At 43.9% G+C, this 60,948-nt stretch overlaps 1 protein-coding gene across 1 annotated transcript; it reads right to left on the bottom strand.

The window, feature by feature from the left end:
- Nucleotides 1–893: 893 nt before the first annotated feature.
- On the bottom strand, nucleotides 894–17,681 carry CIMIP1 (ciliary microtubule inner protein 1). Its single transcript, XM_035121332.3, has 4 exons — nucleotides 17,484–17,681; nucleotides 14,118–14,199; nucleotides 10,260–10,358; nucleotides 894–1,237 (listed from the first exon to the last, which is right to left on the bottom strand). Exons 1-4 carry the CDS (start codon nucleotides 17,525–17,527, stop codon nucleotides 1,082–1,084), a joined length of 381 nt encoding a protein of 126 aa, XP_034977223.1. The 5' UTR covers nucleotides 17,528–17,681; the 3' UTR covers nucleotides 894–1,081.
- Nucleotides 17,682–60,948: the final 43,267 nt, after the last annotated feature.

Raw genomic sequence — 60,948 nt, 5'->3', positions numbered from 1 at the left:
TTCTTTCCAAAGGCTCTGAATCATTTCTCAGTTATTCGGAAAGAATGTTGAGAAGGTCAGTTTGTTTTTGAGGGGCGCGGAACAAGATATTCAAATAAAGCGTTTGCAGGCAGGAAGAGGGAAATGGCTCGCTGCAACTTTTATAGAAGGCAAAAGTCACCAGCGACTGACCCTGGTGCTGCCGCCACCATGCAGGGGATTTTCTGCTGGGCTGATAATGCAATAATAACAACCGCAAAGAACCATGGGACTATTGAGAAGGTGCTGCAGAAACAATTTATAACTTGCTCGGTGAGATGCATGGCTCAGTTTCTGTGTGTGCTACTGTACGTCACGTGAGCTAGCTGAACGGAAGAGGGGTAAGGCTCCTTCTGCCACCCTGCTCTACTTCTGCCTTGCTACAGTATTTTGCAGGAGCAATTTGAGTGTATACCACAAATTTAGGGGCTCATCCACTTACCCCTCTTTCCACTGGGAAAACCCGCTGTTTACCGCTGAATGGGAGCAAACGTCAATTGGGTTTTCTCTGGATTGACATGTGCTCCGATTTAGTGCTAAAAAGCTTGCAGCCTCCCTGCAATCAAATTGAATCAGGGGCTCAATAAGGACCTAAAGGTTGAACCACCGTGTAAGTTTTGTGCAAGGAAATCAGGTTGAATTCTGAATAAACAGGATGGCTGAGCCAGGAATTGCTATTTGTTCTCAGAGGAGGACAGTCAATTCTATTAAACACTCTTTTGAGCTACTAGATTCTTCTTCTTCTTCTTCTTCTTCTTCTTCTTCTTCTTCTTCTTCTTCTTCTTCTTCTTCTTCTTCTTCTTCTTCTTCTTCTTCTTCTTCTTCCACTTGGGTTACAAAAAAAAAAAAAAAAAACACCCCAAAGAGCACTTGCCTGTTGTATACTGCTGGTTTTAATAAAACACCCGTAAGTCATGCATAACCTCATCGTTAACCTTCACTTAAAAGTACTGCTGAAATGGTAGACAAACACATTCTTAATACATATGTTCTCCTACCCAATAGGAACCTCTGAAAAGCTGGTGGAAATAAAAGTGAGGGAAGCTGACAGAGCTAGATAAAGTCAGTCAGTAGGTTCATTTGGCCACTGCACATCCTTGTAAAAGGCACCTTTGGTGCTTATGATCTTAGAGTAACGCTCAAGTCCCAGACCCGGAACCGTGGATCTCCAGCCTATGAAGCCTTGTGTCGTCTGAGGGACAGGAGGAGATGGGTGAATCTGAAATGGAGGAGGATACAATTTATTTAGTTGGCCATATACATATCTATATCTGTCCCACCTTTTATTAGATTTTAAAGACTATAAACAAATAACAAAATCAATTAAGAATCCATATAAAGAGATCGCTCTGAATCTTGAGGCTTCCCCCTGTCCCCCGTCCCCTCCATGGGTCCTAGCGACAATGTTTAAAACTGCATATCAGATCGTTATCCAATTTTTTAAATCCATCTGAATTGTCCATAGTTTTTGTTACTTTCCAAGTGTGGTCAAAATCCTGCTAATGTTTTCATCTGTTTACAATGGTCTCCTAAATAAATTATAAATTTATCCCATTCTTTTTAAAAAAGTTCTTGTCCTCTTGGTTTCTGAACTTCCCAGTTAGTTCTGCCAATTCCGCATAGTCCATCAACTTGGTTTGCCATTCTTCCCTGGTTGGAATTGTTTCTTCCATCTCTCTGGGTATATATCCCAGCTTTCCGCGCTACAAACCAAACTCAAGGCAGTTTCTCAGTGATGATAGGAAGCACTACAAAATTCAAAATAACCCTAACACTAGGAGAAATTTGATGCTGCACTTAGGGCAATCATTCCACCAGTGTCAGATGGAATGATTCCCCCCTCACCTCCCCCTGCATGCTATTCTGGGTGTCTTCCCAATCCCCCCCAAAAAGCAACTGAGGGTGAGTGAGGCTGCACAGGAATAGGGGGAAGCCCTCTTGGGCTAGTGTAAGCGCTTGTGGGACCTGTTAGCTGAACACAGCCCTATAGAACAAAACAAACAGTGGTAAAACTGATGCATCAGTTTCCTAACTGCCTTTTCCATATGGTCCCAAGAGCAGGTTATGTACATAGATGCAACAGCCTGGCTAAAAAAACCCGTATCATCCCACACCAAAGAAGGCCTGCCATAATCATATGGTCTGAAGAGTGTTCTCAAAAGCAAAGAAGGAGGCCAGATCAATATCTCTTGGGAGGCGGTTCCAGAGTTTAGACACCACAATGGGGAAGGTTGTCTGTAGCGGTATACACACAAAATTATATTCTACATTCGCTGCACACTGAGGCTTTTGCTACCTAGACTGTAATGTTTAACCAACTCAGATGCTTTTAAAAGAGGATTAGATAAATTCATGGAGGAGAAGACTATTGATGGCTACTAGCCAAGATGGCTTCACTCTGCTGCCAGCAATGCTTCTGAATTCAAGTTGCTGGAAACCACGGAAGGGGAGAGGGCTCTTGGGCTCAAGTGTGCTGCTTGCAGACTTCCCACAGGCATCTGGCTAGCTACTGTGAGAACAGAATCCTGGTCTAGATGAGCCACTGGCCTGATCCAGGAGGCTCTTGTTACATTCTTAATGATTAACAGGTCAGTGGAACCGAAGAGTAAATAGTTTTATTAAAGCTCTATGCACGGCAGGACTTCCCTCCAGGGCCGTCTCATGCAGGTCGGGCGCCCTGGCGCTGAGGCACGGAGATCGCTCCAGCGCCCCTGCCCTCGCAGTGTGCAGCACGGCTTCCACACGGCTTTGCTGTGCAGCGCCCCCGTCGGCCCAGCGCCCTGGCGCCCCGCGCCACCGGGACTGCACCTAGAGTCGGGCCTGCTTCCCTCACATAATCTGGACCTATTGCACATCTTATGCCCCTGAAAAGCACTTTTTCACCATCTCGTTTCATTCTGAACACAAAAGCTCAGCGCAAACTGATTCTGGGTTCTTTGCACCATGACACCTGCCCAGTGCCATTGTAGGTGGGCACAAACGAAGATCACATTTACTGCTTCCTTCTTCATTTGTTCAGGGAGGAAAAGTGTGGACAAACTAATCAAGGGAAGGGTTCTCAAATGCCTACCACGTCCACCTGTGTGGAAGGGAGGCTCTGAAGTCTCCCTAGACTGAAAGCAGCAGGTTGAGGATGTGCATGCACAATTCTGCATTGAGAAAAACGACTTATTTGCGCTACAAATGGGTGTGTTCACAGCCTCTCATCCCCTGTTCTTGTCCCCTCCAACCACACCTCTGTTGGCAAAGGGATAAGGATGAGCTCAGGACTTGAGTACAAATCTCAAACCACATATTTGGGTAGAACTTCGTCTACTTCTTTGTCCTTACCCCAACTGCAGTGAATTCATTCTCCAAATGTGGATTTTTCTGCAGCCAAAATGGCGGATGCTCTGACACAAGATGGTGGGCATCGGCAGGTGGGGAATCTTAAGGTCTGCATTCTTACAAAAAATTATAATGGGTGCGGGGCGGAATCTCAAGGGAGGGACTATCCACAGAATAGCCCAAGGAAGATTTGAGCATGTTCAATGGCTGCAGAAGTCAAACAGATTGTTGAGATGAAGAAAACCAGAAAGCCAGGGGGGAGATGGAATGAAATTCAGCTACCTGAAAGAAGACCCAGGTGGCTCTCTGGAACCCTAAACAGAAGCACCCCATGGTGCAAATTTTTGCTGCAGTTCCTACTAGTTTATACTCGAAACAAACTCTTTCGCATAAATAAAAGAATACTGACATCCCCCGAAGATTTAAATAAAAGTCCCTACAAAGCAGCTGAGACTATATTTCTGACAACGATGGGATTTAATTCTGCAAAGTGCTGAATTAATTGGAAGAGTGTTTAGTTTAATGCCACTTTTACAGAAGACACTTAAATCAATATGGATTTCCCATGTCTGCCTTATGCAGACGTTAACACTTAAATGTTCTCGTGCTCTTTGGAATATACCATTACAACGGTTTTCTTCTGCAAGATGCAAAGACTGGATACAGGGGTTTGGGGGTGAGGGGTGGGGAGTTGGGCAATGTGCAACCACCTCCGGATGATTCATATTTAATTGCTAACATTTCTAGGGGGACCGCCATTAGAGTTAACTATGGCTCTTTCACACGGTATATGCTACATTAGGCAAAATCACAACTCCAAGTTCAAATACTCCCCGTGTGAGGAACAAAAAGGCCTCTTCAGTGCTATTTGTGAGAAGACAACACTTGGAAGCTACACACTTGCTGAGGAAGAGTCTGTCCCACTGAGGATGGCAGCTGTTTTAAAGAATGCCAAGATGAAAAAAGTTTCTTTCGTAAGAGCGTGAAATGCAACGGTGGCCCCGATACAGATACAATATGATGACCTCTCTTCCAGTCCAAACAAGTACTAGATGGGGGGGGGGAGCATTGACTTTACCCACAACATGGAGGGAGTGTGTTTGCAAGTGACCCCGCAGTTGCCTTGTGGGCATGAAATTGTAGCCTTTAACCCATTCGAAATCTGTTTGTACAAGTCAGTTGACCCTCACGGGGATCAGAACAAGTGCTTAAAGATGTAGAGAAACAGGAATGTGTTTAACCCTAAAAGTAAATATTTAACTAGTCTATGTATATATGAATAGGTAATGTATAACCTGCTCTTCATGAAGATCAATCCCATAAATAAATGTAATACGTAAAAATATAACAATATGAAAAAAAAGAAGACCACACCAACAATAAATCAGATTTATATCACGGCACTGCAAAAATGTATGTATGAAGACTAACCTTTCAAAGGTTAAAACGTTCTTCCTGACTCTTTAGGACAGCTTTTAACATTTATGTGGAAGCAAGAAGATAGTGGCTCCATCCGCACATTGTGGTAAGCCATGGTTAATTATTTACTACAAAGAATGGCTTTGTTCCTCCCCCAGCATGTGCAACAAACCACAAACTGTGGCTTGGTATGATGTTTGAATGTGGGATTATGGTTTCTCCCTGGACAAACTATACCAGAAGCTAAGAACATAATATAAAAAATACACAAATAGCCTAGCTGAAACAGGTCAGTGGCCCATCTAGTCCAGCATCCTGTTCTCGCAGTGGTCAACCAGATGACCATAGAAAGCCCACAAGCAGGATCTCAGCACAACAACACCGTTCCCTCCTAGGATTTCCAGCAAGTGTCTTCAACCATGGAGAAAGAGTAAAGCAATGCTTGTTCTTCTATATGCTTGGCTATTCTATCTTTAACAATACTTTTCACCAATTTTCCCACGGCAGATGACAAGCCAAGTGGCCTGAAATTCCCAGGATCCCCTTTCAGAAATTGGTGTTACATTGGCCACTTTCCTGTCCTCAAGTATGGAGGCTGGCTTCAGAGGCAAGTCACATGATATATATTATTTTAAAGAAGATCATCAACTTCACATTTGAGTTCTTCAAGAACTCTTGGGTGGAGGCCATTCAGTCTCGGCAATTTGTCAGTTTATATTTTCTCTACAGTGGTACGTACCTCAGGTTAAGAACTCAATTCTTAACCTGAAACTGTTCTTCACCTGGGGTACCACTTTAGCTAATGGGGCCTCCTCCTGCTGCTGCTGCTGCTGTGTGATTTCTGTTCTCATCCTGAAGTAAAGTTCTTAACCCGAGGTACTATTTCTGGGTTAATGGAGTCTGTAACCTGAAGCATCTGTAACCCGAATTTAATGCGTTCTGAACGCACATTTGTAAGTCGAAAAAAATGTAAGTCGAATCCCATAGGAATGCATTGGGAGAAAAAAATGTAAGTCGAAGCAACCCTATCTAAAAATTCGTAAGTTGAAAAAATCCTATCTAAACAGCATCCAAGATGGCAAATGGAGCTCCATTCGTAAGTCGAGTCATTCGTAAGTTGAGTCATTCGTAAGTAGAGGTACCACTGTATTAGGTCTAGAGCTTCATCTCTCACCATCACCACCCACCTTAGTTCCTCAGACTCCTGCCCTGTGAAAGTTAGTTTAGGCATAGAGATATGTACTTCAATGCTCTCCAACATTCCACTGTTGAAAATCGGGATGCATGTTTTTGTGTGCTGCGTTCTTGCATGAGCGACTTGCACATGTGTCTTCGGGTGCCGTGCTCTCGTGGGAGCTAGCTGAGTCACATGCTAACACAACATTACTGCAAGCGCCAACAGGTGCTGGCTCATCCTCCTCCCCGAGCTCAGCAGTGGTGGTGCTGGAGGGGGAAATAGGACATTCTGAGATCAAATCAGAAGCTGGGATAGCTTCTGTTGTTTCAGGATGTCCTGGGAAATCATGACACTTGAAGGATATGCTGTGAAGACAGATGCAAATAATTCATCCAACTTCTCTGCAACCTCCTTATCCTTCTTTAGCACACTTTTGACTCCCTTGCCATCCAAGACCAACAACAAAATATTCTTTGAAAACATTAGTAGCAGGAAATGGGCTACAGAGGTTCAAATCTGTGTGTGCATACGCAGAAGACTTGCAGCCCTCCAAGGTTAGCTAACCATCAATGTAGCCCTTGGGCTAAAAAAGATTACCCACCTCTGTATTAAACACACATTATGTGCATTGGGCTGGAGAAGGGGAAGAGTTTTCAGGACAAATGTAAGAAATATTAGTGACCAGTTTTTTGTTTTTTGTTTTGCAGAAAGAAACTTTCTGTAAAAGCTTTCAATCTGTAATAAACAAACAATTGTCCAGTAACAGCTTAAAAAAAGTAAAGGGACCCCTGACCATTAGGTCAATTCGTGACCGACTCTGGGGTTGCGTGCTCATCTCGCATTATTGGTCGAGGGAGCCGGCGTATAGCTTCCAGGTCATGTGGCCAGCATGACAAAGCCACTTCTGGCGAACCAGAGCAGCACACAGAAACACCGTTTACCTTCCCGCTGTAGCGGTCCCTATTTATCTACTTTCATTTTGACGTGCTTTTGAACTGCTAGGTTGGCAGGAGCTGGGACCGAGCAACGGGAGCTCACCCCGTCACAGGGATTCGAACCGCTGACCTTCTGATCAGCAAGCCCTTGGCTCAGTGGTTTAACCCACAGCGCCACCTGGGTCCCTAGTAGCAGCTTAGAGACCAACTAAGTTTGTTCTGGGTATAAGCTTTTGTTTGCATGCACACTTTTTCAGCTTATACCCAGAACAAACTTCGTTGTTACTGGACAATTTTTTATTTAGACTGCATCAGACCAACACGGCCACCTACCTGAATCTTTCAATCTGTAGTTGCTATAAATGAACCTGGTTAATAAGGAACTAACCTAGCTAGGGGAGGGGAGGGAAAAGACTGAAGCTCCGTATCAGCCTTGGCTTCTGTGCTTGCTTTGACTAAACCACCTCCACAAGGCACATTAAAATGGCCCTCCACGTATCCCTTTAACATCTGGGGGCTTATCCAGTGGAGATACACACAGCGAGAAAGCAATGCTTCTATTTCTGTCCTGTTGCCAGAGCCCTTTTGCTTTGTTCCTCAGCCAAGACTGGGAAACGTTTGCGATATCTAGGCGGAGGACATCTTTGAACCAACTCCCTCTTCCTTCTTTCTTTCCTTTCTTCCACAGCCATACACACCACCCACAGAGCCAAACAAAGGAGGCAATTATACCCTCCTGCTTCCATGCTGCATGGCAGACACACAGAGGCAGTGGGAAGGGGGTCAAGGATTCTTTGCCCAACCCATTGGGAATAACAGATAAGACAGCTCCCCTTCTCCGGGGAGGCTGCACTGCGGGAGGAGTTCCGGGACCTCAGTTAACCGGCAGTGGGCGGAGGAATGCTGCCCATGTCACTAGGACACCCAGGGGCACCACACCTCCGACTGATCAATTGGGTTAGCCAGGGGCATGGCTACTTGCCATTTAAACCATGGCGTGGCTGGGGGGTAGCCACCTTTAGTCTACTTTCTTGCGTTGCTTGACTATGGCCTTGCTATGACTAATGTCGGTCGCCTGGTTGTTGGGGCTGGGTAGGAATTTTTCCACTTGGCAATTTGGCACCAGCCATTTGGTTTTCACCTACCTAGTAGCAACCGTCACAATAGGCATTGGGTAAGCCTTGTTATGGGAGGAGAGGATGTTGCCTCCGCCTGCCCCTCCACGCTAAGGGTATCCCGTTAAAGGGATCCTGAGCATGGGCTGTGGGCATGCCACGACCCCATCGGTGACCCTGGGGGGAGCTCTTAATTGATGTATATAATAGGGCTCCCCCTATCGGTGGTTGACCCTTTCGAGACTTCCTGCAGACGGGCAGGAGTCAGGATATAGTTATGCTTCGCCCAATTGCCTAAGCCAAACCACTCACATCTGTAACCAATAAAGTTGTGGCCTAATTTATCCCATTAACCCAACATATTTGTGTTTGTGTGTTTATTTCTGTGGGAACTGCGGGGCCCGGGGCCTCGCCACATAAGTGGTTTTTCATTTTCAAGTGAGAGAGTAAACTGGGATTTCAAGCCCCAGGTGTTTAAATGCTTGCTTGCTTGTTTATTGATTGATTGATTGCCTTTGTATCCCTCTTTTCCTCCAAAGTGCTCAAACAGGCTCCATATTTTATCCTCTCAACCACTCTGTGAGAGAAATTAGGCTGAGAGGCAGCAACTGGCCCAAGGTCCCCTCAGCAGGCTTCATGGCTGAGTGGGGATCTGAACCCTGACCTCCCTGGACTAATCAGACACTAACTACTTACACCAGAACTGGTTCTCCTCCACATGGTCACCAACTAACTTTTCTTTTGATGGGCAAGCCATGACTTGAAAGTAGCACACAGGCCAGGTTTGTTCCCGACTTCCATATCTGACAGGCCCTCAGTTCAGAGGTTCTGTAAAGCAGTATGCTTACCGAGCAAAACAGGTTACATATAGAAATGTCCTGCACCACTGACTCTTTCAAGTTTGAGTCCTGGGACATGGTTGGGCTACGTTTCCAATCATCCCCAGCCAGCTTAGCCAATGGCCAGCGATGGTGCCCTACATCTGCAGATCCAAAACTGAAGAACACTGGGCTGGATGATTTAGCCAGCTGTGCACATTTCTCTTGTCCCATGAACGATGCAGTCATGAAGATGGAGATCACCAACCCATCCAAGCACTATAGTACAGTCCATTTAATTAACAACTGGGGCTTCACAAACATATGCAGCACATGGGGGCTTGGACATTACAAAGGGCATTGCATACAGACCCAAAGAGATGCCATGTTAATGTGTAGATTCTTTCACAATATCGAGATTATTTTTTTTCTTGCCAATCCAAATTCCTTTACCCAAACTAATTTGGTAGGAAGCTTACAGAGACTACATAAAATTGATCACTGGTCCATGTCAAGATTCTAAGACCTCCAGTTTGTTACCCTTGCCCCAGAGTAATGAAAATTCCCCTGCTACTGAAAGGGTCTAGCTTTTATTAGAAAACTGTAAGTATGTCTTCTCAAGATCATAAATCTTATGTGGTAGGTCTGATATCTGTATGGAAAAGTGGGGCATTCAAAGTTTAAACATCTCTCATGAAAGTGGTTTTTGTGTGTTCCTAGAACATAAGATAATTCTGGATTCTGATCTGTGCATTGAACACCTGCAGAGATGAAGTAACTAACCTGATATGTAACTTTCCTGTCCTACAGCAGGGCCACCGTATTGCAAGACAACGAAACATTTGCTCAGCAAATGTCTTAGGTTGTCCTTTCAAAGTAGCCCTCAGGATTCCAGCACCATTTACTCTCATCTTTATCAAAAGAGAATCCTTTGTAGAAGACAAAGGCAAAGGACACCTGGACGGTTAAGTCCAGTCAAAGGCGACTATGGGGTTGCGGCACTCATCTCGCTTTCAGGCCAAGGGAGCCGGCATTTGTCCACAGACAGCTTTCTGGGTCATGTGGCCAGCATGACTAAACCGCTTCAGGTGCAACGGAACACTGCGATGTAAACCAGAGTGCAAGGGAATGCTGTTTACCTTCCCGCCGCCGCAGTACCTATTTATCTACTCGCACTGACGTGCTATCAAACTGCTAGGTTGGCAGGAGCTGGGACAGAGCAATGGGAGCTCACACCACCATCTCAGGGATTCGAACCGCCAACCTTCTGATCGGCAAGCCCAAGAGGCTCAGTGGTTTAGACCACAGCGCCACCCGCATCCCAAGTCATTGTAGAACAACTGATGAGGAACGTTCAAGGCTACCTACCACCACAGGTAGTTTTTCTTTCTTTCAAAATAAATGTTTTGAAATTGTGGTGCCATTTAAGACTGTGCGACTATTGCCTAACCTTAATATATGTTTCCACCGGTGTCACAGGTCGGATTTGTAAGTGTTGTGGAAGTGGGATCTTCGGCTTGGCAGGAGGCTTCTTTTCATCTTTTAACAACTAAAAATAGAAGAACAATGCAATAAAATAAATTGGTACTTCAGGCTGAGCCATGCATTGTGATAAAATTGTAACAGTTCATATCTATCTAGATATTTATGCTGTTTCCATCATAGCAGTAGCTGATGACCTTGTACTTCAGATATAAGCCTATTTATTATATAGCTTTGGGTGCTTTTGGAATCCATTTTTCCATATGGAGAACTAATTCTCATTTTATTTTTTATTTTTTTCTCCATATTAATATGCCTTTATTAAATTTTTCTTATGTTACATTAATAAACATATTACTTATTACAATAGTAGACATTGCTATATTACATTTTGTTACTTCATCCAACTTATTGTATTGACATACGTACGTAAATATTAAACAGAAAAACAAAAAAATTGATAAAGAAAAAAAAGGAAAAGGAAAAATTAAAAACCAAATATTTCTTTCAGAATCTTAAATCAACCAACAATTTGGACTTCCTGTCTTTCCTGATAGTATATTATTATTTTACATATGAATGTACTCCTATTGCTGTTTTTCTTTACTTATTTTCTATAACACTCTTATATCAGCATGTACTCTTACTTTGGTTTCTCAGCTCATTTTCTCTCCAAGTTCAATCAAAAGCTAGCATAAATAGTGAATCCTTACTGTATTTTCGAACATACATCTTATATCTATCCCACTTTTCCATAAATTTTTGTCTGGAATTACCTCTCAGGCTAGTTGCCAACTGCGCCATTTCGGCAAATTCTTGTAGCTTATTCTGCCAATCTATTAATGTCAGAACTTCTTCCTTCCAGCCCTTTGTCACCAAAATCCGTGCTGCCACCGTTGCATATAAAAATATATCTTTCAAGTTCCTCAGAATGTCATTGCCAACAATACTTAACAGAAATGCTTCTGGTTTTTTTAAATAAAGTTATTCCAAACATTTTTTTTCAGCTCATCATCATAAATTAAACCCCAAAACACTTTGATCTTCCTACACGTCCACCACATATGAGACATCTCACCATTGTTTCCACCACACCTCCAACAAATATTTGCTAAATTTTTATACACCTTAGATAATCTTGAGGGGGTGAGATACCATCTGTGCTGCATCTTTAACATATTCTCCTTGATGTTATAACACGCCGTGAACTTCATGTTTATTTTCCAGAGATTCTCCCATTCGGTCATCATTATTGGGCGGCCAATATCCTGTGCCCATCTAATCATTGTTGCTTTAACCTCCTCCTGCTCGACTTCCCAGTCAAGGAGGAGACAGTACATTCTCGAAATTATCTTGGTTTTCATTATTTATTAATTCTATTTTGAGTTTTGAGGGCTCTTTATCAAATCCTATCTTATTGTCCTGTTTAAATATTTCGTATATTTGGTGATATTCCAGCCAACCAGAAAGTTGATCCTGCTGCTTCCTGCTCGGGCGGAGGAGACAAGGGGCGGGCCAGGGGCCGGGGCACTGCCCCCATGCTGCCCCTCCCTGCCAGAGTGGAGCTAGGGCTTCCGGTTGACCACGCCATCTTGCTCAGACGGGGGTCCGCACAGCGGAGCGGACCTCGGCGCTTCAGAGGTGGAGGGAATCGTTCCAGCGAAGCGAAACCTCCTTAAAAGCCCCAAATCGAGCTTTTTGGGGACAGATTTTGCCTGGCGGCGCCAAAAGCGGGCTCTCTCCTCCCCGGATCGGCTTTGTTTAAGCCCCCGAGAGCGAGGAGGTGAACCGCGGCGGACAGGCTGACATTGCTGCTCTGAGAGTGCGAAGCTGCGAGTCTGGGAAGTGGAGGTGGCCAATTCTTCAAAGAACATTCAGCAAATGAATAGACTGTGAGTAATTTGGATTCTTTGGAATGTAAATTAAGGCAACAATTTGGACCTGGGAGAGAGGGGAAAAGAGGAAGCCACCCCCCCCCTACGGTAACATAAGAGACAGTAAACAGAAACCCGAAGCCGTAAACAGAAGATTTCAACTTAAAAGGATTCCTCAAAGGCATCAAAGAGAATCTCCCCTAAATGCAGGGTAAAAGGGGAAAGAGACTGTGGTTGTGATTGCCCTGCAGAAAGAAGTTAAGACTAAGAAAGACCTTTCTGTTCCTCGGGAGCCGGCAGCCCAGACAATCCAGTGAGTTGATCAGGATTTATAGTTAAATTCTATTTCTATCTTTATCTCTGGACTTTTTGGAAATTCTTTTTTGGTTTATATACTTTTGAAATGTGAGTTCGAACTTTATTTTTAAGAATGCAGCCAGCTTGTTAAAATGGAGTCGAGAAAATAGACTGCGATTATATTCCACCCCATGTGACAAGTTTTGACCTTGACAGGACTGAACTATGTCAACAAAAAGGTACCCGCCTGAGTTTCAGCGGACTGTTTTGACCTTAATGTGGGAAGCAAGAATAGAACTATGTCAAGAGGAGACACAACGGCAAGTGTTACAGCAACAATTCCAGATGATGATGGCAGAATATGATTTCTTAGAAGATGAAGCTTTTGAAACTGAAGAAGACGAATGTGAGAATGACAATGATGAGGACTGTGATGACTTAACACAAAATGAAGCCCATCACGAAAAAAATGATGATTTTACTCTACAAAAAGTTGGATGGAGTGCCTCCCCTTCGAGGGGGGCACGATTGGACTTACTGGAACTCCAGAATGACCACAGGGAAGAAGGAAAAATTAAGCAGAGAAGAGAAGAAGCTCAGGGGTCTGATATGGAGGCCTGGATGGCAAAAGACTGTAAACAGGGGGTGGGGTGAAGGGAAAGTGAAGTTGTGATTGTAAGGATGGGTTAATAGGACTATAACTGGACTGCTGACTATGGAACTTGCTGGATTGGTGGGGTGGAGCCAGTACTCGGGGGGGTGTAAGGTTAGTTTGGGAATAATTATAGGTTTAAAAAGTGAATTGATTCTGGAAAAAGGTGAAAATATGGAGGCCTATAGAGGGGTAAAAATTAGGCACGGGAAGAAAAAATGGGAGTTTGATTTCTCAGTGATTGGACAATAGGCGAAAATGATAATAGTTAGTTTAAAAGTGGTACAAGATATAAAGGTGTATGTTATAAAATATGAACTATGAAACTGTTGAAGATGATAAATAAGGGAGGAAAACCGGGGAAGGGGGGAGGGTGGGGAAGCCCACAAAATATGGTTTAACAATTATGAATTTAACAATTATGATGAATTTTTTTTGTCTTTTTTCCTTTTTGTCTTTTTTTTTCTTTTCTTTTTTCTCCTTTTCTCTTTTTGTATTTTCTTTTTTTTTTTTTGGTATGACAATAGATGGTTGGATGGATGAACTCCTGCGTACTGCCCTGGTTCACTGGAGCTCCCTGGTGGCAGGGGGGGGCTTCGGGGGCAGGGGAGGGGGAGGAGGACAGAAACCCAATCATAAAATGGACCACTTCTGACTGTTCACCTGCGTGGGATACTTCTGTGGCAGGGGAGGACCCATGGAGGGGGGTGGGAAGAAGGTGGAAAAGGTGTATATGTATGTACCATCTTTTGTAATTTGTAAAATCAATAAAAATTATGTTTAAAAAAAACAGAGTGGAGCTAGGGGCAGACCGCCCCGTTCGGCCCTCCCTTACTACGCGCCTGGAGAGATGTACTGTAGATGTTTTTGTGCAACAAGACCATATCCTCACGTTTCCGCAAGAAGGTGATTCTTGTTCAATGCAGGTCATGAAGTGAGATTAAGAACTGAAACAAAACTGTCCTTCATGGATAAATGTCACACAAACACAAAAAATTTTTACCTCTTCCACTGGTGTTAACAGAAACCCCCACCGATGGGGCCATCTCCTTGCAGCTATGTTTTCAGTTTCAACATGATCCTTCCTGATGTAGATACAAAAGAAATGGTTTAAAAGGATTTACGAAACAGTCTTAAGCTCACACATACTTCTGTTTTCTCCCGCTTGCCCTGTGATTTCTAGCCATGGGCCTGGGAGGTTTTTCATTTGTCCCACTGGTTTACCCAGGAAAATCCGTGGTTTTTACCACTGAATTGGAGCAAACACTAATACAGTGGTACCTCTACTTATGAATAACTCTACTTACGAATGTTTCTACTTACGAATGGAGCTCTGTCCACCATCTTGGATGCAGTTTAGATAGGATTTATTCTACTTACGAATTTTTAGATAGGGTTGCTTCAACTTACGAATTTTTTCTCCCAATGCATTCCTATGGGATTCGACTTACAATTTTTATCGACTTACAAATGTGCGTTCAGAACGCATTAAATTCGTAAGTAGAGGTACCACTGTACACAGATCAGTAATCAGCAGAGCTTCCTGAGGAAAACTGTAGGACAAAAGAAAAGCTTGTGAGTCAAGGACCCGCCACCCGCTTGAAGAAAGAAAGACACGAGGACACAATGTATTAAGGTTAATGGGTGAGAAAAGGCCACAACTTTTATTGGTTGCAGCATGTGAGTGGTATTGGCTTAGGCACTGGATCAAACAAACTATACATGACTCCACCCCGCTCGGATCCATGCCTAAAAATCATGGGACAAATCGAAGTGTGTGTAAGCCCTTAACATAAAAAAACCCTCTAGCTTCCTGCATAAGGAGATGGTAGAAATATTTTAAATGGGCCTTTAATGACATAAAAACGCCCTAAATGGCCTCGGCCCTGTATACCCGAAGGAGTGTTTCTCTGCACAGAGCCAGGTTGCCAGCTGGGTCCTTGAAACGTATAAGTTTATTTCTCTGTGACACTCATCTCCACCCAACAGAATGATGCATTTTGCTAGTTGAAGGAATAATGAACAAGTTGGCTTATTTCACTGAGTAAGCCCTTCTCAAGGACACTATACAGTATATATATATACATATAGAAACCACTAAACCTTGCAGCAACCCACAACTTTATTTACTCTACAGTAATTATATCAAGCCATTGTTTTGGAATAAGTGATCTGCAGATTGTAACCTTGTCCTCTTAAGTTGTTAACAGCGTGACCCACGAGGCAGTTAAGATGAAGTACGTGGAGTGAGACTGTTGCCTTTAATGTACCTTACTTTGATTTCACTGAGCGGTGGACTGCACCACAGAAGGAGCTTAGACTGCAGTTTTAAGAGCCTTGTTATGAAGCAATTCTGATTATCTGTGGAATGCAACACCTACCGGTAGCTCCCCTATTCCTTGGTTCAGTTTAGGATTACATTTTAGTTTTCGCCTTTCACGCCCGAGAGGGCATAAACGATACTGAACAATTAGAAGCTTAATGGCTACCACTCCTCTCGTAAGCCAGTCTATAAACACATTTGATTCTATCCCTTACTCTGTTTTGCCCGTCTGTTTGTGGTAAAGGACTGGCTTCCAGATGGTTTTAAAAGAAGAAGTAGCCTGGTTTTTATCCTTAGTACTCTACTTAAAACAGCCCTGATCCAGCACCCATGTATTGGATTGTGGTGGTGCTATAGCCAATGTCACACGACTTTTCCATGAGCTGGACAGGATGGGCACTTTGTTTGTTTTTGCTCTGTTCACAGGGCCATTGAAAAAAGTTTCAAAATGTTCCTGAAATGGTAGGAGGTAGGATGGCAGTAGTAGCTTTCCAAATATGTAAAAAAATTAAAACAATTGTCCAGTAGCACCTTAGAGACCAACTAAGTTTGCTCTTGGTATAAGCTTTCGTGTGCATGCACACTTTTTAGTAGTAGCTTTGTTGTTCAAGAAACCAAACGAAAGCACAACAGACTAAATACTGTAGAACAGAGGAAATAGGACATTAAAAGTTCACAAAAATGGCACACCTGAGGCACACCTGAGGCATTGGGAGTGGTCATGTCACCATGACTTACAACAGGCAACAACCAGCCCATTAACACTTGTGCAACCACATTCCACGCAGCAATCACAACTGCAATAAAGAGACACAAGCTGGAGGCTAGGGAGGAGGAAATATCACATGAATTATTATAGGGCGGCGGCGGCCCTATTGTTGAGGGCATATTGGCGACGCATCCCATCCCACCATTATAACAAGAAAATGGCTTTAGTGATTGATTTAAAATTTGGCAGTGCGGGGCAGAAAAGTTTGCACGGAAGTTGCCTAGACTCTGTTTGCCTATTCTAGGGGGGACAGACAAATGTGGGGCTTCAGTCGACCACTGACAACCACCCAACTCAAAGTTGCTTAGAGTGTAGTGCTGATAATGCCAAGGTTGCAGGTTCGATTCCCGAATGAGAAAGCTGCATATTCCTGCATTCTAGGGGGTTGGACTAGAACAGGCACCCCCAAACTTCAGCTCTCCAGATGTTTTGGACTACAATTCCCATCTTCCCTGACCACTTGTTCTGCTAGCTAGGAATCATGGGAGTTGTAGGCCAAAACATCTGGAGGGCTGCAGTTTGGGGATGCCTGGACTAGAAGATCCTCAGGCTCCCTTATAACTCTGTGATTCTACAACTGGTCTCTCCCTCTCCCTCTCTCTCTCTCTCCAGCAATGGACAGTGGGGGTGATGGAAAGGTCTTTGAAATATACTCGGAGTCGAGAGTGAATTTCATGCTCTTTATTCAGCTCATAGTCATCAAGGAGAAGAGGAGAAGAAGATGAATAGCTCTTTTCCCAAAACCATCTGCTTATATACATTATTTACACAATGGGCCTTGCGTGATTGGCTACTTCAGGGCTACACCTGTGGGCCAATTATATTGTGGATTGACTTCTGCCTGCAGCCTGATTGGCTGCTCCTACAGGCCAATCAGGTAGCAGATTCACTTCTGCCAGCCGCCTGATTGGCTGCTCCAGCAGGCCAATCAGGTTGCGGATTCACTTCCACCTGGAGTTGGATTGGGTAGCTCCCGCTGATTCTGAATCCTATTGTTCTAGGATTCAGCTCAGTACATAACAGTCTTGCAAGGCAAACAGGTGCCATTCTTATTATTATAGAAATGCCTGTAACTGGGTCCTGTGTGTGTGTGTGTGTGTGTGTGTGAGAGAGAGAGAGAGAGAGAGAGAGAGAGAGAGAGAGAGCTTTCCGAATTAGGAGCTAGACTTCAGAGAGGTCATGTTGTTGGCTATCCCCGGCAGGCTGTACACCCGGCAGGGGGAATGGGTGGTGGGGAGAGAGGGGGGGGGTGTAAGGCGAAGAAGCAAGGACTGTACCAGATCTGGAGTTCAGCCACGAAGTTGAATTTGTTCTTCTGCATAATCCCAGACTAGCTCCCCCGGTCTAGCTCCCCCTGGCGGCTGGGCTGAGGGCGGGCGCTGCTAGCAGCCGGGCTCCAGCCAGCGGCCAGGCAGGCGAGAGAGCTACCTCCGAGTCGGAGATAAACGCGCTTGCTGCTGCTGCTGTATCGCGTTGCTAGGAGACGGCTGAGGAATGCCGCGGGAGGGGCGGAGGGAGGAGGCGCTGCATCCGCCTGCCAGGGCAGAGATGGGTGGTTTGCGCGGCGCGTTCGGCCACCAAACAGGTGTGGGATACAGGATCGCGCGAAGTGCAAGAACGCTGAAATTCACAGCCAACATTATATCGCCGAGCGCTAAGGATGCCAGGCGGAGTACCCTTCACATTATGATAAGCTTTGCTCTCTCTCTATTTTCTGCAGATAAGGTGCCCACATACATGGGCATAGCCAGGATTTATGGCAGGGGAGGGCAGGACACCCACCTCTGTTTGGCTCTGTCTAGCAGATTCGGAATGAAATGTCTCAACAGCAGTTGTTTTAAATTATTTTCTTTTGACCTCACCCAGAAAAACCTTTCAAAACCTTTCTACAAGTATTTTTTTCAAGTTTATTGTCTCTGTATTGTGCAATGTACAACGTATCCCACTTAGAGAGTCTTAAAACACTGAGTGGTTTAGAAATGCTTTAAAAAACAACAACAACCCATATACTGTATAAATAAGTTTTCCTAATTCAGATCACTAGCCTCTTTAGATCAGGGATGGTCCAAACAAAGCAACAGTTTCCTGTAGGGGCGGGGTCAGTTTTTGGCAGACACTGTTATTTTAAGGTACAGGATTGCACATATACTGCATTTGTGCTGTTTGCGGACATTTCTGCAATCGATTGCCTCCTTAAGCTAATTTGCAGTCACAGTACGGAATGCAGGAAAAAACTGCTTTAGTGCTGTGTGTGAAAACACCCCTGTGCTTTGAGACTTTTAACATACTTCAGGTTTCAAAATCTCCCAGTGAATATTGATATCTGAAAGTATCAGTACTGGTTGCTTGGTCCCAGGAAATCGCATGTTCAGATCCCTCCTTAGCGAACCTCAGTAGAAAGCCATATGTCCAAATAACTATTTCTCAAATCACATGGAAGTTTTGCTGCTTAAACTCCTAAGCGAAGAGCAATATTCAAATATAACACATAACGATAGCTTACAAGATGTTTTGTGGAGAAGGATGGGCTGTGTGTTAATTCACTTCTTCTAGATCAGGCACGTCCAACAGGTAGATCGTGATCTATCAGTAGATCACTGGACGTCTGTGGTAGATCACTGGTAGATCACTGGCTTCCCCAAAGAAGCTCAGCAACTTTGGCTCCCCTAAAAAAAGCTCAACTTTTTTGTCCTGCACACAGACAAAAACGGGGTTGGCAGTTTTTAACTCTGTAAGTAGATCGCAGTCTCTTGCGAGTTGGCCGCCCCTAGATGATGTAGGAGAGAAAAGCTGAACACACTTCCGGCTATATTTGAGAGTCTGAGAAAATATTTACAGCATGCAAAAAGTCCACTGTGTTCTAGTACAGTATATTAATATTTTTGGCCTTCTGTCAACTTTCCAGTACATTCCCCCCCTTCTTTTTGCAGTGGCTTCATAAAACATTTCAACAACAAATGAAGCCAACTGTCTCTTTCACTTAAACGGTCCCTTCTTCAGCTGAGATGGCTCAGTCGGCAGAGCATGAGACTCTTAATCTAAGGGTTGTGGGCTTGAACCCCACACTGGGCAAAATATTCCTGCACTACATGGGGTTGGACTAGATGACCCTCGTGGTCCCTTCAGACTCTATGATTCTATGAGAGACATGCTCTCTCGCCTTGCCCCCCACAAGGCATCTGGTTGGCCACTGTTAAAGCAGGATGTTGTACTAGATTCCTGATCCAGCAGGGCTCTCCTTATATTCTTAAAACTGCCTGCCCACATCTGTGGAGCCATAATAAGTGCAAGCTTTAAAATGTTTGATTTTTGCTCAAAGTTTGTTGTAAGCATGTATTGCACTGTCTAAGGTGTTTTTTTTTCATTTAAGAAAAACCATAGGTATTTATTTCTATCCACACTTGAGCCATCATAAATCCTCTGCTTCTTATCTGTATTTTGCCTTCACTGTCAGAGCCGACACGCTTTCTGGGTAACAGAAAGATTTCTGGAAGTGCTTGTGTGGTTTAAGGTTAAACACTGCAGTATACCTTCGACTATTACTTCCAATACGCAGTAGAATTTATTTATAGCAAAATAATATGACCGTTTCCCACAGCTAAAGAAGTGATAGAATTGATCTTTCACAGTTTCACAATACTTCAGACCACTCAGAAATGCAAGAGAATATCCTAAAACCACCAGATTATGAATGGAGCTTTTTATACATTCATTTGAGGTCACAATAATATTTACCAAAGGTTATCCATTGTCCTGTTTAATTAACTCCTGCTGCTCACACACTCTTTATGTCTCCTTAATACACCCTGCCACATCATATGAGAGGGAAATGATCGTTTAATGAAGGGAACCAAAATCAGAGTTACATTGGCAGCTCCTTAAGTGTTTTTAATTCCCTTTGATAGGGAATAAATCTTTGCACTAAGTTGGGAAAACAGGCATTATAAATATGTAACTCCATCTGCATGCTATAATTTATATTGTTGTTGTTGTTGTTTAGTCGTTTAGTTGTGTCCGACTCTTCGTGACCCCGTGGACCAGAGCACACCAGGCACTCCTGTCTTCCACTGCCTCCCGCAGTTTGGTCAAACTCATGTTCGTAGCTTCGAGAACACTGACCAACCATCTCATCCTCTGTCGTCCCCTTCTCCTTGTGCCCTCCATCTTTCCCCACATCAGGGTCTTTTCCAGGGAGTCTTCTCTTCTCATGAGGTGGCCAAAGTATTGGAGCCTCAGTTTCAGGATCTGTCCTTCCAGTGAGCACTCAGGGCTGATTTCCTGAAGAATGGATAGGTTTGATCTTCTTGCAGTCCATATAGTAGGTATATAAAACTCAAATACCTTAACCAGGAAATATTCCTAGGTCACACACATCATCACCTGAGCCCATGTCAGTCCTACTTGGATTTGGAATTTATTTGTTTGCAGCTCTTCCAGCATCTTTTCCTGCCTTGTCCAAATACCCCCTTCCCCTTACAATGGTGACATTATTTATGTTTGGTCCCAAACATATATATTCATATGCTTTTGCTTTTGCAAATCTAGTGCTTTGGTTATTTCCTCTGAGCTCCTTTGGGAGAAAGGGTGGGGTGTAAATTTAATAAATAAAATAATGATTCAGTATACATTTCCCCATAAACGTTCCTTGGGTATATTAATGATGCATTTATTATCTGATCCCATGGAAAGGAGACTCTCGATACATTCCATCACTATATCACCGTATCCACGCTGCAGAGCACACCAGTTTTCTGTTCACAATTGCTGTTGTGTGCACAGTTGCCACTTAAAAATTATCCTGTACCAGATGATGTACTGACTGCTGCGTTTACCTTTTTTGCTGAACTTATCCAGAAGATAAACTCATATGATCAAGTTATGTCCTTACAATCTCTTTTTCAATCCCCATGACTGTAATCTACGTTTGGAAGAATGGAAACAAGCTTTGGTAAACCTCTAATGCTAATATGGTGGCCAGATGCAAAGGAGGGAAGCTGAACCTTCAAAAGTTGGGTAGGAGAAGATATTTTGGACAAAGAGGTCATCAAGACCAAGACCATTTCACAAGAGCAACTCCTTGGATGAAAACTCCATGAAACATACCTTCCCCAGTTGTAATCTGCACCACTAGATTGAGTAGCAGCCCAACAGTCTATCTTCTAGAGCAGTGGTGGCCAAACTTGGCCCTCCAGCTGTTTTGGAACTACAATTCCCCTCATCCCTGATCACCGGTCCTGTTAGCTAGGGGTGGTGGGAGTTGTAGTCCCCAAACAGTTGGAGGGCCAAGTTTGGCCATGCCTGTTCTTGAGTGATGATGTCAAAGGAAGAGGAGTTCATTAACATGGCTGGTAACAGTTTGCTACAGCTGCAAATAATGTCATCTGCTCTATTGCAGGTTTTTACACTGGGATATTCATGTCCATCATAGTTTCGCAATAATGCTAGGCATCCGCAGAGCTCTTTTAGAGTGTTCTGAACACATGCCATAGATTAACCGAGGAACACAACTTGTACAATAGGTCGGTAGTAACATGATCCCCACATTGTAGAGGAGAAAGTGGCTTGTGTAATGAGTTCATGATAGAGAACTGATGTTGTGGTTCACAGCATAGCCTCTTTGCCACTACACAACATTACTTGTACTTGTCAGAAATTTGGTGAATCTTGAGTGTCAGAAATTTGGTGAATCCTAACTAGTCATTGGAAATTTTGGGAATGCCCCAAACCTCAAGACATACAGCACCTGTGCAAGACTGCCAGCGTTCCCCAGAGAATGTCTAACCAGTGAGGACATACATCAGCAAATCCTGTCATTCACAACATTCCTCTGTGATGGTTGGGATTCACATAGTGCTGTTGGGATTAGGCTGTAAGAGTTTACATCGCCACTTTGCTAAGGTGCAGGTGGTGTTTTGATTATAATTTCCATCATTGTTGCAATGGTGACTTTGTAGAAAGAGGCTACCGATGCAAGAAATTCAAAGATAGGATTCTCTCACCAAATTTTGAAAAGAAACATGCACAGTCCCAGCATCTTCCGGTTAGATGCCTTTGCTTCGCATTTGGGAGAGTTCCTGCCTTCCACCATATGCTTCAGCACCTCAACAAACAGCATGAATTAAAGATGCTTTTGGAAAACTTAACTTCCGATTTCATGGCTCCAACGAGTTGGAGTCAAACTCTTAATGCCATTCTAAAGTAGTTTTTCGTGTCTCATACAGCATGCATTTCAAATCAGCAGAGAGATGTTTCCCCCCTCTTCTTTTGATGAAAAGCAGGAGGTCTAAGACATTTTAATGGCTTTCATACTTTACTTTCCAAATATATTATTGCAGCACAATAGTTTCTTTGCATGAGAATTGCTTAAATGATTCAAAATGGATTGGAAAAAAATATTTCTAGTTTTAATTTTATGCGTGGAACATTAATGAGCAGTGCCCCTCAGAGGCTTGCTGTCAGTTTAACATATTCACAATAATCTCAACACAGATGTTATTCCATCTAAATCCTTTTAGAGGAAAGGGAACGGTAATCTTTTTTCCTTGGGAGATGTTAGAAAATATATTGTTGAAATTTCAGTTTGACTCCAGTATGCTATCTATTTCCTGTAAAAATGAAGCCAAGTGTTTTTGTACAAATCTGAACCCTCGTAAGCTTAACAACAAACTATATTTTAATAGTTTCATGCTAGGCTATTCACCACATCTATAATTGCAAGCAGTGAAGGGCATCATTGGGCTTTTAGGGGTCTCCCCTTTAAAACTTCAAATATCAAGTTCGAAATATTACAAAACAACTGTACCATGATGAAACCGTTGCCATTACCCATAGAGAGCTAGCCATACCTGAATAGGGATGTTGAAAAATTCCAGCGGAAACTGAAATGAGATAGGAAGTTGCCAATGCTCCCTTACTCATCCCATGTCCAGAATGGAAATCCATCCAGCAAAAACAATTGGCTGCTGTTATTAGTCTGCAAAAGATATGTAATTGAAGACTCCCCCTGCCCCTGATTTTGCATCACAATTAATGACCTTTACACTCCCTTTCTCTTTTTATAGGTCTTTCCTTTTCTTGTCTTTTCTTCTTTCTGACTGTTTTCTTTTTAAGACCAAGTAACCGTCTTATCTTATTATAAAAATATACTTTGTAATGGGCATGTATGTTCGTATACCTATGAATAAGTATAAATAAGTTAATTAAAAATAGATTACATCCAATTCTGACAGAAAGATGAATGCCATAGCTTTTTGTCAGGAGCCAAACTGCAGCAGAAGGGAAACAGCTCTGCATGTGATGAACAGAAAATCGAGTGGAAAGTTGGAGTGAAAATTGATGCCTTCTTTCATCCCTGTACTTGGGCAAGAAGTATATGACAACCAAAAAGAGATGTCCCTAATGCAGATTTAAAATTCTAGTTGATCTTATGAAGGCTGGAAAGATTTCAGATTGGCTTCTTTAGGAAGCCTTTAATTGGTGATGGATTGATGGAAGCTTCAGTTTGCTCACAGTAGGAAACTGCTTCTAGGAAGTCCTGGACATCTCATCAAGAATACCTGGCGCTGAAGAAAGGCCCCTTGACCCTTTCTCGCCGCAAGGCGGAGGCTATGGTGGAGAGCTTTGCCCCACTGGGTGGCCAATAATGAGGTGCGGGGTGGCAATTCATTGTCCCCCGTACCCACCACCTGAGACAATTATCACAATCTGTCTAATTCCTGGGCTGGCCCTGAAGTTGCTTCTGCTGCTCCCTCACAAATGCTGCTTGAGGTTAGTCTCCTTACTCTGCCTAATAGGAGAGCCTGTCCTGCCTCCAGCTCAGTCTCTCAGCCACTATGCCATAGCGGCTTCTAAGGTGCTTCCAGATGACTTGTTTGTTGAGCATTCTTCCTGATTTGTTTGAAGGGAGTCTACATGATGTTGTGTCAAAGCAAGTGAATCTCCCCGTCACTTTCCTTCTTGCAAAAGCTCAGATGTTCAGGAGAAGCAGGATTAATCTGTAAGGCCTCCCAGTCCACTATAATGGTGAGACCTGGATTTGCCAGAGTACGAGTCCCACCTGAAGATAGTGACAGTCTGGAAGCACCCCCTTTTTTAGCTGAACCAGTTTGCCATTTTTTGGGGTGGGGGCTTGATTATCCAGTGGGAATTCAGCTACTGTCCTTGTAAAAAAAGAAGTTACAAACCTAAGCTTATTGTCATATTTAACAAAGTTAAGATAGAAGCAGCAGAATGCATTTTTTTTAAAAAAAAATCAGAGGAATCTATTTAAAGAGAGAAAGGGGAAAAGGTTATTTCTATATTTTTTAATGCTTGTTTAGAAATACATACCTTATTTTAAAATCAGATATACTAAAGAAATGCACAAAGGTGGCTGGCCAGATGTAGGCAGTAGCTCCATGCAAAATACATTTCCCTTAGCATTTAGGTGTTTCCGAGTTCTGCTCAAATTTGTATAATCCAGCCACTAAATTTTTCAAAACTGATGAATGTTTTATTATTTGAACTTGTAAATGTAATATTTTGACATGTAGTTAAATATTTAGAGAAATTTGTTCTAGATACTCAAGTATAAAATATTCCTTTGCATTTTATAAGGGGGAGAAGTGCGTAATAATCCACAAGCTCCATGCAAGGTGCTTTAGAGAGTGTGCTGTTGACCTGCAAGATCGACAGACACGTCTGAAGCATAAGGCTGCCAAATCAACTTCTGAGCTTGCTAGGTGCTGCTGTTTGCATCCTCCGACCTTGCTGTTTATATGAACTTTAAAGCATGCCATTAGAAAGATTTGCAGATCCCAAAGAAAATTGGAAATGAATTATGAAGCACAGCCAGTTGTCCGTGAAGTTGACTTTTTATTCATGGCAGAGAACATACACTCAGCAACACTTTCAGTGGGTCTTGCCCTATGGAGCAGTTGCCAGGACTGACGGTCCCTGCCTTCTACTTCCAAGGCTCATCCTCTCCCAGATGTTTCCCAAGCAGTCTCAAACTGTGTCTGGGCATCTTTAATCTTTGTTCTGCATGTCCTTGGAGATAAGTGGGAAGGGGAGCTTGTTGCAATAGGAGAGCCAGGCCCCCTATATTCTTCTGCAGCTTCTTTCCCCCCACCCTTCTCTGCTTCAGCCTCTGAGTTGGAACTGCTCCCTGTCACAGGCTCTCCCTGCTCACTAAATCCTGTTGCCCCTTCAGCATCCAACAACTTCTCCCACTCTTCTCCCTCTGACCTCTCCTTAGTGTCCCACCACCAGTCCCCTGGCTCCGAGCCTTCTTCCCTTGGGGGGTTCCCCAGTTGGTGCCTCCAACCACTCCTCGTCATCCAGCCAGTCCCTGACACCTGGCGAACCTAGTCTTGGAGCTTGGCAGCATTGTCCCCACTCACATTGTCTGGGTAGCTGGTAAACACCCAAAGAGGACATTTTGTGCCAGTGCAAAGACTGGATTGCGGCTTAAAGTCTTTCTTTTTAGTGCAAAGGGACAGGGCTCCTTTATTCTGCCACAACATCAAGGAAAGTGCATCAGTAATCATAATACGTAACAAAATTGGAAGTGCACAACTGCAAGCCAATTAGGACAAAGTTCTCATTTTCTAAAAATGATGTTTCCCTTTTGAGAAGCCCTGTTGAAAAATCACCAGCAGGAAATTATTATACAACACCTAACAGGAATACTGATTAGGAGGAACGAGCTATGTACGAAAGCAAAGTGAGCAGCTAGAAGTTCCATAAATTTCTGCACAAAAAACACGGGGTGGGGGTGTGGGGAATTGGAAATAATATCCTGATGCTTTAAGCCTTGATGGCAAGAGATGTATTGCCTTAATATCTCTTCCAGCACATGTTACAAGAAGGTGTGGTTCTTCAATTAAAAACAAAACGGAAGACTCTTTTCTTTCCCAACGATTGTCTAATCTGTATGACGTATAAGCAGGTTTTGATTGAACAATGAAAGGATTGGGGGGGGTAGTGGCGGTGGCAGCAGGGGCTGTCCCCCCGGTGCAAATTCTGAAGTGCAGCTGGGCTGCCGAAGTCCTGAAAGTGGGAGGAAGGTGACTCCATTTTCTGGCTGGGCAATGCATGGCACACACGTCTAATGGGTGCCTGTGTGGGCTGTGAGTGGGGAGTGGGCAGCCAGCCATGTCCTCCCCCACTGGGGCAGATCCCCCCTCACTGCCCGTCCCCTTTGGTGCCTTGAGACAGCACGCTACACACTTCTTGCAGCATGGCTGGTGCGGCCGCCGACACTGTGCATGCTGGGTTGCTGCTATGCTGTGTAGCTCCCCTCAGCTCCCTCCTGCACCGGAGCTGCTACAGAGCCCCCAACCAAGGCCCCCGTATGGGCGCAGGTATGGCAGGGTGCCACTGGAGTGACGAAAGAGCCATGCGAGTGTTGGCTGGCAGCTTGCTGGCTCCTGGGCTGGAGCAGGAGAGCTTCCTGTGAGCTGCAGCATGCTGCTCCTTTTGTGCCGTGCCCCGCCCCGTGTGCTGGCAACCTGCGCTATGCCACTTGTTTCTTGGGCAGTTGTAGGAACTCCAGGCTTGAGGGAGTTCTGGGCAAAGTGGCTTCTGCCTGTGGGCCTTGGTGGGTTGACCCAATGGTGGTGGTGATGGTGGTGTCTGCAACAGGAAGCAGTAAAAGAGCTGCCATCGGTACTGGCTGGTAATGGTTCTTCAAGGTTCTAGAAAAGAGTCTTTTCTCAACCCTACCTGGAGAGCAATCAAACTTTTGCATGCAAGGCACATGTTCTAAAACAGAGTTACGGCCTCATCCCTGATTTCATTGTGCGCATGACAGGAAGCTGAATATCATCATCACGTGCAGCTGATGGAATTTAACTGCACTGACTGACAGAAGAAGCTCCAAGGGAAAAACCAGGATGATAAAGACGTCATGTATTAGCATGCTATTAAGGAGCCAAAAGGGGGTGATTAATCTTCATTATCTTACAGAAATATCTTTGCAAATAAACAAAGACAGGATTTTTTTTTAGCGACTCATTTATAATCCTCAATTTGTTTTGTGTGAGGCCCCATTGTTGCTCTCATTTCCTCTCCCTTGTGCAAGAAGCCAGAGTGTTACATAGATAATTTAGGAGAATATCTGGACTCTGATCATGCACCAAGGAAACAAATGGGCATCCTGTCATTAGCGCCAATTAGACCCAGATCAGAGTTTTAATGACTGCAGGATAATGCACAACTATTTGGGGCACATGAGCCAAAAACTGCTTTTCATTCAAAGGATCAAACCTGATTGATTTCCTCCAAAATTATTATGTATGTGCTTGTTTGGGAAAAGCACCATACACTTCAGTGTACTTAATGAAAAACCCTGTTCAAATCAAGGAACCAAGTCACATTCGGCTTTTCCTAGGCAGGCGAGGACAGAAAAGCTTTAGGAATGTTGAATCCTAGACACACAACCAAATTTGGGGCTAGCAGGAAGGAAGGAAACTCACTCTGTGGCTGCCAAGGGGGGTCAGACTGAGGAGCAAAGCTGACTTTAGCACAATCAGATGTAACTTATATTTGGTCCCTTATATCTCCTGTGTTTGGCAGGGCAGGTACTTGCAACACTACCTTTTGAACATCTATAGTGGTGGCGCTGAATGGCAGTTGATCTTTCCCCATAAAGTCTCATCACCTCCAGTCAGCCTGACTAACAATCTCCCTCCCTCCCTCCCTCCCTCCCTGAGCTGTCCTGAACAATTTACAATAATAAGAAAGACATTTAAATCAAGAAAACAATACGGATATAAAATACTAAAAGATCACCCTGCTCCCCAGTAAAAAAACAACAACACCCTGACATGAAGTAATTTATTTAACAAATCTAAAATAAAAAGGCAAGCATTTGTACTAAATAATATTTATGACTTGGAATGTTCTTGACGATCCTTGGACAACCAGAAATTAAGGAGTAATTTGGAGTCTTTATTAGTGTGAAATTTCAGCGTGAAGGGCAACTGGTTGGTACATGAGGAGGAAAGCGGAGTAGCAGAAGTGGAAGGTTGTAACATTCTGTAGAACCCTTGAGGGGGATGGTCTTAGAACTCAAGGGTCCCTTGGAACCTTGGCTGTAAAGCACTGCTCTAGAACCGATTGTAGGTTCTCTACATAGCCCCATCTGCCCCTAGACTGCTCTGTTATTTGACATCATTCTGTAACCAAGCCTTCTGCCCAGGGCTGGCTCTAGGGGTAGGCTGGGTGGTGCGGGGCGCCAGGGCGCCGGGCCGGCAGCCCACCAGCCGCGGCAAGAAACGGGGCGGGGTGGGGGCACCGGAGCGATCTCCGCACCACGGCGCCCGGGCGCCCGACATGCTTGAGACGGCCCTGCTTCTGCCTCAGCAATTGAAGTGCTTGTGAACATTCTGTGATTCTACATTCTTGCTCCGCTCAAGGGAGGTGGTGAAAGGGTCATAGACAAAAAGCATTTTTTTAAAAAAAAAATTGGGGGATGTTTAGGGAGGCAGGAGAGGATATATTATTTTATGATATCCTTCCTAACTTGCATCAGCAAGTTCTATAGCAGAGTTGTTAAACAATCCCCCATTTAAATTGCACAGCGGTTAGCTAGTTGCAGGCTCGTCTGAGCCTCACTATTTAGGATTCCTGGTAAGATCCCTTTTTATATCCCTCCTAAAAGAATAGACTCGACCATCTGATTAAAGTTAACATAAAACTAGTTTACTTACAATCATCCAGTTCACAATAAGTTCCCTGAAGGCAGACTTAATTTACAAAACAACATATAACTATGTGAACTATCCCATAAGGGAAATAGTCACAAGTGACTGTGACTCAGCAGTCACAAAAACACACACCCTATTATTCATGTAAAGTATGTATATTTTTCATGTAAAGTATGTATATTTTTCATGTAAAGTTTTTTCCTTGGCCAGGGATGGGGAACCACAGATAAGGCCCCCTTGGGACTACCTCCAGACCTTGCCTCTTCGCTGGGCCACATACCTCAGGGCCCTCTTAAGCACCTCTGGCGCCCTGGCGCCGTGGTGCGACGGATCCCTCCGGCGCCCCCAGCTGCCCCGTTTTTCAGTGCGACGGGCGGCCGGGTGGCTGGGCTCAGCACGCAGCACGGCTGCCGAGGTCGCTGCTGTGCGACGGGTGGGCAGGCTTAGCGCACAGCGCTGCTGCCGAGGGCGCTGCTGCGAGGCGGAGCGGCCGGCGGGCACAGCTGCGAGGCACCCCCCCTGGTGGGCCGGCACTGTGGCGCCCTGCGCCACCCAGCCTGACTGTAGGGCCGGCCCTGACCCTGCCTGCTCTGTGCCTTGCTGAGTGTTTTTGCTTACCTGGAATGTAGCATATTGTAGAAAAATGAGTCATATCTATTGTTGCACACATTTGTGCCTCTGACTCAGCTCACCACCTTCATGTGGCCCCCCCGGAAGCTTCGCCATGAGGGACTGGGGCCCTTCGGCTAAAAAGCTTCCCTACTTCCGGTTTTTGGCCGTTGAATAAATAAATTACGTTTATTTACATAAAAGTAAGTAATTAGCGGACCCGGGAGATTGGAAGAGATAAACCTAGCTCGCAAGCATCTTGGATGTGTGTGAGCAAGAGACACTCAGAATTCATCAAAGCGAGAGTCTAACACAGGGAAGACAGAAATTATTAAAGTTTTCAAATCCTCATTTCTTTGGCCTTTTCTTCACCCCTGTCTCCTCTCACTCCCCCCTCCCTTTAAAAGACATTATGTGTTAGGAGAGCAAAGCAGCCTGGGGAGGTGATATTTTACCATCGTCTGCGCTATTAATGCAGCTAAAAAATCCTCAGACTGGAAAAAATCAGACAGATGCATCTTCCAGGTTCACATGTGCCAACTCCATCTGTTAAATCATTAAAACACAGGCTTGGCAGATTCAGGAGAAAAACACATTTGTTTTCACTCTAAAGAGGAAGAGTAAACTTTACCCCCTCCCATGCTTATAGGTCTCTCCATTCCTCCTCTTCCTATTCTCAATGATTTAGAAGTGAAAACTGCCAGGATAAAGGTAAAGTTGAAGGCATCATGAAGAATAAGTGAAAAGCTGTCATTAAACAGGTTCAAACGTAAGTTTGAGTGCACAATGCATGAGTCAGACGAGTTAAAATCTACTTAATGCATTAGCATTAAGAACCAGAATACATCTCTTTGTCGAGAGCGTACGTCGATCTCATAACAAAGCAATAATGCAAACATCCTATGAAACCATGAAAATGATCAGATGTCATTAAAAACAGCTTAACACATGCACAGTTAAAAAGCTTTGTCACACAAAGCTTCCCCCTGACACACAAAGACACAAGTGGCAATCCTTTTCATCTCTGTTGCCTAGCAAAAATAAAGTAATATAAAAAAATTATATACGGTATTTATTTTGCTGGTTTGACTGTTGCTGAAATACACTTCGGCCTAGTTCAGATATAATGAGGATGCTTGACAAATGATGGTGTCTCTCAGCATGAACAAGGGAGATCTCCTCACTGTCCTTCTCTCCACCTCCTGCACACTGGGCTCACAGAGGAATCATAGAATCATAGAGTTGGAAGGGACCACAAAGGTCATCTAGCCCAACCAATCTAGCCCAAGGCAGGGATACTTTCTGACCAACGTGGGGCTCAAACCCATAACCCTGAGATTAAGAGCCCCATGCTCTACTGACTGAGCCATCTCAGAGGCTTCCTGGTTTCTTAAACCACAGTTTCCTGTTCCATCTGACTTGTGGAACTGTGTTAAAGGGCTCCCTATGAACTGGGAGCAATCTCATTGTCATTGCAAAGACTCAGGAGTAAGCAAGGCTCAAAATATAAGCTGAGAAATGTAGCTGTCATTTTATACTGCCCCAGTCTTAGGTTTTTGCTGAAGATTGGTTTATTTAATTATAGGCTTCCGTAGCTCGCAGTGAATCTAGGCCAAGGGGCCCTCCAGATTTTGCTGGACTACATTTCCCATGAGTGCCAAGCAGCATGGCCAATGGTCAAGAATGATGGGAACTGTAGTCAAGGCAGTGAATAGCGCACAACCATGTTGTTGTTGTTGTTGTTGTTGTCGTCATCTGTCTGTCTCAAGAGACAATGGAGTACACCTTTGGGGGGTGAAGTCAAATTGCAAGCCTGAGTGATGTGTATGGAGACCCCCCCTCTCAGACCCTCCAAGTGTCCCTATTTTCCAGGGACATCCCTGATTTCGAGAAGCCACCCCAGTTTCTGATTTGATCCTGGAATGTCCCACTTTTCCTTAGGATGTCCCTATTTTCGTTGGAGAAATGTTGGAGGGTATGGAGTTATCCGACCCCCGAGCCATCTAATGGCAATCCTGTATAGGGAAGTTTGTTTTTTTAAAAAAAAAAAGTTTAATGTTTTATTATGTTTTTTTTATATGTTGGAAGCTGCCTAGAGTGGCTAGGGGCAACCCAGTAAGATGTGTGGGGTACAAATAACAGAATTATCATTGTGGAATGGGACATCCCTATTTTCATCGGAGAAATGTTGGAGGGTATGCCCTCTTGGCCTCACTGATGTGGTCCAGAGGAAAGCAGAGCAATGTTTGACAAGAGCTTGGCTGCAGGAGTTGCTGGAAGGAGGCATACAAGGCACCATCCAACCGTCTTAGGGGCTCCATTCTGGATTTGTGAAGGGTTTAACTGTTTCTTCTCCCAAAGCTATCCGTACATCCATGTAACAGCAGAATAATACCAGATGTCAACATCTGGACAGTGGTGCACAATAACTGATGGTTGAGCATTACACCTGTGATCTCTGTCTTGTCAAAGAAAGGTGAGCATCGTGTAGCTGAATCTACTTCTGAGGAGGCATGTACTGTAACAGACTGAGCTGTGAACAAGGAAGTCCTCAGTTCACACCACACTTTTCTTTTTGAACATCCTAGGTGTCCTTAGGTAAGTTATCCCAGCTCCTCTACAGTCAGAGTGGGTTCCGCTCCCCCCACAACTAACCAGAATGCTCTGAGTGTTTTAAAGCACAATATAAACGTTCAGCATTACTATTAATTATTTAGCCCGATTCACATTTTCCACAAAATGTACAAAGAAACCCTCTCACAACGATCCCCGTACAATCAGGCTCAAAATTATTTCAAGGATAGTCCTGCAGACAATGGGAGTAAAAATAAAGGTAGCTTGGCTGGAGGGAACAGTTCGCTATTGCAGAAGGAGACCACATATTAAAATGTCAGCACCGGCTGATGGGTTTTCAATGTGAAATCATAATAAAAAACGCGAGTTGCCAAATCCAAATGTTAAGGAGAGGCGGGAGGGTAATTTCCACCTCTGCCTTGCCCTGTGAGAAAGCACAGGCTAAGAATTTACCTTGCATGGGCTGTATCGGCAGCAACACACGGGTTCTCCCGAGACCAAAAACTTGGTGTTCTTGCAGCCACAGCACTGTGAGAACACATAAGCGAAAGCTATTGCGTCATGGTAAGCTCCTGGACTGGAAATTGAACATTGTGCATTGTGCTTTCAGTTTCTACACAATGTTCAGAGGCACATGTTTGACCTCCGCTGTCAGATGCTTTACCCCCCTGAACACCATTCGCTGGGAACTGCAGATGAGGAAAGGCACAGATCCTGCTTTGTGGGCTCGCTGTGGGCATTTGGTTGGCCACTGTAAGAACAAGATGCAGGATGAGGTGGACCAATGCATACCCTCCAACTTTTCTCTGATGAAAATAGGGACATCCTATTCCATCATCATCATCATCATCATCATCATCATGTCCCTGTTTTCCAGGGACAGTCCCAGTTTCTGTAAATCCGGGACTGTCCCTGGAAAATAGGGACACTTGGAGGGTTTGCCAATAGCCTGATCTAGCTGGGCTTTTCTTACGATTTTATATCCCCGCTATTCTCCAATCTATTTTATGATACTTGTATCTTCCAGGCCTTTTTAGAGGATGACAAGGAGTCTCTTTAACTAACTTATTCATGTGTGGTACATATCCCATGTGGAAAAGAGCAGCCTTGAAATGCCTTGATGGAAACGGCATGCTATTTGGGATTCAAAGCTGTCTAATTAGCAAGAGAATTCCAGTTCTATGAGACATGCGTTAATGAATCTAAGAAGAAATTCTTCCATTGCAGGGTGTGTGTGTGTGTGTGTGTGTGTGTGTGTTTAATAAAAAAATCCTACCGTGAATGGGCAATGCTCTTTAGTCAAAACTGAAATGATTATTTATTCTTTGGGATACTAGACGAAGCACTATTAATTAGGCTGATGTCTCCAAGAAAATGTAAGAGACTGATTCAGCCTCTCAATTCTATCCTCAGAAATTCTAAACATATATTCAGAGAACCTGCCTTCCCTTGTGTGTGTGTGTGTGTGTGTGTGTGTGCGCACACACACACACACACACACACACACACACACACACACACAGGCAACAAGCAAAGTCTGCTTCACTCTGTGCTTATTTACAAAAGCAAAGTCATGGGTTATTATCTCAGGAGTGAGATACTGTAAACTAAAATTGACAGGTTTGCCTATTCCTTACGTGACAGACGGGAGGTGCTGTCAATTTAAGTTTCTCATTTTTTGAGTCTCAAGTTCTCAGTTCTTCCTGCCTAAGTGTACAACCTTACATTTGTCCCTATTGAAATTCACTTTGTTTGCTTGGGCCCCATTCTCAAATCTGTTAAGGACATCTTGAATCCCTATTCTATCTTCTGCAGCATTAGCTACCCCTCCCAGTTTGGTGTCACCTGCAAATTGGATGAACATCTCCTCAATACCTTCAATCTAGTCCATGGATAGGCAAACTAAGGCCCAGGGGCTGGATCCAGCCGAATCACCTTCTAAATCCGGCCCGCGGATGGTCCGGGAATCAGCGTGTTTTTACATGAGTAGAATGTGTCCTTTTATTTAAAATGCATCTCTGGGTTATTTGTGGGGCATAGGAATTTGTTCATTTCCCCCTCTCCAAAATATAGTCCCCCACAAGGTCTGAAAGACAGTGGACCGGCCCCCTGCCGAAAAAGTTTGCTGACCCCTGATCTAGTCTATATACTGTATATAAAAATGTAAAAACGACATGTGGGTGTGTTTCCACTTTTCACCAAAACCGCTTGATCGATTGAGGTGAAATTTTGACACAACATCACATGCGAATGTCCGAAGGATATAAGAAAGTTTGCTAAGACAGATATCACACCTCCACCAGTTAAAACCCCCCAAAACCCAGTTCCAGAACGCACCACTCAGTCAAAAGAGCATGCTGGGAAAAGAACCAGGTTACAAACCAGCACCCTCTAGCGGCGGCTACACTGGTACTGCACCTATAAAACCTTCCCTCTCAACAGCACCTTGGCTCCCGTTTCCATACTAGGCTGAAGCCTTTACAGACTAGGCCGAATAGAGGTACTGACTTGCCTGGGTGGGGGTGGGGGGAGGAGGGGAAGGGATAGGTCAGGACATGGTGGGACCAGTCACAGGGATGAGCCGGGGGTGGGGGGAGAAGGGGGTGTGATACATCATGGGTCAGGACAGAGAGGGGGGAATCACAGGGATAAGCCGGGGGAGGGGTGGGGGCGGGGGCGGTATACGTCATGGATTGGCACAGGGTGGGGGAAATCACAGGGATGAGCCACAGCAACGCGTGGCAGGAACAGCTAGCCATTTATAAATATGTCAAACAACAATGGGCACAGGACAGAACCCGGAGGTCCCCCACTTGTCACTTTCTCTCCAGGATGACGAAGAACCATTAATGAGCACTATCTGGGCTAAGTCAGCTACAAATCCACCTAACATTTCTTGGGTGGCAGGATCCACGACGGCAGAAGAACTGTCCTCCAAGGAATGCAATTCAGAGTGGGCTCCTTTTCTTCCTCTGTTCCCGATGCAAACACCTCCACATAGAAGGGCCAACTCTTCTTCTTCTTCTTTTAAATGATATTTATTCATTTTATAAAACTGAAAAATACATAATACAAAAACATAAAACACAAAATACCAAACAAAATTTAAAAAGAACAAAATAGATTCATATTTAACATTCATATATCTTAACATTTTTTACTTCCTCGAATCCCCCTTACTGCGTTTTTTTTATATAGCTCATCCTTAGTAATTTCTATATCCTACTTCCGATCATCCTATTTTATCTTGACATTCATTTCATTTCTTAATTGTCACTCATATCTAAATCTTAATATACTATTCTACCTTAACATATCCTCCTCTACAACCTCTATGTTCTTCCAAATCGATATTAAACATTTCCAATATTGCAATTATTCTTTATATACACTTTAAATTTCTTCCAATCCTCTTCCACCAACTCTTCTCCCTGGTCACGGAGTCTCCTGGTCACCTCAGTCAGTTCCATAAATTCGATAATCTTCATTTGCCATTCATCCACTGTTGGTAGTTCTTCACTCTTCTAATTTTTCGCCAATAAAATTCTTGCTGCTGTTGTGGCATACAGAAAAAACGTAATATCCTTTTGGGGAATTTCTTCTCTGACTATTCCAAGAAAAAAAGCTTCTGGTTTTTTAACAAAAGTGTTTTTCAACACTTTTTTTCATTTCATTATAAATCTACAACTCTTTTTTTTTTTTTGTAAGCAGCTTGGTGGTATTTTATTATGATCAAGTGTCTACAAGTTGCCCGTGGAGAGGGAGAAATCCTTTTTTACCCTCCTGCAAAACCTCCTGAGGGCCAATCTCCCTCACAGGGTTGCTGTGAGGATGAAATGGGGAGGAGAACCATGGACACCACCTTGAGCTCCTCAGAAGGGAAAGATGGTACAGCAATGTAATGAAGGAATGAAGAAAGCCATACATTTCTTGGAGCGAGGCCCTTGAGAGGCTGCCTGCAGTCTTGGAAAGGCCTTGGGCAGAGAGGCCGGGAGGCAGTGCTCTGAATGGAACCATTTTGAGCTAGGGAGGAAAAGAGCGGGAAAACACCTCAGCCGGAGGGCGGCTGCCATGTCTGTGCCTGGCTTGCTCTCTTCCCTGTCTGTTCTGAGGAGAAAAATGACTCCGCTCCTCACAGAAGCCGTCAAAGGCAGGAAGAAAGGAAAACTAGGTCTTGCAGCCAGGGACTCGGGTGAGGGAAACTCCTGGACGGGGAAGGGCGATCCGGGGTCTCCTCTTTGAAGGACTTGGAGGCGCAGCAATAGCAGTAAAAAAGTTAAATATGAAAGGAGAGTGGGCCATGTATAGAGACAGAGGTAGGAAGTCAGTGAAAATTAAAAACATTTGAAGAAATAAAAGACTTACTGACGGATTGGTTGCAATACCACCAGGTAAATGATGTGTTTAAGGAAGAAGAAAAAAATCTTTATGCTCTCCTTGTTGCTGATGTAGATCTTCACCCACCCCTTCTTCCCTGGTGGGGAGGCACCATTTTGTAGTTCGCCTCAGGTGTCAAAATGTCTCGGGCCTGCCACCAAGAGTCACATTTGGCTCCTGTGCCCGAGGTTCCCCCATTCCCGCTCTACACCATTCTTAGCCTCTGTACCATTCTCATCTCTGTCCTATTTCTCTTGTGCCAGCAGGAAGTCCTCAAGCAGAGCTGTATTAGCATCTTTTTTTGCTGGCCACTGAACACTCATTAGTTTTGTGTGGGTTTTTCTGATCTCCTCTGCCACCGGCTCTGGGATATTAAAGAGGGATAATGAGCATATAAGTCTACAAGAGTCCCTTGCTAAGGGTCCATTATTGCTTTCTTTGGTTTTGTATCTGCAGTAGCAGGTAAACTCAGAAACGGAAGAAAGCTCCTAATAAGTTGTCATATCAAAATTCTATACAGTAACTCATCCCAGCTGTAAACTACAAGGACTTTCCTGTATTTAATTATTAAATACCAATAATTTGAGCATTCATATTTTATGTCTTAATTCTGCAGCCTTATAATTGAGTTTAGTGTGTGCATAAGCATTCAGATGATGGATATTTTCGTGTTTTCCAAAAGCATCTGTTCACTAATCCCTGTCGCAGGGAAATTGTGTATGCAACTGATGGTCCAAGACCACCTTTTCACTAATGCAAAAGTAAATAGCAAAAACAAAAGCACAAAACTTAATCTGTTCTGGAAGTCCGTTTGACTTCCGAAATGTTCGAAAACCAAGGCGCAGCTTCTGATTGGTGCAGGCACCATGGAAACAATAGCCAACAGCCACATCGGACATTCGGCTTCCGAAAATGTTTGAAAACCAGAACACTTCCGAGTTTTTGGCGTTTGGGAACCAAGGCATTTGAGTACCAAGGCGTTTGAGAACCAAGGTACCACTGTATAAGGTAGATGGGAAGTCAGAGGCACAAAATTCAGTCTGGTAGCTAGGAAAATCGGCGGGGAGTCATGATTGCCCTGTCAACAGGAGGTTTGTCCGATGAGGCTTTTAAAACCCTGGAACCCATAAGGTAACTTTTGACCCATCTCAGTTTCCCAGCCTCGGTTCCCCTTTGGTAAAGTGAGACAAAGTTAACAGAGCACTTTGCAAATGTAAAGTCTGTACGAATGATTGATTTGTCTTTATGCAACAGCCCCGTCCTTGTCAGTAGCCAATGTGTATTCCATTATGAAGCGTCCTCTTTAAAAGAACGAGCTGTTATTATTCTGTAGTTTGCCTTGAAAACAGCCACATCTCACTCTTTCATGAGGGGGGAATGAACCAAAAGGGGTTTGTATAGAAAGAAATCCACTTGAAGGTTAAAGCTGCCTCTGAAGCTTAATTTTGTTTCCACATTTCTTTGTTTTGTGCCTTAAATATCTTGTGCAGTTCACATATTAAAGAGAAACATCTCCTATTAAAGAGGTATGGCAAAAAGCCACCAAAATACAATTATTCTTCCAGTGTTTGACCTGCTTGATACAGAAGTATGAAGAGCAAACAAGTACCATGTGGGTGACAAAGATATCCTTGAAACTTTTGTGACTAAAAAAAAGAAAGAATAGATCTTATGGCACAACGGGACAAAAGCATGCAAGGAACAAAACTGAATAGCATGGAATGGGGTACTTGCTTTCTGTATGTTTTCATGAAGAGCAGAGCACAGTGCTATGTTGGTAAATTTCCCTGATAGCAGATGAGAGAGAAAGCTAAGCCTTCAACAATTGCTACTGCAATAATAACAACATAATCAGAAACAAAGGGCTGACATTTTATGAAAAGGTGGAAGGTTATGCAAAGTGGAAGGTTTGTTTGCAAACTTGAGTTTGGAAATTGCAAAGTTCAAAAGATGCTTCCAATTAAGTTGGAACAGCTGACGAGAAAACTCAAACTGAGGACTGTTTCAAATGTTATAGGCCTGATGCATACCCTCCAACTTTTATCTGATCAAAACAGAGACATCTTATTCCATCGTAGTTGTTGTTTTTGTTATATTGTTTATACCCCACCCATTTGACTGGGTTGCCCCAGGCACTCTGGGCGGCTTCCAACATAAAACATAACAAAACATTTAACATTAAAAACTTCCCTATCCATGGCTGCCTTCATATGTCTTCTAAAGGTTGTATAGTTACTTATCTCCTTGGCTCGGAAGTTGCATAACCCACACCCGCCAACATTCCTCTGATGGAAATAGGGATGCCCTAAGGAAAAGCGGGACATTCCACGATCAGATCAGAAACTGGAATGGCTTTTGTAAATCTGGGACTATCCCTGGAAAATAGGGACACTTGGAGCGTCTTCTGATGTGGTTGTTGTTGTTGTTTAGTCGTTTAGTCGTGTCCGACTCTTCGTGACCCCATGGACCATATCACGCCAGGCACTCCTGTCTTCCACTGCCTCCCGCAGTTTGGTCAAACTCGTGTTCGTAGCTTCGAGAACACTGTCCAACCATCTCTTCCTCTGTCGTCCCCTTCTCCTAGTGCCCTCAATCGTTCCCAACATCAGGGTCTTTTCCAGGGAGTCTTCTCTTCTCATGAGGTGGCCAAAGTATTGGAGCCTCAGCTTCACGATCTGTCCTTCCAGGGAGCTTCTGTTGTGGAGGCAGCAACAAACTACTTCTATGTGGCATCAATCCATACCAGGCTCGTAGATTAGTTTAAGCAAGGGCAGACTCTAAAACCAGCAGGCCAGCAGTCATAGCTGGTGGTTGCATACCTTGCCAGAAAGAGCACCTGGAAGAGCACGTCTCCCTATACTGTCCTGCCCATGTGCTGAGATCTGCCAGAGATGCCCTCTTAGTAGTAACATTACTCATAGAGACTTGGTTGAATGGGACCTGTAACAGGGTTCTCACTAATTCTGCAGATGGTGATGGCTGTGTCCAATTGCCTCATCCCAGGCTGAAAAACCAACCATGCTCGAGATTTTGCCCCCACCCCCTGCCCCATGTGTGCCCAGATGGATGTGTGAACAGGACCTAAGAGACTGTTTGACCTAGTTCATAGGATTCTTGCTTTTTAAACAGTCTTGTTAGTTAAAAATGTATCTATGAATAGAACAATTTGTACAGTTTGTGCGAAAGTAGAGAAAGGGGGAGAGAAAAAGAAAAGGTTATTCAATTAACAACATGCACAAACAGATTGGGAGCCAATGGGAAACTGAATATCCAACTTCTGTTATTTTACCAACCAAATCAAGCTTCTGCCTGTGCAGTACTTGACAAAACACAGTTAATAAATTGAGGAAAATAATGCCTGGTACTCCCTCCTTATGGGGTTGAGGTGATAAGTCATACACTTTTTGGGGAGGGGGGAATGAATAAATGACATAAAGCACATGAAATGACAGTATTGATCAGATTCTGTCTCCTTGAAGTGGTTCTGCTCCACACCAGGACTCTACATTTTCCAGTTGGTTCCATATTTTCCCATTGGCTGCAAGAGTTGAATGGGAATATTTGAAGCAAGAATGACCCCATCCCATGATTGGCCAACATACAGACCAGCCTCTGCTATTTCTTAGTTTTCAGAGAATTCTTGGAATTGTAGTTTTAATATTGCTGGGCACTCTGTGGGTGTATATAGATTCACGGAAGATAGGTAGCAACAATCCGGAAAATTAGGGCCAACAGTGGGATTCCAATGTTTAGTACTTGACAGTAGGTAAGCATAGTGATATCATTCCAAATTTGGGATTCTGAAACTGCCTTCTTTAATTTGCAGCTGCATTCTTTTTAAGGATATTATTTATGTTGCTAAGCCCCAAAGGCATTTTCTAAATAATGAGTTTATGCATTGGAAAATATGACCCAGATATAAAAACTGGAAGTCTTCTCAGTATATAAATGAATCTGGAAATAATATTCATTTTGAGAGCATTCACACCTTCCCCAAAGGGTAAGGTGTGAATGCTAAGGGTAAGACTCTCACCTATCAATATCTGAAGAAATCTCTTTTGTTAATTTATTAATATTAACTGTAACTGTGTTATATCTCTTGGTATTAACATACCTAGATATTTAATAGATTTGGAACAAACCCAAAATTGATAATACATGAATGAGTGTGTAAACAAATTTTTGACCTATTGGCATCAATTCTGATTTGGACCAAACAAATATTTAAAAAACAAAGGTGAGAGTAGACATCCTTGTTGGGTTTCTCAGTCCAACAGAAAGGTGGCAGACATAATACCATTCACTTTGACTCTAGATGTGGGTGCCTTGTATGTTACTTTGATCCATTTTATAAACTCCAAGGGAAATCCAAATTTAATTAAAGCTAACTCCATATACTGTTTATAAATTTTATCAAAGGCCTTTTCGGCATCTAATGATACGATTACAAGCTGATCTTTATTTTTATTTAAGTCAACCAAATCTACCACTAATCTAATGTGATCTGCAGTCTGTCTTGTTTTTATAAAGCCCCTTTCAACATGGCTGCCTCCTCCACTGCGATTGCAAAGAAGGAAAGGGTGGTGGTGGTCCTCCCCCCCACCCCCAGTGCAAAATGTGACTGAATGCCTTGCAGGGCTGCAGAGTGCTAAATGACCTTTGATCACTTAAAACACTTTGGGAATTTTTTTAAATGAAGGTCATAAGACTAGAAAAATATCACTGCAGACAGTACGAGCAGGTGGCACGTCCCCAACTGTTCCGTGCTTTTCCAGGCAGAAGAGTTCCTAAAAATGTTCTTTATGGCCACTGGCTTCTATCCTTCTTTTTATAGCCTAGCTTTACCTTTTACTGTGCAAGAGTAGCAGCAGCACGAGCCGACTGATCCCATGGATGTTAAATGATCAAGACTGGAGCTTTCTTTTAATGCATGCCGCAAGGAAAGGACATAATTTTTGCCTATATTATGTAGCCCCATTGAATCATGACCTTGAAGCTGCTCTTAGTACATTAAAAAGAAGCCATTGTCAGATTTACTGGTGCTTTAAAGGTTGCTCGTGTCCTTCAGAAGAAATGCAACCAAAAGGCAATGAACACTGAAGTGTTATGAAGCAGCAGGGCATGACTTTTATTCAAAGGTGGAAAGGTCAACAACACTGGTACAATATTGGAATATTCTTGCTATAGGCAAGAGATCATCTCCTTCCAGGGCTCACACAGAACTGTCACTTCTTTTCCTACAGCATACCCAGCAAAGATCTCCTTAAGATAGCAGCGAGGCTTCTCTTGGAGACAAATTGCATGTTTTTGTTGGAAGATAAGCAATTTCCCATTTGAATTTTTAAAGAATACTTGCGTGGACACAATCTGTATGTAGTGAGGGTCCATAAAGCCTAGATAGGACTGCTATATGTCTGAAATTTCCTGGACATACTGGTAGATGGAATACAGCAGACGGAAACAGTGTCCAGGCGGAAATTGCTGAAATGTCTGGGAAAATCTGAATGTATGGCAGCCCTTGTTGGAAGTCTAGATTTTGGCGAATTTCCTTAAAAATAGCCCCAAAATGTCATTTTTTAAATTTTTATTTTAGATTTTGCAACAACTTTTGTGTTTGGATTTTCACTTTATGAAATATGGCAACTCTAGCCTAGAACTTCATCTCCTGCCACATCTATTTGCCTCACTGCCTTTCCTCAGAAAGTTAGTTTAGGCACTGGGATGTACCATACATCTTCTCCTGTGAAGACCAGTGCAAAGAATTCATTCAGCTTCTCATTTTCCTTTTTTTTTTGGGGGGGGGTTTACACCTTTGTCTCCCTTATCATTGTAAGGTCCAACCGCTTCCCTAGCTGATTTCCTGCTTCTAATATTTTCTAGATGGACCTTTGGCCTGATCCAGCACAGCTCTTCCGAACTATACATCCAGACATATGGCCTGCATGTCATAGCTTGATTAGCATTCAGGGTCACCAGCAAATAATAATAATAATAATAATAATAATAATAATAATAATAATAATAATAATTTATACCCCGCCCATCTGGCTGGGCTTCCCCTGCCACTCTGGGCAGCTTCCAACAAACATTAAAATACATCAAATATCACAGATTAAAAACTTCCCTAAACAAGGCTGCCTTTAGGTATTTTCTAAATGTCAGGTGGTTGTTTATCTCTCTGACTTCTGATGGGAGGGTGTTCCACAGGGCGGGTGCCACTACTGGGAAGGCCCTCTGCCTGGTTCCCTGTAGCTTTGCTTCTCGCAGTGAGGGAACCGCCAGAAGGCCCTCGGCGCTGGACCTCAGTGTCCGGGCAGAATGATGGGGGTGGAGACGCTCCTTCAGGTATAATGACCTGAGGCCGTTTAGGGCTTTTAGGGCATAGCTGCCAAGTTATCCCTTTTTTAAAGGGATTTTCCCTTATGCTGAATAGGCTTCCTCGCGAGAAAAGGGAAAACTTGGCAGCTATGTTTTAGGGCTAGTTCACTTGCACATAGTTCTACACAAGTGAAGCCTGTTCTTACCTTGGGCCGAGTGTGCAGAAGGCAGCGGCAGCGGACAGGACCTTGCTCTCCCTTGGAGCATCAATTTAATGTCCACACATCATCCAGTGGTGAGAATAGGTTTTTGAATAGTCATGCTCAGGGCCGTCTCAAGCAGGTCGGACGCCCTGGCGCTGAGGCGCGGAGATCACTCCGGTGCCCCCGCCCTTGCAGCGCGCAGCACGGCTTCCGCGTGGCTTCGTCGCGCAGCGCCCCCCCTGCTAGTCCGGCGCCCTGGTGCCCCGCACCACCGGGACTACACCTAGAGCCGGGCCTGGTCATGCTGTGATTTGCAAAGATATCAATCTGTCACCACTAGGTAGCAGTTAAGATGAGGTGATAGACTTCTATATCAATTCACAATGTGTATAGGCAGAGAGATAAATATAAAAGATACACACACGCGCGCACACACACACACACACAGAGAGAGAGGAGCAGATAGTCTCACCATTAATCTCACCGCCACCACCATGATTATTACAGATTCTTGGGCTGGGGTATTGTTTAGGGGTTCTGTTGCTACTATTGTATCTTTATTTTAGATCTTATTTTGATTGATGTGGAAATTGTTCAATTTGGTTGTGTGCTTTTTGATGCTTTGTTCATTGTTCTAGGACTCTCTTGGTTATGTTTGTAATTATGATTTTTTTTTTCATCTTGCAAGATGCCTTCAGCATGGTTCAAACCAGTGCTTTTTTCCTAGACCAAAAGGTGCCGGAATGCACCTCCCTCAGAAGACCCCAGAGCCCAAAGAGGATATATTCGGGTTAGGGGTTGGAGTCTCCTCACGAGCCAGAAGCAGCCTCTGTCAGGCTCTGTTTGCAGGGCTGCCTCAACCGTTTTCGCATGGGTGGGCGAGATGACTCTCCCCGGAGAAAAAGGCGGCCTGCTTGCCTGTGTGAAGGCAGCTGAGGCACAGGCGGGTAGCTTCTATAAACTGCTCCACTGAAGGGCACATGGCTTCCCGCGCCTTAGCTGAGCAGTTTAATGAGCCCCTCTGTAAGGTCAGGAATATGGATGATTGGCTTCCCAAATTGACCAGACGAAATCTCAGGCAGTTGTACATATTATAAAACAGATTTATTAAAACATTTATTGCAATAAATGGTGGCAGTGAGAATGAGTTTCTCATTCTGCCCGACCCATGGGCATACACAGAGTGCTTTTATAACAAAACTTACCCCAGCGCCACCCCCATGTAAATTACAAAGCTTATACAGGATGTGCTCTTGTGGTTTATGCTAGACAGGATGGAACAAAGGAACAAAATGTGGTGTAGCTAGAATTTCTTAGAAGTGCTGTGTGTGGTTAGATCTTTGCATTAGATGTGCAAACATGTTGTGCCTGTGTGCAAAGTGCTGTCTGGTTTACTTTCTCTATCAGAGACAGAGAGATTTTGAAAATGGAGTTCCTCTGGCTACTTAGGGCCTGTGCGGCCTGACCAGGATTATTCTGGCCCTGGTCATTGCCACCCTATATTCCCTCCTCTTCAATATGGAGATGAAGAACAGGTGTGTTTCTGCATCTCCATTTGATTGACCCATCGCACTACAGTGTTTCCTGGTGTTTCCTGCTTGGCAGGGGGTTGGACTGGATGGCCCTTGTGGTCTCTTCCAACTCTATGATTCTACAGAGGAGCCAGCAGCTTCCCATGCTCCAATGTTAGGCCAAAGGATGGGCAACAGAGAGCAAAGTAAGTGAGGAAGCTTCTGCTGACTTTTCCCAGGCTTGTTATTCAGCTTGTCTCAGAAGGGTTACCAGAAGCTTTATACAGACCAAGGTTCTGCATAGGGCTAAGACAATAAGAAAGAAAATTAATATTACAAGCAGAATCTCTTTTAACTATGACCAACCTGGGAGCCAAGAACTAATCTAACTCCATACACTGGGCAGACCTGCACCGTCTAGGCTAACCTTGTGGTACAAATCAGCCTGCTTCTTAATGTTTTTAAAATCACTCTCAACACGTTTACTCTGGTTGTATACAGATGCTAGTTTCCTGATCCGTCCAATATTGGTCACCACGCGTTGATACTGATTGATGTACACACAGCAGGAGGAGTTCAGAAGGGCTACCTGGCCAGCTACATCTAGTCCTGAGAGTCTGGCCAAAACCTCATGCTTTATTGAGGGACTTCAAAGAAGTATGTAGGGCAGAAGAAGGCTAACTGGAAGCTTGTTCAAATGTTAGGTTTTGACTTCCAGGGAACTAGTGCAAGGCAGATAGAGAACTTCGGGGTGGGGGCTGCCTTTTCTACTGAACAGTTAAAATACCTGACCAAGGCTGTTAAATGTTTCTTAGGGTCACCAGAACTAAGAAGGTGCTAGGAACTAGCAGTCATTAAAGACATTAGTGCATTACTTTCTTAAATCAAATAGCAAAATATTTCACAAACAGACCTACATTTTGTTACCTGGCACATTCAGACCTTCATTTTGAAACTTCTTAACTTAAGGTATACAAGCTAGTGTTTCTAAAACAAGTGAATAATGTGCATCACTAAACAGTTTAAAAGTGCTACCACACATGCACATGGGGTTGGAAATCTTTCCTAAGGGGAAAGAATAATTCATTGTTAGGATAGACACCATCATAGATTAAGGCATTCAGTTTGCAGAACTGTCAGTGTAAAGTAACCATGAAAGTTTTTCTTTTCCCGCATCAACTTGATGCTATAAACCAGAGTAAAAATGCTTGCTGAATTTAAGCCTTTGGATTAATCTATTTCCATAACTCCTAAGCATTTTCTGTTGAAGTTTTTAGCCTTCGTGTTAGACCTAACTGGAAACACATTTTTGCATTATACAAACATCCAAGCACTATTGCCACTTTCTACTACATTGCATTTCCATTAGAGGCACAACAAAAGCTGAGTTTTAAATCCAGATTTTTCCCAATAGTGATTCACCCACTCCCCTAGAAATCACAATACAGACTTTTGGCAACAAAGGGCTCTTTCTCTCAGGTGGGCCATGAATCTATAATGGCCACACTGGTCTTCAGAGATACTGGGATACTATAGTTGCTGGAAATCTAAAAGCCGAGGGGCTTTGGCCACTGTTTCCAAAACTTTATGTCAGCATGAAAATACACAGTTCTCTCTCAGCTCAGTACTGGGCTTCAATGCAAATCAGTGGGTTTCAAGAGTTCCTACACAGTTCTAAAGGCCAGGAATATATATATATATATATATATATATATATATATATATATATATATAACAATTGGAGGTTTGTCCTAGCTGAGCATTTGGCTACAGAAAGAATGGCTATTGTTCCAGTTTGCCAGAGTCAGGAGAGGCTTGCATTAGATATCAGTGGGCTACCAGAAGCTTCTCCCATCATTTCCAAAACCAGAACTGAGGGGTGCACCTGGCCAACTTCTTCCAGTTACATCCCCAACCCAGCTACAGCCCTGTATCACCTAGGGAGTTGCTGGAACCCTCCCCATATCTGTATGACCTAGGGAGTTGCTGGAACCCACCCCATGGTTCAATTTCTGAAACTGTTTTGGGTCTGTTCACTCAAGTGAGGCAGGTACACTGCCCTTCCTTCCAAATTAAGGATACTGCTTTGGGGGCAGGTAGACTTCTACTGTGGGTCCCACTCAATTGATGCCTCCCATACAAATACTAGAGAGTTCCAGAAAAACGTCTACTTCTGCTTCATTGACTATGCAAAAGCCTTCGACTGTGTCGACCACAGCAAACTATGGCAAATTCTTAAAGAAATGGGAGTGCCTGATCACCTCATCTGTCTCCTGAGAAATCTCTATGTGGGACAAGAAGCTACAGTTAGAACTGGATATGGAACAACTGATTGGTTCAAAATTGGGAAAGGAGTACGACAAGGTTGTATATTGTCTCCCTGCTTATTTAACTTATATGCAGAATTCATCATGCGAAAGGCTGGACTAGATGAATCCCAAGCCGGAATTAAGATTGCCGGAAGAAATATCAACAACCTCAGATATGCAGATGACACAACCTTGATGGCAGAAAGCGAGGAGGAATTAAAGAACCTTTTAATGAGGGTGAAAGAGGAGAGCGCAAAATATGGTCTGAAGCTCAACATCAAAAAAACCAAGATCATGGCCACTGGTCCCATCACCTCCTGGCAAATAGAAGGGGAAGAAATGGAGGCAGTGAGAGATTTTACTTTCTTGGGCTCCTTGATCACTGCAGATGGTGACAGCAGTCACGAAATTAAAAGACGCCTGCTTCTTGGGAGAAAAGCAATGACAAACCTAGACAGCATCTTAAAAAGCAGAGACATCACTTTGCCGACAAAGGTCCGTATAGTTAAAGCTATGGTTTTCCCAGTAGTGATGTATGGAAGTGAGAGCTGGACCATAAAGAAGGCTGATCGTCGAAGAATTGATGCTTTTGAATTATGGTGCTGGAGGAGACTCTTGAGAGTCCCATGGACTGCTAGAAGATCAAACCTATCCATTCTTAAGGAAATCAGCCCTGAGTGCTCCCTGGAAGGACAGATCGTGAAGCTGAGGCTCCAATACTTTGGCCACCTCATGAGAAGAGAAGAATCCTTGGAAAAGACCCTGATGTTGGGAAAGATGGAGGGCACTAGAAGAAGGGGACGACAGAGGACGAGATGGTTGGACAGTGTTCTCGAAGCTACGAACATGAGTTTGACCAAACTGCGGGAGGCAGTGCAAGACAGGAGTGCCTGGCGTGCTATGGTCCATGGGGTCACGAAGAGTCGGACACGACTAAACGACTAAACAACAACATACAAATATACATTCATACATACATATATAAGGGTCTAAGATTTACTGTGCCTCCTTGATGGTTGGGTGTTGCATAAGATGGACGTTCCTCAACCCGTGCGTCGAGTGACAGCGTCCGGAGTGTCACAGCAGGGGCTACTTCGGTTTCCCATGCGCTGGGCGTCTTTTGCCGGTCAGACGCTGCAAGGGGAAACTGGTGCACCGTGCGCTGGGTACCCACTTCTGATTAGGCACAGCAGGGTGTGGATCCAGGGGGTCACTGGTTGGAATGGATACCTCACCACCTAGGAATGAGGGGGGGTCTCGTCTCCATTCCTTCAAGGATTCACTCAGGGACTCGCTAGCGTCAGGCTGGAACCATCGTGTCAGGCTCCGCAAGGCTACACGCTCTTCGCTCGAGTGATTTCCTGTAGATAAAAAACAAAGGAGGGGGGGGGAGAGATTGTCCTTTTAGCTGCCGCTGCTGTTTTAGAACTTCTTGCTGGTAAGTCCACCACCAAACTCTCCGAGGTAGTGCGTCCCACGTATTGGACATTGAGGTGTGTCTGGCACACAGAAGTCATCTCTGGGATGTAGCAGCAGTTAGTTGAGAAGTCATCTCTGGGATATAGCAGCAGTGCCTTACAGCAGTCTTCGCAGAATTTCACAAGGCTTGCAACAGGATTCCACGTCTGGTCCATCTTTCAGGATCTCCCCGTGGTTTCTCTTTCCTTCCACAGAACTTCATGCATGTGCAGGGTCGAGGGGGGCGCTTTAAATCCGTATTTGCCTCCCATCCAGCTGCCGACGGCTGAGTTCTGCTAGGATACTGAAGCCTGTTTTTCAAATTATGCAAAGTCTTGTGGTTTCTAGAAGAAGAAAAACTTACAGATGCTTTGTAGCAACGGGCTGTTTCTGTGAGACATAATTTTTTTTTAAAGTCAAAGCATTTAGAGCAGTAGTGTTTTTGTAAGCTGAAACATGGACCTCCAAAGCATAACATCTTTTTCTCCCTACTTTCACAGCAACGGTCTTGGTCACACACCATCCAGGCACAGCCACAGTCTCTAAGTGCAGGTTGCAGGAGAAAACAAGTTGTGCAAATACAAATCATGCAGAATCACTTGTGTAACCAAATAAGGGGGGTTACGCCACACATCTCTGCCGGAGGTTTGAGAGTTATTGAGATGTTGCAGCCTGTCTTCCAACGTAGTGTTAGATTCAAACAATGTCTTTACACACAAATCTCAATTCAGTATAACTTCCTTCTACCTTATCCTGAATTCTTTAGTTGACAGACATTCATTTCATTAAAATATGCAGTTCTACAAATTTTCCAACATGTTGATGTCACAAAAACATATGAAATGGGGTTGCAGGTAGGAGGGTTAAACCCTTTAAACGTAGTTTGCTTTTAGAAGGACTCAAATGTCTCTTTTCCCCCATTCTTGTAAGTTTCCCCAAAAACTAAAGTCTGCACAGTTCCAACAGGACTTGGGGAAAAGATGTTAATTGTTCAAATAAAATCTATTGTCTCTTGCGTTGTGAACTACTTAAGTACATGATTTTTTCTTTTCTTTTCTTTTGAAGCCAGCTGAAGCATATGAAAACATTTTCTGAGCACCGTTACTGGCATTTTGTCAGTATCCTGTGCGGCGGTAGCCTCATTTCTAGTGTGGTGAATAGCATTTTAAAGGTTCCAGAGATGATTTTTCTGAACCAATCCTCCGCTGTCTGTTTGTACAGCCCTTTTAGGCATAAAATCAGTCTGATGCTTCTTTTGGCTTTTTGGTGCTGTTTCAAGGATATTTAAAAACAGAATACTGGGTGCCTATGTTTATAACAAAGTCCAGATGCAGGTAACTCTTAAGTCACCTTGACCATGGCTCCTTGCCATGCCTGCCAAACCGACGAACTCTCTTCTGCTGGGACCCCCTTGTCCCATCTTTCTCCGAACACTCTTCCTTCCTCTTTTACATTGACCGAGACATCTCCGTCCTAGCAACTGACCTTCACCAGTGACCTTTGAACCCCTTCTGGTTCCTCACTGGTCCTTGAGCCATTATTTGTTGCTGTTTAACCACTGCCTTTCTCTTCATCTTCTTTCTCAAAATGCCTTTCTTCTCTCTGGGGGGGGGGGATACTGGTTTGCGCCACCCTTTTTCTCTGAACTTGTTGTTGGCAGGACTTGTAAATTAAATTTCTTTTATGACATTCTGAATTTATCAATCATGAATTCTAGGGAAATCACATTTTTCCCTCCTCTTGACCATACTCCTCCCATTTATGGCCCTGTAAAGTATCCCCTCATTCAGCCAGAGCATGCACTGCAAACTTTGCCACACATACAATGCATTGGACACTTTACCACACTCTACCTCCCAGTTTTTCCTTGTTTCCTAAGTATCTGTTTGTCAAGGGACCTCTTCCCTACTGACTACTAACATACACATTTTCCTCCTCCCTTTGCCTCTTACCCAAAGCGCCTGGTTTTCCCAGTTGACCTCTGATTAACTGAGTACTACCAACACGCTGGAGATGTGATCAGGATCTCCCTTCCCCTCATTAAAGGGGGCCAATTCCCTTCAAGGTACCTTTTCCCTTTCTACTTACCCCAGCCGGCTTTTCCTGTTCTTCCCTTCCAACCTCGGTCCTTTTGCCTCTTCGTCCAGGGCACGGAAACTCAAGGGCCACCTCTGATCCTCCGGAAAATGTCTGCCGGTGTGCACCAGACCAGAGGCGCCGTTAGGAATCTGCGCCCTGTCCAGTGGGGCAAAAAGGGGACTGCCTCTGGTTCAGGGAAAAGCCCTCATCCGAGTCACGCATGGCACCAGAAATGTAAGGTCAGGAATATGGATGATTGGCTTCCCAAATTGACCAGACGAAATCTCAGGCAGTTGTACATATTATAAAACAGATTTATTAAAACATTTATTGCAATAAATGGTGGCAGTGAGAATGAGTTTCTCATTCTGCCCGACCCATGGGCATACACAGAGTGCTTTTATAACAAAACTTACCGTACCCCAGCGCCACCCCCATGTAAATTACAAAGCTTATACAGGATGTGCTCTTGTGGTTTATGCTAGACAGGATGGAACAAAGGAACAAAATGTGGTGTAGCTAGAATTTCTTAGAAGTGCTGTGTGTGGTTAGATCTTTGCATTAGATGTGCAAACATGTTGTGCCTGTGTGCAAAGTGCTGTCTGGTTTACTTTCTCTATCAGAGACAGAGAGATTTTGAAAATGGAGTTCCTCTGGCTACTTAGGGCCTGTGCGGCCTGACCAGGATTATTCTGGCCCTGGTCATTGCCACCCTATACCTCCACGCCTCTTCGTCTTGTGTGAGTCGGAGCCGCATGGGGGCTTCTTCAGCTGAAGTGTGGCCTTCCAGCATGTCAGCTGTTAACTGGGAGGTTGAAGAGCCTCAACAAAGCTCTGCTACACCTCCGTCTCAACTGTACCTCTTTGGAACCCGCAGAGGATATCACCTTTGGGCACCGTGGAGGGTCTCCTTGTGAGTCAGAGGTGCTGTGGGTCTTTGCTGAGGCTGGTCAGGTCTCTCCCCCCACTTCCGGGGCCCAGCTGAGAGGTGCTGGAACACAGTTCCACTGAATTCCGGGTGAAAAAACAACCCCTGGTTTGAACCATGGGAAGGCAGCATAGAAACAGAACGATGTATGCATGTATCCATTATCATTATATAAACAAGTGGATTCGGTAGGCTTTGGCTTCTGTGCTTTTCCACGATCCTGCTCCCTCTAGTAAGTTTACTGTTAACTGTGCTTGGCAATGAACACTGAAATTATAAGAGCCCTTGATGCAAAGGGAGTGAGTGTGAAGTGTCTTGTGGCGGAACCTGAGATGTTAGTTTACAAGAAAGTGAAAGCACCAGGCATCACTGGCCCGAGACATTTAGCTGCCTGAGGCAAAACGGCCACAGCTCACTAGCAGAACATCTGCTAGTGCCCAATTGGTGCTCTGGGTGTAGGACAGGCTGTGTGGCACACAGCTCTGTCCTCCAGCATCTTGCCACTGTTCCCCAACCCTTAGCCTGCATTGCCTGAGTTGGCTGCCTCACTCCACCTAACTGCTATGAACATCTGTGTAATGTTCTGAGTTTGCACATCAGGGAGAAAAAGAGCATCTCTTGCACTAAACTTAGCAATGGAGCTCTTCATAACTTTCTCTGAGGCCGGGTGTGCTGACTTGGGCCCCAGATCATGACTGCCCAGCAGTGCTGACGTAATGTGATGTCATGACGTCATGCTATGTCACCCCCGGAAGTGGCTTCTGAGGCCCTAAGAGGCCTAGGACACCACTTCCAAGGCCAACCCCAGGGCCTCAGACACTACATCCAAGGCCTTGCGAGGTCCTGGAGGTCCCGTCCGACGCCTTGCAGGGCCTTGATAGTGGCATCGAGGCCCCACACCACCTCTGATGTCACTTCTGCTTCCTCATAAGGAACTTGAAGTGGCGTCAGAGGCTCTGTGAGGTGTAAGACACCGCTTCCTAGGCCATCTGAGGCCTCGGATGGGACCTGGAAATCACATCCAAGGCCCTGTGGAGTGGGTGCTGAGCACCCACAGCATTTTTTTGTGGGTGCCTGGGTCCCCACAGTGTTTCAGGCACATGAAAAACCGATGTCTTTGAGCATTTGAACCCTGGCCACCATCCAACAAGAGGGTTTTGCCATTTCCTTTCCTTTTCTTTTGGCGAGGTTCAAAAACATTCCATGCCTGAGAGAGAAGAAAGGCAGAGCTGTCTCCGTTTATTATTTCTTTACGTGTTCGGCAGGGAGCCGACGGTTTGTTATTCAGATGCAGCGCAGTGTTATGCTATATGATGCAATGCGATGAAGTGATCGGTCTTAAAAGATGAAAATGTGTCTCCCTGGGACAATCACTCTCAGAAGTGTTCATCTATCAGTTTGCCTGGTGGCTTTCTGAGCCAAATCAGAGCTGCCGAAAAACTCAACATCTGTGTCGCCTGCTCTTACTTTTCACAAATCAAATATAAACATAAACAGCGGGAGGCTGGTTCCTAGGATGAAACGTATAAAAGTCTTGTGATGATGCCATTAATATTCCGTGCTTCCCAGCACATTTCTGACTGGTGTCGTCTGGCACTTGGAGATCCTGCCTTGTAGGGGGTTCTTGAAAACATTTCCTCTGGGCTCTCATTGCTTTGGGGTTTTTCTCCCATTCCTGCTAGTGGGGGCTGGTCCATTAGGACAAATGAGGAATTGCCGCAATAACCTTAGCCTTGATTCCACTAGGCTCGCCTGTCTACTTACTTACAACCACTCCAGAGGGAGGCCTGGGGTACCTACCAATAGTTGACAAAATGAAATGTTTTCAAGAATGGCAGAAGATATTGTCTAAATTTGTCTGGCAGGGGAAGAAGCCAATAATTAAATATAAACTTTTGACTGATGTTAAAGAAAGAGGAGGATTTTCCCTGCCGGACTTAAAGATTTACTTTGAAGCTGCTGCTTTTTGTTGGTTGAAAGATTGGTTTTTGCTAGATAATGATGATTTGTTGGATTTAGAGGGCCATGATAATGCATTTGGTTGGCATGCATATTTATGGTATGATAAAGTGAAATTGCATAAAGGCTTTAAAAGCCATATAATTAGGAAATCATTGTTTAATGTCTGGATGAGATATAAGGACTTGTTGGAAAGGAAAACTCCTAGGTGGATCTCACCACTTGAGGCAAAGAAACCTAAAAGGACAAATATGGATGAGAACAGGTTGAAATACAAAGACATTTTGATGGAAGTGGGAAACCACTTTAAGTTAAGACCATATGAACAATTGAAAGATAGGTTGAGCGACTGGTTTCAGTATGTGCAGATAAATGAAGCATTCAAGCTAGACAAAAAATTAGGATTCCAATCAGAAAAATCGAAATTAGAGACGGAGTTATTAGAGACAGACCACAAGAATTTGTCCAGAATGTATAATTTGTTGTTAGAATGGCATTTGAAAGATGAGCAAACAAAATCAGTTATGATTGAATGGGCCAAGGATCTGGGTCATAATGTGATGATGTCGGAGTGGGAAAAATTATGGAAGAAAGGTATGAAATTTACGGCTTGTACGGTGTTGAAGGAAAACTTGATGAAAATGATGTATAGATGGTATCTGACGCCGGTCAAGTTAGCTAAAATGTACCACAAAAGCGACAATAAATGTTGGAAATGTAAACAGGATGTTGGCTCATTCTACCATATGTGGTGGACATGCCCTAAGATAAAAGGCTTCTGGGAAATGATTTATAATGAATTGAAAAAGATGTTTAAAAACACATTTTTGAAAAAACCGGAAGCCTTTTTGCTTGGAATAATTGGGGAAGAAATTCCCAAGGACGATGTTAATCTGTTTATGTATGCCACCACAGCTGCTAGGATTTTAATAGCAAAATATTGGAAAAAAGAGGAATTGCTTTCGAAGCAGGAATGGCAAATGAAAATGATGGACTATATGGAATTGGCAGAATTGACAGGAAGACTCCGGGACCAGACAAATGACAAAGTTTTAAAAGACTGGAAGAAATTTAAAATGTATATAGGGAATGTATTCGATAATTAGAGTTCGAATATCCAGGAAAATAAAGAGGTTAAGGCATTAGGGAAATAATAGAAGATTAAAAGTTTGAAATTAGGGTAGAGGATATGAAGATGAATTAATTTTGAAGTTTTAAAGGGATTACATGATGGGTAAGAAAGATGATTTAGAAACTGCTATAGAAGTTTACAAAAATGAAAATCAGATAGTAGGGAACTGGGGAAGCCTGAAGACAATGATTATCAAAATGGATGAGAAATGATATATTTTTCTGTTATATGTTGTTTGATTTTTGTATTTTTGTATTTTGTATCTTGATGTTTTTTGTATTTTGTATGTTTGTTGACAAAATGATTAATAAAAAATATATTTAAAAAAAAACAGAGGGAGGCCTGGGGTATCTGTTTCTCCTCCATTTTGCCCTTGTAGAAATCAACAGGGAGTAGGATGGGGACAATCTTGAATGAGTTGGCTCAGCCTCCCATTGGCTCTGGCTCCACCTGCTGCCACCAGCCACCACTGATCCCTGCTCCATTCCTCTGCCGACAGAGGAATGTGAACCCATGGTGAAACCAACATTCTCTCTCTTCTGGACATGGCATCAAGCAATCATGCAGAACTGTCATAGGAAATTACTTAGGTTTCAGGGTGGGAGTTGGTCACGGTGAGGATTTGCCAACCGTGCCTTTCTCTTAGCTCGTTTCTCCCTTTCGTCCCGAGTTCATGCTTCTTCAAAGTCCACAATGCCTTTGGTAGAGGCTATTCTCCAAATGGAGCGCTCGCAGGCCAGTGCTTCCCAGTTGTCAGTGTCTATACTACATCTTTTCAGATTTGCCCTGAGAGCATCTTTAAACCTCTTTTGTTGTCCACCACAGTTGTTTACTTGAGTAGCCAGTTCATTCACTGATTGTTTTGTACTACAGTACTTTTAATGGTTTTTAATGTTTTTATATTGCTGTACATCGCCTTGATATTTTATGAGAAGAAGAAAACGAAGAAGAGTTTGGATTTGATATCCTGCTTTATCACTACCCGAAGGAGTCTCAAAGCGGCTAACCTTCTCCTTTCCCTTCCTCCCCCACAACAGACACTCTGTGAGGTGAGTGGGGCTGAGAGACTTCAGAGAAATGTGACTAGCCCAAGGTCACCCAGCAGCTGCATGTGGAGGAGCGGAGACGCGAACCCGGTTCCCCAGATTACGAGTCTACCACTCTTAACCACTACACAACACTGTATATAAATACTTTCATAAATAAATGTGATCTCCCCCACCTACAGTCAGGTGCACCTTGGGATTTCCACTGCTTGAATTGCAGCTGTCAACTTCCCTACTTCATTACCCATAGTTCCCTGGAAGACCACCTTTCATCCATTGACACCAGAGCAAAGGTTGGCAGATGCCAAGCTCATTGGATGTAATTTTTTATTTACTATAACCAGGGCTCCCCCCACCCCAGCCATTCTTCACAGAAGCTCAGCTCTGGCACCTCTCAGGTGGGTGCCATTGCCATTCTAAGAGAACAAGGGAGAAGTTCATGGTGAACCCCTTTTTATAGAAAAATAGCACTGCATATAACCTTGACATCAGCCAATCAGAACCTGATGCAAAATGATGGAAGAAGCTGTGCACACGCTTAGCCCAAGGATTTCCCCCCTAAACTGATCTCACAGTCCTTCAATATATAAATGTACTCTTAATTCGCCAAACCGCCTTTCTTTTGTTTCAGCAACCTAATTTAGGAAAATGCTCTTTTTTTTGCTATTGTTAAATCGAATTCAAAAATTCTTGCTGCAGATCACCCCAAGATCTAGCAATAAACCTCGATCAACCTTCAATCCTTGCTTCACACGCCAGCTTTTCAAATCTTCCCCACCGGGCTTCAAATTGGGGTAAAGTGAAGAAAATGCCATAGAATAGAAGGATGCCGACGTGGGTTTGATATCCTGGTTTTAAGAGTTCCCTGGATCATTCTCTTGCTGATTCTCTTGCAGGGCTTCTAATGTTCAGACCACTGTGCTCAGCTCTAGGCTCCTCTTTTAATGCTGACAAGCTGGAAAGGGTCCAGTTATGCTCAGCGTGCGAATTTTACAATGGAGCTCTTAAACAATTGCAAGTGGTTTGCATGTGGGAAATGGATTTCTGGCAGAGAAAGATGGATTAGCCTGCGGGGAAGGCTGCCATCTGTAATGTAATGAACTTGGCTGCTAATATGACTGTTCATGCCACTATTTTGGTGATGCTCCAGACGCTGAGGGCACGAATCTCCACATCATCAGCTAAGAAGTTCAATATAACCGAACATACGTGCATAATAACCAGGCCCGGCTCTAGGTAAGATTTGGGTGGCGCAGGGCGCCAGGGCGCCGGGCCGGCAGGGGGGCACTCGCAGCGAAGCCGCGCGGAAGCTGTGCTGCGCTCTGCGAGGGTGGGGGCGCCAGAGCGATCTCTGTGCCTCAGCGCCAGGGCGCCTGACCTGCTTGAGACGGCCCTGATAATAACTCAAATACGGTGTGTGTAAATTGGCATGGTCTAGGTTTACAGAGCTAGATTCTACATAGATATAGGCTGGATACAGGTAAATTGGTAGTGTGTGTATGCTGACATCAGGCTTGTTGGATGTACTTGTTTTCTCCTGCTCTGGAGGGTAGGACACCTACCAATGACTTCAAGTTACAAAAAAAGGAGATTCCAAGTAAAAATCAGGAAGAATTTTATGACAGTAAGAGTTTTGTGACAGTGGAATGGTCTCTCACGGGAGGTTGTGGACTCTCCGTCCTTGGAGGTTTTCAAGCAGAGGTTGGATGGCCATGTGACTTGGATGCTTTAGTTGAGATTCCTGCATTGCAGGGGGTTGGACAAGACATGCCATTAGAATTTAAGAACAGGGTGCCTCTGAACATATTATGAGCCTACAAACTTGTTTTCCATATAATAACTGATTTGAATTTACACCCCTTTCACACAACAGTGCAGGTTGGCTTTCTTCCCAGTCTGTGGCAAGTCACCCAGAGATCTACCAGGAGACCCCTATCTATCACTTTCCTACCACTGCAGTAAGCCATGGTAATTTATCATAACCTGTGTGTATGTAAGTCCATCTAGGTGGGCAGGATTTCACTAATAAGCCTTGTCAGTTGAAGCTCTGCACAAGGACTTCCACTTGCACAATGGTGTTTCCTTCTCTCTTCCTCTGCATGCCTCCCACAAATTGGCTCAGGGTGGTTTCAAGAGAACCCCCAAGTCAAGTATGGGAGTTCCCCTCTACCTTCTGGTGGCTCACCAATAAGAATTAACAAACATTTGGCAGATTTATAGTCCTTTTATTTTAGCATTATGTTACAAACACAAACCTCCAAGGATATCAGTTGCCTACTCTGACTCCTCCCTTCCGCAGCAAGAAGCGTGCCAACAGGAAGTTCCTCTTCCCCTCGTGTCTCTTTTGTTCTCTGACATGCTCGGACCTCTGATTTTGGGGGGAGGAAGGGGGTTCCTCCTCACTCTCGATTGATGTACTGCCCAGCTGCTCCCTCCCTTCTGGTTGCTTAGTCACTATCTCATAGCTGGGTAGCTCCTCCCTCAACTCTGGAGCTTCTGTGTCTGCCTGTCTCTCTGCTTCTGGAAATGCTGAACTTGGGGGCGGCGGCAAATATTCCCCCTATTCTGTTAGGAGCTGATCTCCCTGCAATTGTATTCCCCACTCGTCTAATCCAGACCAGCCCCTGACCCCCCAGGACAGTGTGCAGGGGCAGGAAAGGAGTTTTGGTCTTTCTGGTACGCTTGCTCTGATGGAACTATCGTCTCAGTGCAGTGTTGAGTTCCTCCCTATATGTGTAGTCTCAGGTTCATCCCCCAGAACTAGATGATCCTCAGGGTCCTAGCCAACTCTACAATTCTATGATTCTCTTATTCTTGAATAAGAATACACAGCCCTGACAATAGAGTGGCAAAAACTGTATCATTTGTTCTTGAAATGCAATACAGAATGCCAACAGGTTAAGGGATATGTGGTTAAATGGTCCCAGAACATTGGTGGAAATAAACCAATGGAGGCTTAGCATAAGTTGTGCACAACTTAACATAAGTTTTCTCTGAACTTGTGGCTAAGAGAAGTGTTTTAAAATAAAGGGTAGGTGTTATATCACTCCTGAGAAAATAAATAGAATAAACAAAAACCATTCCCACGTATGTTGGAAATGTCAGAAAGACATAGGTGATTTTTTCCACATGTGGTGGGAGTGTGATTTGGCAAGAAAGTTCTGGAAGAAAATTAAAGTTATGCTAGTAAAGAATTTGAGTTATGAATTTCCATTGCATCAAGCTATATTTTTATTAAATTATTTGGAAGGGTAATAAAGAAAGAACATAAGGAAATGATTGCATAAAATTCTAGCAACTGCAAGAATCTTATATGCTGGCAAATGGAGATTGGCTGTAGTCCCAACAGTTAAAGAATGGCATGATAAAATACAGGAATATATAGTAACAGCAGAATTAATGCATTACATAAGATTTAAGGAATATAATCATGTTTATGTTAAGTTGGAAGAATCTTTTGCAGTATTGTAGGTTATATGGAATACACTGGAGTGTTAATTATGGATTTTAATGTTTTAGGTGAATGATAATTGAAATTTATCTTATAATATTTCTTTTTTCCCCTGCTGCTGTTATTGTTGTTGTGCCATGGATTATCGACTATGGAATAAAACTTTTTTTGAAAAAAATAATATCTATAGAATCATAGAATCATAGAGTTGGAAGAGACCACAAGGGCCATCCAGTCCAACCCCCTGCCAAGCAGGAAACACCATCAAAGCATTCTTGACATATGGCTATAGCTTGGTAAAGTAGAAACTCCCCTTTCCTGATTCTCTATGAGCAAATGTAAAAATGCTGTTCAACTAATTTATCAGGGAAATGCATTAGGCTAAATGTCCTCTCTGGGCCCTTTTAAAAATGGGCTTTAGTTGTCTATTTTGTTTGATTCACAGACAATCAAGGGGAAAATATGGAATATAGAATTGTTTGGCCTAGTGGTTAAAGTGTTAGACTAGGATCTGGGAGACTGTGTTCAAATCCTCATTCATCCTTGAAGCTCATTGGGTACCAAGCTGCCAGAATAGCCTTCCCAACTGGGCTGTATATTAGGAACAGGCAAGCAACTTAAAGACAAAGAACTTTATTGCTTCACAACCAGAGATACCCGACACTGACACTCTCAGGGTATGAAAGTGGCAGAAGCTGGAAACCTTTCCCTTCTCCCCCTTTTAAGCGATTCTCTCTGGCATGATTCAACTTTTCTTATCTGCTCTTTCCATTTTTCAGTTCTCCTTTCTTGCGCTGAAAAAGGGGGGTGGGGGTGGGGAGAGAAGGGACCGAAAGAGGACTGTCCTGCAATGCAGAAGATGTAGCCTCTGCTCTCTCCCCTTATCAGGTTCTGTGCCCACTCTGTGCCTCTCCGCTTCACCCCCCACTCTCTGGCTCCAAGACTTACCTGATGGTTCCCTCTTTGGATTGCTCCCACCATTCTGAGCCAGACTCAAAATCTCCTTCCTCCCCAGTATCACTGCCTGGTGCTTCCTGGGCAACTGGTAGCCACCACTCCTCCTCGTCTAGCCAGCTCCTGACATCAGGTAGCCTTGGGCTAGTCACTGTCTCTCAGCCTAACCTGCTTCAGATGTTAAAATGGGGAGGGGGAAGTCATTGGAGGAAGCATGGGATATAAATGCAATAATAAATAGATGATGGAATAAGCACAGGAAGCTGCCTTATACAGACCATTGGCCCAACCAGTTTAGTATTGCCTACATTGGCAGTGGTTCTCCAGGGCTTCAGACAGAGGACAGTCCCAACCCAAGGTTGAGAAGTTAGGGGTTGAACCTGGGAGCTTCTCTATGCAAAGCAGATGCTCTGCTATTGAGCTATGCCCCTTCCCTTTTGTAATGCAAAGAAGGCACTCAAATAATACATGGCCAAGCTCCAAATATATATATTTATTTTAGCCACTGTTTCCCCCATGGTGACTTCCAAGATTTATGGTGGAGTTCAGCTTTGGTGTTGTCATCTGTTTAGTCACGGCTGCGACTGTTCCTTTGTGAGCTGGCTACCAACACTACCTCTTTGTATATACAGGTGTGCTTGTCCTACCCAAGCAGGAAATCAGCATGTATGTATGAAATAGTTTCATTTCCTGTTAAAGTGATGGTGAATCATGCAAACAAAATATATGAAAACACTATCCATTTCCCTTGTTTCTTTGGGCAACAGCAAGCAAGAAAAAAGAAGGAAGCACATTGTACAAGTAGATATTTCATCTGTCAAACTCCACAAAGCAACAACAACAACAACAACAACGGTATTTTGATGAATTGGCTCTACCAGTTACTTGGGATGCAATTCAGCCGATCGTAAGAGCATTGCTGGATCAGGACCGTGGCTCATCTAGTTCTCACAATGGCCAGCCAGGTGCCTATGGGAAGCCCTGAAACAGAACATGAGCTCAACAGTCTACTCATGCAGTTTCTAGCAACTGGTTTTCAGATGCCTACTACCCCCAACAGAACATCGCCACCATGGTAAGTATCCTCCATGAATTTGTCTAATTCTCTTTTTTTTTTATAAAAAAAAACCATCCGAGTTAGTGGC

Source organism: Zootoca vivipara, chromosome 7, assembly GCF_965207765.1.
Source record: "Zootoca vivipara chromosome 7, rZooViv2.hap1.1, whole genome shotgun sequence".
NCBI lineage: Eukaryota > Metazoa > Chordata > Lepidosauria > Squamata > Lacertidae > Zootoca > Zootoca vivipara.
Note: the sequence above shows the minus strand (reverse complement) of the source record. Positions and strands in the feature narration are given on the sequence as shown.

Excerpts from the sequence above, each read along its gene's own strand:
- CIMIP1 (XM_035121332.3), bottom strand. The coding sequence starts at position 17,527 with ATGCAGAAGAACAAATTCAACTTCGTGGCTGAACTCCAGATCTG. Across the intron at positions 14,200-17,483 it reads GTGGCTGAACTCCAGATCTG|GAAGGATCATGTTGAAACTG; the intron begins GTACAGTCCTTG and ends TATCTACATCAG. Across the intron at positions 10,359-14,117 it reads TGTTAACACCAGTGGAAGAG|TTGTTAAAAGATGAAAAGAA; the intron begins GTAAAAATTTTT and ends TTCTATTTTTAG.